Here is a 72,089-nt window from a genome sequence, read left to right on the forward strand (position 1 = left end):
ACTAACTGTTCGAGCAACACAGTACTGTAGATCGTCAGTATTAGAGAATCTGTGTTGTACTTTATGAGAAGGGATCACTGCTACTGTACCATTTGCACATCTATCAAAGCGATTGCAGTTCTCTATCTGATTTTCATATACAGTACAGTATTATGTTGTACATTTATTGTATTTAACACAATATTTGAAGTGCCTGTGTTAGTACAAACCTGTAGTTATAAAATTGATAATGCAAATATAAATATAAATAATGAACCTTATATCTGAATTCCGACATTAGCCTTCTATAAAGGGGCTGTGTTTAGTCCCCTAATAATGGTCAATGCTAAAGTAATAAATATTTACAGTGACGCTTATGGAATCACACATACAGTTTATAAAACAAGTCCTTGGAGCCAATGAGTATAAAACTATATATTTATTTTACACACAACGTTATACACATACAAATTCCTATGCATAGGAAATAGATATATAAAAAAAACTCAGTTCACTATAAGAACAAGTTGGTATCAAGCCGGTAGGTTGTAAGAATCTTTGTAGGTATCGTATTTAACGGCCAATAATTGAAAGTCTGGGTGATTTAAAATCCAATATTACTATTGTGGTACCTATTCGCAAGGCACTGGAATAAAATGACAGTCAAAGGATTACGAAAGTTCATGTAGTATGCACCACCAGAGATTCCATACTAAATACAATGTAGCAAGCAGCTCGGTGTTACAATGAATCAGAGTTTACATTGTAACAAGTGCAGCATGAGCAGGTTTAATTACCCCCGATCCCGAGCATCCTCGGGTTGTGTTACCATCCCCGTGGGTGACCCCAATTAACTTTGTGCTTAGCTGCAGACCTGCAAAATTCCCATCATAGGCTATAATAAAGGTGCGCAAAGTTCCATTCTAGCCGGTGTGCTCCGCCTGATTGACAGGCCAGGAGCGCACAGCCAATCAGAAGAGTGCTACGATGTAGCACTCCCTGATTGGCTGCTGGGATCTCTAGTGACAGCAGTCATGGGAGGTCCCGGCATTCGGGGAAAGGGGTTCCATGTGTAAACATGGAACCCCTTTAGTTCGTTGGTTCGGGCTTTTGATTTATTTTTTTAACCCTGTGGATTACTTCAGGAATAAAGAGGACTGATCATCACTGGATAATAGGTGAGTATTTTTTTTCCACAGGTACCCCTACTGGATTCTACTGGACAAGGGGATGTGATTGGCTGGCGTGGGATGTAGGTAAGTATGTATGAGTGTGTAAGTGTGCATGTATGTCTATTAAAGTTTTAATGACACAGTATGTGTGTATTGTTTTTATTTGGGTATTTATTTTTTTGCAGAACTACAGGTAACAGTGGTACTTGTGGTTCTCCAGGTACCAACAAGCAGGGAGAGGCTTTCTGGGACTTGTAGTTCCACAACAAAGGACAATATTCTTTTTTTACACTTTAAAAGGCTATCAGCCACCCATCCACCGCCCAGGGATGAGGGGGACAGCCTTGGGCTTCACCCCAGGCCATTGGGTGCTTGGGGGGGTGACCCCTTGATTTAAGGGGTCCCCATTCCCCCATGGAACCCCGGCCAGGGGTGACTATTGGAAGGTAATGCCATTTCTGCAGGGACTAGTATAAAATTGTCCCCCGGCTGTGGCATTATCTCTCTGGCTAGTGGAGCCCAGTGCTGGTTTTAAAAATATGGGAGACCCCTACATCTTTTGTCCCCCTATTTTTGGAACCAGGACTGGATGCAGAGCCCGGAGCTGGTTGTCTAAACACGGCAAACCCTATGCATTTTTACCCCTGTATTTTAACAAACAGGACCGGCTCAAAGAGCTCGAGGCTGGTTATGCTTAGGAGGGGGGACCCCACGCAATTTTTTGGGGACTTTTAATTTTAACTATTTCTATACTGTACACAATGAAGCCCTGCATGGTTCACTCTGATCTGGCCGGTCTTCATTGTGTTAAGTCCGGCAGTGTTTTACTGTTCTCTCCCGTAAAACACTGCAGGCAATATGAATTACTTTGACATCAGTGAACTCGAATTTACAAAACAAGGTAGTTTAGTAAATCACCGTGTTTTGTTTAAAAAAGTTGCATTTGTACACTGCCGATGTCAGACGAAATTGATCTCAGCTGAAATCGGCAAAAATATGAATCTTAGTAAATATACCCCTTAGGGAGAATCACAGTGATATGGCATCCAGGAACTTAGGGAGGAGCTTTTATCTCTCCCCATTATAACTAATACTACGGGATTTGGATGCTCACATATCTCTAACATCAATAGACCATACTATACCTGTAACATGTTCGTTTGCATCTGTATATGCTGTACTATTTGCATTTGTACTGTATATACTGTTATACAGGTATACTGTATGACATACTGTAGAATATTGCAGCGTAATGAGATGCACCAGTAAAGTAGTTCTTACACTGTAGTTCAGTATTGTATTTTAATAAGGGCCGGAGCTTCCACTAGGCAGCTTTAGGCAGCTGCCTAGGGGCGCCGGGACCTGAGGGGGCGGCCTGCTACAGCTGCCTAAAAAGGTAGCATAGTCCTACCTTTCACAGCCACTGCAATCCCCCAGAATGCGTATCTTACAGTAGCCGTGGCTGCTAAGCTCCCATATTGCAGCCTCCAGCTCCACCTCCACCCGGCACAGGTAGTAACTTTGACAGCTCCTGGAGTCCTGGCTGGGGGAGACATGCAGCACTGCTCTTCATTCCAGGCTCTTTCACAGACTACTCAGTTCCAACTCTGCACTGCAGCCTGCAGGTAAGGTGGCTGCACAGTGCATTCTCTGCATTGATAAGGAAAGAGGGTGAGAGCAGCGGTGTGGTGAGGGGGTGGGGGGGGGAGATAAGGAGCAGGCATGCACACAGTCTGGGGGGATGAGCAGCAGCATGAGCACAGATTTTGGGGGGATAGAACAGCAGACATTTAACAGAGTAGGGGGGAGGGGGTGAGAGCAGCATGCCTTTCATCTGAAGGGTGGGTAGGGGGAAGGGGCAGAAGGCAGAAGTTTTGCCTAGGGTGCCGAGAAACCTTGCACCGGCCCTGATTTTAATGGAGACCACACGCATGCACATTAGTGATTTTAAAAAGCGACATCTGGTGGATTATCGCAGGTATTACACTCAAAGGTAATGCTAAATGCTCTGTGTGCCTCCCTATGACTAGGCACGCCTTCTTCCGCCCAGGAATGCTGCATATGCCTGATTGTGACTAACGCCTCAGCCAGCCAAGATAACGGAGGCTCCAGGTGTATATCATCCAGGATACTTAGTACAGTCATGAAGCAGTATTTCTGATTATTAGTATTTGAAAGTCCCTCAGCAATAATTACCATAATATACAAATGACAAAGAGGTTTATCTTGTCACATGGAAGGAGGCTAAGGTGATCAGAAATACAAAGGTAGAAACTGAGGAGAAAATGTCCCAGCAAGTAGTTAAAAGGGGCAAAACTTTTTTAAAGTATATAAATAAAAGGAGTAAAGCAAATGGATTAAAAATAAGACTTAAGATAAACAGTACGAATTTGGTGGAGGGAGACAAGCAATAGCAGATTATCTAAATAATTATTTTTGTTCAGAATTCACTACAGAAGGGGAGAGGATGGGGCCACTGTTAAATTGCAAGGACATTCATAAAAATAAGGTAAATGAAAGTACCTTTAAAGAGGAAAATGTCTTAACAGAACTCTCAAAACTGGAAGTAAATAAACCAATGGGACCAGTTGGGATATATCCAAGAATACTAAAAGAGCTTACATATGTGCTGGGAGCACCATTAACATAATTATTTATCCAGTTACTAGCTGCAGGTGCAATTCCAGAAGGCTGGGAAAGAGTGAATGTAGTACCACTAAAGTGGAAGTGAGGAAGAAGCAAGTAACTATAGACCAGTAAGGCTTACATCAGTAGTAGACAAATAAATGGAAACACTATTAAAAGAAAGAGTTGAGGAATTTCTTAAATTAATTAATTTACAGCATCCCAAAGAGCATGGATTTATTAGTGGGGAATAATACCAAATAAAACCTATTAACGTCTTTAACTACATGACTAAAATAATATATCAAGGATGGGCAAAGATGTAGCATACCTAGACTTTACTAAGGCATTTGACACTGTTGCACATCACAGACTGCTAAATTAACTAGAAAGTGTGCGATTGGATTATAAAACAGTTAAACAGATAAGAACCTGGTTGCAGGGTAGGAAACAAACAGTTGTAGTAAGTAGAGTGCATGCTATGGAGGGAAATGTTACCAGTGGAGTACCCCAGGAATAACTTGGACTAGTGCTTGTTGATATCATTTTGGAGACATTGTACATGGCATTGAAGGCAAAGTATACCTTTTGCAGATAAAACATAGATATGCAACAGGGTAGACACACCGGGAGGAATAAAAATAAAAATATTGCTTTTTATTTATTATCAGTTATTTATATAGCGCACACATATTCCTCAGTGCTGTACAGAGATTATTTTGCCCATTCACATCAGTTCCTGCCCCAGTGGAGCTTACAATCTATATTCCCTATCACATGTACACACAGACACATTCATGCTAGGGTTAATTTTGTTGGGAGTATATTTTTGGATTGTGGGAGGAAACCAGAGTACCTGGAGTAAACCCACGCAAGTACGGGGAGAATATAAAAACTCTGCACAGTTAGGGCCATGGTGGGAATCAAACCCATGACCTCAGTGTTGGGAGGCAGTAATGCTAACCATTACACCATCCATACTGCCCCTAGATTGATGATCTAGGTAGGCTAGAGGAATGGTCAAGAATGTGGCAACTACAGTTTTTATGATGAAAAATGCAAAATCATACACTTGGGTCTCAAAACCCAAAGACTAACTATAGCATCAATGGTACTATAATGGAAACAAATAACAAAACAATAGGAATGGCAATTCAGATGCTTGGTTGCATAGTGAGAGGCTTCAGTAGCAGGAAAAAATAAGTAATAATACCACTATATTGGTCATTTGAACTGCCTCATCTGGAATATTGTGTCCAGTTTTGGAGACCATGGGCCGGATGTAATGATGCGCAAGATTGCCGGAGGTAAAAAGGGTTGAAATGACCTAAAGGATATAAAAAAGGGGCAGGCTAGATGGCCAAGTTGTTCTTATATCTACAGATGGGATAAAAGAAAGAGAGGTACCTAGTCAGATTGTGGTGGTAAGGGATTCTATTATCGGGAAGACAGACAGGGCAATCTGCTACTTGGACCATGATTGCCATACAGTCTGTTGTCTCCCAGGTGCTCGGGTATGACACATTGCGGACCGGGTAGATAAATTGTTGGGAGGGTCTGGGAACGACCCAGAAGTCTTGGTGCATGTTGGCACCAATGACAAAGTTAGTGGTAGGTGGGATGTCCTTAAGAAAGATTATAGGGACTTAGGCCAGAAATTTAAGGCAAGGATATCTAGGGTAATATTCTCCAAAATATTAACTGTGCCAAGTGCTAGCCCTGGGAGACAGAGGGACTTTAGGGTGGTAAATGTGTGGCTTAGAGACTGGTGTAAGAAAGAAGGGTTTGTGATCCTGGAACACTGGGCGGACTTCTCAGTCAGGCACCATCTTTTTTGTCGTGATGGATTGCAACTGAATGAGGAGGGGGCAGCAGTACTAGGGGGAAGGATGGTTAGAAGGCCGGGGGAGATTTTAAAGTGGGTTCCTAGGAGGAGGGTTTAGCTAGAAACTACAGGTAAAGCAGTGAGCATAGTAAGGATGGAGGTAGTGAGCTGAATGTGGGTGGAGAAGGGGGAGGGAAAGAGCAGCCAGCAAGGGTATTACCAAGCGTATTACCAAAACACTAATTAATGATGAATATGGATCACCAATGATGCATATAGAAAATGATGTTCCTAGCATAAGAGGGAACACCTATCTTAATTGTATGTATGTAAATGCGAGAAGCCTTATTGGAAAAAAGGGGAAACTAGATGTCCTTGCAGCAAATAAACAGTATAGTATAGGTTTTACTGAAACTTGATGGGACGAATCTCATGATTGGACAGTTAATATGGAGTGTTATATGCTGTTCAGGAGAGACTGATTAAATAAACAGGGTGGAGGGGTTTGTCTTTACATAAAGCTGTTTTAAAACCTGATATACGGGAAGACATTCGTGAGGGGACTGTAAATACTGTGGAGACTTTATGGGTATAAATTGCATGCGGGGAAAGGGAACTAAAAAGCTACTAATAGGGATATGCTACAAGCTGCATGATATTAATGTGTCTGATGAGGAATTGTTACTGAAGCAAATTGAAAAAGCGTAAGGATTAGGAGAAGTAACAGTGATGGGAGATTTTAACTATCCGGAGACTAATTGGACAAATGTTTCATGTGATACTGCTTGGGGTAATAGATTTTTAAACACACTAAATGATCACTACTTACAGTACTTCAACTAATCGAGGAACCAACTAGGTACAATGCAATTTTAGACCTGGTATTAACAAAGGGGATATGATATCAAATATTATAGTAGGGGAGCCCATGGGAAACAGTGATCACAATATGGTCACTTTCAAGATCAGTATTCACAAGCAGCCCTATATAGGCTCAACTATGACTTTAGACTTTAGCAAAGCCAACTTTGCCATGATAAGGAAAGCTTTAAGGTACATTGACTGGGAAATTTTGTTTCTAGGCAAGAATACTATAGAGAAATGGGAGGTATCAAAAGCATTGCTCACTAGGAGATTAAGAGGGGACATGATTACCATTTACAAATATATAAGGGGACAATACACAGAGCTAGCGATGGATTTGTTTTTGGTAAAATCAACATAAAGGACATTTGTATACCTGATTAGGTTAGAGGAGAGGAGAATTCGCACACAGAGATGGAAAGGATTCTTTACAGTAAGGACAATATATATTTGGAATTCACTGCCTGAGAGAGTAGTAATGGCGGATTTGGTCATTGCTTTTAAGAATGGACTAGATAAAGGATATACAAGGTTATGGTCTGTAAATCATGCACAATAGTGAAAAAAAAGGAATAGACATAATGGATAAACATTCACCACAGTTAAAATTTAGTCTTAAAAATATTACAGTGTAGGAGATCACTAACAGGTTTAACTTGATGGACAAATTGTCTTTTCTCAACCTCAGAAACTATGTTACTATGTTACTATCTGCTGTCAAATTGTATGTTTCTATGTTTCTATTGAATCCATTCTAAACACACTGAAAATGTATTGTTTGCAAAGATCTGTCAAAAAATCCGATCCCCAGTTTGTAGCCGATAACTGTTCTATTCCTCCAAATCTTTAGGATTTCAGGTCCCCCCTTGTTGTACTCACTGAAAGTGATTGAAAACACTATGGGTTTGTATTTTCTTCCTTTGTTGTTCTAAAAAAATGCTTTTTTAATGCTCTTGTCGTTCTACCTATATATTTTACATTGCAAACACTTGTTAACAGATATATTACAAACTTAGAATTAAGGTTAGTAAAATGTTTCTACTCATATACTGTACAGTATTTGGTCATCTGTGCTGAACAATATTGTATTGTAAATGAGGCTAGAAAGACTGTAGCCAATTCAAGCATTGTAGTTTATCCACATGTGCAAATATGAGGGGTGGTTACGTCATCATGTTGCTATTCTGCTCAGTTAAACTTTTTCAGCAACCCAATCATGATCCTTTATCCATCCTAGGATACCATGATATGACACCCTACCCAAGATGGTTGCATTAACTGAGATCTGATCTGGATTACCGTTGCATTAGCCAAAATTTACCATCCAATTTTTTCGATACACACAAACATGGGACAGCACCAGTTTGGCTATAGACCGTTTCACATTTGTCCCAAAGCATTTTTCTTCTGTACCTTCTCCTGTACCATTCACTGCATATCCTGGATAGATTTCAGATTATGCAGAGTCACAATACTACCTTAGACATTGGCAACCTGAAATCCTACTGATGATCCCTTGTACAAAAAGGGTGCAACTCCCATTTAGGATAGCATGCCAACCACTTTGCCACAGCATCAAATTATACCACAGAAAATGCTTTGTTTAGCAACAGCAACTTTTGCAAAGCTTTCCAGATGCCGGGGCAACCAAAAACTTTAATGCAATGGCTGTGGTAAACTTTGTTAACGCAAACTACTTTTTATGGTACAGATATATCCATGCTCATTTTTGCTGCAATGCAGCAAGCTACAACATGGCTTGCTGCATGGCGTGCCAGGCTGTGACTATTCGCATCCAGCAAATGCTTCGTCATCATGCCGTGATGCAACATTCTGCATTGCAGTAAGATAAGCATAGCTATATCTGTATAACAAAGACCCAGGCAAAGTTAAATGGTTAGCATGGTGAAGTCCTGCATATTTAGTAAAACATATACCCCTGTTAGACTGGCAGCTAAAACCCGGGCCTGAAAATGGCCAGTTGAAATAACTTGGGTCGAACGACCCAGTAATTTAACTTGGGTAGTGAGCTGGATTGAACATTGGTTCAATCCAGCTCACGGTGCAGTGTGAATGGGTAAGCCAGGTCGATGCGATCCGGCACCTGTTCACTGCATACGAAAAGCAGGCACTTGGAGATCAGCTCATCCCCAAGTGCCACCTTGGCATGTATCGGCAGTGATGTCACGAAGCCAGCAATAAGCCGGGTCAGGCCACCACTCTGAAAGGTGTCTCTGCCGGGTCACACCCAGGAAGGATTTGTATACAAAATCCAGGTGCAAGGGGTATTATTTTGCTAAATTCAATGCTGCTTGGTACACAGAACCCTGCTGTGACATAATTCTCCTAACAAGTCCACTAAAATTAATTTTGTTTTAAATCAACTTCTACAAAGTACCACAAAATGTTCTTATACTGGCTCTATAGGTTGCAGAGTATCTATATGGTTGACACATTGGGGGTCATTCCGAGTTGATCATAGCTGTGCTAAATTTAGCACAGCTACAGTCAGGCACTCAGACATGCGGGGGGATGCCCAGCACAGGGCTAGTCCGCCCTGCATGTCAGTGCCGCCCCCCCTCGCAGAAATGCAAAAGCATCGCATAGCGGCGATGCTTTTGCATTTAAGGAGTAACTCCCGGCCAGCGCAGCTCCTGCGGCTGGCCGGGAGTACCTCTTCGCTGCCCGGGTCGCAGCGGCTGCGTGTGACGTCACGCAGCGCCCATGGCCCGCACTCCCAACTATCCGGCCATGCCTGCCGTCCTTCCCCCTCCCACCCAGCGACCGCCTCTGCCTGTCAATCAGGCAGAGGCGATCGCTAAGGAGCAAAGGCCTTCGGCCATCCAGCATTTGCCGGCGCACTGTGGCGCCGACGCATGCGCAGATCCAGCCCAATCGCTGTGCTGCGCTGCCAAAAACTGCAGCGAGCGATCAGGTCGGAATGACCCCCATTGTTACCTACAAAATCTCTGCCTTGCAGTAACCAAATCATCAAGTTAAATGTCAGTTTTAACATTTTGGTCAACACAAGCAAAACTTGATTGATTTTTTTCTTTCCATTTGTAGAATGCAATTTGACCAGAAAACTGTTTTTTATTATCATTTTAGGGATGACTTGGCATAACTCACTCATACTTCATCCCACTGATGTATAATGCACTCATGCGTACTGCATAATAATGAAGTCTCAATTCTGCCTGAGTTGTACTGTCTGTGGAAGTCGCTGTTCCTGAAGATTCACATACATATTGATAAATGTTTTCAATCCATGGAATCTCAACAATTTATCTAATCAACACTGTATGCACAACTTTTATTTCTTGAAAAGCAGTAAGATAAAGCAGCTATGATCAATCTGTTGCAAAGCTGATTTAAAATGTTACTTGTTCAACCCCATCTCTGAAAATGGATTATATTTTAAAAGTTCTTCTTTTAATATTAATAAACAGCAGTGTAATGGGTCCAACTCTCCTTGACCAGCTTTAATTTGTACTCATGTGGTTTATTGATTGATTCCTGTCCCCAATCCATAACAAGTGAAGGAGAAGGAATGTACTTTCCATCTCATATATGAGTTTCAAGTTTTGTATGCAGTCTCTTGCATTGCTCTGACACTAACTTAAAAATCTCCAGTATAATGAAATGAAATATTCCTGTCATGGTCAGTGTTGTAATGACATGGCCAGTGAGAAACCTGCTGTCTGCAAATTGACACTAATCAAGTCAATTCTTTCACATATACAGTTTAAAACACAAATGCATTTACTGTAACCCCTGCTTAGTGGTTAAATCCATTTTCTTGATACAATCGATACTAAGATGAGAATATAGAGCCATGTTTGTTATCATTTCATTAATACTCATTGACTTAGTGCCAATAGTGCATGGTTAGGTTGACATAGATATATGAAAATGGGTTATAACGAGTTGGTACTATGAACACTACAAGACAAAACCCATCTGGAGAATTTCACTCTAGATAAAAAATCTTCTAGATGCCCCCACGCCGTTTGGAACATACAGAAATATAGTGTGTGATTAGGGTGGGCAACCCAGAGGAAAGTATGAAAATGGAGCCAGTGAGGGAACAGCTGTAGTGTACCCCCCATACCAAGTCCAGGCTTCAAGACACACTGTGCCTTTTTTATCACTGTCAGTAGGGCCAATGATACAACAGACAGGCCGTGGCACTGGAGGGCACATTACCAGTTGACAGGTCATGGCTAAACCCCATCTTGGCATCATTTCCTATTGCCGTCACAGCATCATGTGGGGAATAGTTGCAACTCTTCTGTGCTCCTGGGGTCCCAGACAGTCCTGACCCTGGGTAATTTGTATCTACCCCCTCTCTTGACTTCTCTGGTTGTGAGTGAGAATGTGCAGGGTGCAGAGTCTCACTCACCTACTGGCTACCTTTTCAGGTTTTCTAACAACTATGAATAACCCACAAAATGTAATAACCTGCGAGAAGCTGGAGGTGCAGGACTTTGTTTGAGAATGCCAGTATTTTAAAGCCCACAACCATGCACGTACTTAAGGCAGATCAGTGACATCAAAGACCAGCGCCGCTGCTGAGAGGAACACTCGGCGAAGAACTGCCCGTTTAACATCGAGGGAACCAGCCGTCTAGCAAGGAGAAAACCATCCGGTAAAGGTTAGTAAGAGCTAGGGACAGTTAGTAAGCACTGGTCTCAGCAATAACCTTTGCGGCTCCAGCCGCCGGCAATTAACGGAACCCACCGCTGTCATACATGCACGGACTGCTGCTCATCATAAAGTACTCTAAAAAGAGCTTTAAACATTATATTAATTTTTATTTTACAGGTATTGCAATGAATTTATTTTTATTTTCTTTTTTCTTTATTTTACACAAGCCCTCCCCATAAGCACTTTACAAATATTTCTTTTAAATAGGAGCTGCTATTTACATTTATTAACAGTGCAGTACTGTTTCCTTATTTATTAGTATTTTAAAGCGGCAATCATTATAAGGCAAAACCAACCTAGTTTTGCTATGTAAATTGTAAATGATTGCCAATTTAAAAATAGGGGCATTCTCGCACAAAGGCCCTGATTCAGCATCACATGCTATTGTGCTGAAATCGCTATTTGGTGATTTCAGCACATGTGTGCATGTGCGTACACCAGTGCGGGAATGCTCAAGGTCTTAAACTGTGTTCTCCTCAGAGCACAGTCTAAGTCCTGGCAGGGGGCGGTGACAGGGCATCGACGCCCTGTCTGGGGGGCGCGTCCAGACAGTGCTGGTGTGTCTGGACTATGTGACGTCACGCAGGCAATACGACCTTAAACTTGGTGGCCCGCTGTCTGCCTATGCGGGCTACCCTTATTATATAACTTGCTTGCATGTTAGCGGTGGTGGGGGGGCGGCGGCATGCAGGGTGGCCTTGCCCTGTGCTGGACTGCCCCCCATATGCTAGTGTAATGAGTTGTAGTTTTGTGGATAGTCGCACAGCGACAACTCATGCTGAATCAGGGCCAAAGTCCTGCACCTCTGGCTTTTCGCAGGCTATTACATTTAATTCTAAGTTTGGTACTTGCATCAATATTTTTAGAATTAGTGGTATGAGTGGAAGCTTCTGTGAAATTGAGTTAAAGGCAAGGATATAAGGACATTGCTTTAGGTGACTTTTAATTGACTTCTTATTTTAATTCATTAAAAAACAACAAGGCTGGTGTCTGTGCTCTCTGTAGGCATGACATGTATTGTTAAAATCATTGTATATTTTATTTTACTTAACTATATGTACAACATATGGATCATATAGATCTTTCCTTTGTCATCGTTTTCCTCATTTTCAGTCTCCATTACCATAAAGAGAAAAAGACAGGGATATTTTGAGGCCAACAATGGTCTCTTCAGTAGATCATATAGTGTAAGTTTAAAGTAATTTATTCCAGTAATTTTCTATTGTGTGCAAGAAATATATATAAAAAAAATATTAATGAGGTAAAAAAAATCCTTGTCTGTCCTTTCTGAAATAAGAAAGAAAACAAACATTACAAAAAATGCTTGAAATGTCCCAACCTCTTTCCATTACCGACATTTCATTTGTCACAGATTATTAAACAACACAAAGAATGCATTACTACCAAGCAGAAATAAATGACACCATGCCTCAATCTTACTGCTGGAACATGCAATTTGGTTCAGAAAATGTTTGCCTGCATTTCTAAAATGAAAACATGTTCAGACTGCTTAAGATTAAAATGTAATTATAAACACTTTGTCAGTGCTAATATTTGCAGTTAATTTGATTTTCAGAACATTAAATATTAAATCTGAGCACAATTATAGCAAGTTATGAGAGTGGCTGTGAATGTGTCTGTTTTATTCTATCTTTTCTCTCTTTTAAAGCATATGAAATGAGTTTTAATGTTTTGTAAAGCAGATGAAAAGCATGTACAGCCAAGATAAAGAACCTTGAATATGATTATTTAGCATTAATACAGATTGCGTTTATGGCTGTACTGAGCGTTCCATTGTGGTATTATATGTTTGTAAGGATGAAAAGATGTCTCACTTCAATTAATTAGTGCAATTTGAAAGCATCAATTAGAAAATTACTAGTCCCTGTTATTGTGTAAAAGTGATATGAAAGCAGAGCTGAAAATGCTTCAATTTATTTTTGGTGAAATATATACCTCATGATTAAAACATGTTGAATAGTGCTGAGCAGTAGAGTATAGACTTGCATTTTAAACATATTTTCAAGTTGTATTGTTCCCTATGTAATTTTGATATACAATAAAATGAGTATGCCATTTTATACAAAGTCAATATCTAGCATTGTGATCTTCAACAATAAAGCAATTATTTTTTAAAACATTCATATATGCTGCTACATTGTGGTACCCCCTCTCCTCTGACCTCTTTGATTCACTTGGATGAACAGGTGAAATTCAGAATTTTTTATATTTATAATGATCTTTTACCCTCAGATAGAGACAAACTGTGAGACAAGGCATGGTCTGTGTGGACGACTGCACGGATTTCCCTTCTCCCGCGGTGGTTTTCAAACAATTCCCTTATGTACTGATGTGGGTGAAATCAGGCAAATTACAAGATATTCATATTGCATTTCTCAATAGGGATTATGTCACCCAAGCCCAAAGGGGACATTTTACTTACACAAAATGTTCTATTTCCATTTGGCAATGCTCTAAAATAAAACAATTTTGGTGCAAGGTTCATAACCTAATTCAGGCGATTCTGAACCGCATTCTTCTCTTTTCTTTTAAACCTCTGTTGTTGGCTGATTTCACACCAAGGACTACAGACAAGGTGCAGAATAACATGTTACCACTGCTGACTACACTTACTACTTTAGCCAGATTGTTAATATTAAGACAATGGTTGGAGAAATTAGCTCCTTCTATTGAGATGCTGAAGGCAGTATTGTTGATAAATTTGCATCATGACAGATGTTGTGCCTGTTATGATATTGAGAAGGGGGTGGTGAAATTACATGCTAAATGGGAATTATAACTAGCGTATTTACCATCGGTTACTTCTATGTCTGTTATGAAGATATTCGAAAATACTACGTGGTCACTTCTGAGAAACATATCTTAGTAATTATCATTGTTTTATTAACATATGCATGATGTGTTTTTGTATCCAGTTCTGGATCTTCTCCCATATCCCCTCTCCCCCTTTCTTTCCCCTAAAATTTTAAAAAATGATACACGTTTCTTTGTGACTTGACAATGATGTACTTTAATATTATTTGTTGTATTATCTACATGTCTATTACATAACTCTTGTTTTTAATTACTCTCAATAAAATTGTTATGAAAAAAAAAATCATATAAATATATTAATTTAGGGCTGATACTAGCTAGCATCCTTCACCTGTCACCAGTTTGGGCCCCATAGCAGCCGCATCCCTTGCACCCACAGTAGTTCCGACACTTCCTGTGACAACCTGTGCAGTTCCTCTTTCCTGACTGGGGATTTGCTCTCTGCTGTGGTGCTTCTTGCACACTTTGGTTTGCATCCCAGCACAGATATACAAACCAGAGTGTGCTAGAGGTGCCAGAGTAGAAAGTGACACCCCAGGCAGGAAAGAAGAACTGCACAGGTTGTGATAGAAACAGGATGCTAAAATTAACACTATTCGCTATCTTATTAGCAGGTAGAAAACCACCACAAGTGTGTTCCTTGTGGTAAATAATGTACCCCCTGGTTTCTCACCCACACATGATGGGTGGTGGATATAACATTAAGGTGTTGCTGTATCAAACAATGGAAAGAGTGGAGTTGAACAGTGCAGAAGTTACCTATAACAACCGATCAGCTTCTACCTGTCATTTTATAGACTGCAAACTGCGTTTGATAAATGCTACCTTGATGCTAATTGGTTGCTATGGGCTACCTCTCCACTGGTCCACTTCGCCACTCTTTTTACTGCTTAATATGTCAACCCCTTAATAGGAAAATGCTTGTTCATTTTAAACCTTGAATCTAGAATTTATGTGATGGAATTGATACAAATCTTCATTTATGATCTCCGTCTTGCACTGGTTGACTTGCCATAAGTCTATATACCATCCCAGGTGTAAACCAGAATTCTATGTATTCTGAAAGAATTCTCTATATTTTGAAATCTAGAATCCTCTCTGCACAGAAAGACATCAGGGGTCAGCTAGTCTGCTCTACCTCAGACCTTCAAATATTGTCATTATGAACAGCATTTTAAGTAATACCTCAATGCTCATAACTCTAATAATATGCAACATTTATATGAAACTTTGTCAGTTTGAATTTTAATATGTCTGCTAGCTATATATTTATTTTTGTTTGGGTAGTCCAAGAAATACCATAGATTTCAAGATGAAACAAAGTGCAGTTATTGAATTTCTGGAAGAAGAAGACTTCAGTGCTACAGAAATCCAAAGAAGACTGAAAAACGTGTATAGTGAGTGTACAATTGACTATAGTAATGTCAGAAGGTGGATGAAGTGTTTTCAATTGGGAGAATTGTCCGTGTGTGACAAACCTTGTGTTGGCAGACCATCAACTGCAGTGACAGCAGAGAACCTACGCAAAGTCGATGCCATGATTCAGAAAGACCATCATGTGTCCATCAGAGATATCAGTGATGAACTTGAGTGTAGCCATGGCACTGTAACATTAATCAATGATTTGGGATATCGTAAAGTGTATGCTAAATGGGTTCCAAGGCAATTGTGAGATGTTTTTGGAAAATTTCATTACAGGAGATGAGACCTGGATATTTCTTTATGACCCAGAAACAAAGGCCCAATTAAAGCAATGGAAACACAAAAGTTCACCTAGGCCAAAAACGTTTAAATCACAGCGATCCATAAACAAAGTCATGGCCACATTCTTCTGGGATTGCCGAGGTGTTATTCTCATTGATTACTTGGTACCAAACAAATCAATCATCAGTGATCAATACATTATTACACTTAAGAAGCTTAAAGAAGCCAAAAAAAAGTAAACAACTCCACTGTCAAATGTTATCTTACACCACAACAACGCCAAACCTCAAACTTCGATTGCAACATCTGCGGCCACTGGCAAAACGGGGTAGGCAGTAGTGCCACATCCACAAAACAGTCCTGATTTGGCCCCTTCTGATTTTCATCTGTTTGGCCATCTCAAAAACTGTCACAGGGTTTAACATTTTAATGACATAGAGGTTGTTAAAAACTCCATACTTTCCTGGGTCAAACACGAACCCCTGGAATATTTCTAAAGAGGCTCCACAGCTTGGGTTGAGAGGTGGACAAAATGTTTGAGGGCAGATGGTGATTTATGAGTTATGAGCATTTAGTCATTACTTTTACTTTTAGGACAACCCTTATACACACACATATATATATATATATATATATATTAGAGATGAGCGGGTTAGGTTCCCTGAGAACCGAACACCCCCCTCCCCGAACTTCACGCTCTGAGCCCAGATCCGAGTTCGGCTCGGGACCTCTCACCAGACTCGAAAACCAGAATGAGGCTAAACGTCATCATCCCACTGTCTGAATCTAGCGGGCTTTGGATTCCATATAAACAGCCACACATCGCTGCCATTTTCACTCTGGAATTGGAGAGCGAGGAAGACAGACCTCTGTCTCCCTCTGGGTGGTGGCGTTGGGTGGGGTTAGTGTGTGCTCTGTAGGGGTGCTGCTGCAGTCACTGTGGTGGGTATACCTGTGCTGTGTTAGGCATGCAAATGGTGGTCGGAGCCTCCTCTTTCTGTACAGTCTTGGGAAGATTGGGCCTAGACATCGCAACCGCAGACACACTTGGACTCTTCTTGGGGGTTTTTGATATCTCTGAATGCAACGTTGTTTTTTTCCTGTGCTTTAACAAGCTTAATTTTTTTATTTTTGTGAGATGGAGAAGGGCTTCCATCCTCATGAGAAGCTGAGCCACGAGCCATGAAAATAGGCCAAGGACTTAGTCTTTCCTTGACACTTATTATTATTTCAGACAAATATTTCAGATTCGGGTATTTAACCATAAAAATATAATTCAAAAAGTAAAAAGCTGATTTGACAATCACAATGCAATGCAACTTCCTCAGTAAAGCTCACAGAACGGAGTTTTGGCTGTGCATGGAAGTGGCAGAATGAGACATTCTAACCGAATCTGAAATAATTCTGATTATAAGATCTGGATATTCTTCATAGTTCACCAAAATATGGATGTATAACTGCCAGTACCTCTAAAAAGAGCTTCAATCAATAGTTTTTATAAGGAATTCCTTAAATAGAGTTCTTTTAATTATTTTTAAGGCAGCCTGTAGAAATCTTCATCTCTAACAAGCCCCTATTAGGAGCCAATATAGGAGATTTACTACCCTTATATTGAAGGTTGTGATTTTCCACATTTAAACTCATTCATGACAAGTAAACCTGTCATCTATATTTGTTACCCCTGATGAAGTCGATAAGATGAAACGTGTTGGGTTGGTCAGTCAGAAGTTTCCAACTTAGTTTGTGAAGATACTCCCTTTTGAGCTCACACCTTAAAAAGGTGAGTGAGTATCTAGAATTTAAATTATTCAACAAATGAAGTGGTTGTCTTTTTTACTGACATTTATTTTTACTATCTGTATACTCATTACATGATGAACTATGTAAAAAATTGCATTTGTTCAAATGAATGATATTAAAATATTTTTTTATTAATTGGCCTTGGGCCTCTTGTTTGGGTGACTATCTGGTGAGGGGTGTCCATTACAGGTTCCCGGTCACAAACTTTCTCCAATATCCAACTATCACCTACGGAAACAACATTGGAAGAATTATCGTAAAGACGTTCCTATATAGCGCACTTGGGAATTTTACTTGTATCTTATATATATATATATATATATATATATATGTATATATATATATATATATATATACATTTCCTAGGGAATCAGCAAGTTACTAATAATTACTATCATATATATATATAAATTCATTGCATTGTATGTGCAGTGATGTTGTTTATGTACAAGTTTTACATCCCTCTGTTCATTTACTTGAATAAACTTTTTTAAAGAATTTTAATATCGACATTTTAAATACGAAAGGATACTTAAGAAAAACATCTTATTACTATTCATATTGGCACACCTAAGGTATTCTATTCGTTATATTTACTATTTGATCCCTACTAGGGGATAACCATTGGGTTGCAGCCTAATTATTCCCAGCACAGAAAATAGAATATTGTTATAAATATTGTATTTGTTGCTAGATCCCTATTAACGCAGCATAGGAATCATGTGTACCTTTAGAGATAGAGCTAAAAGATCTCAAAAATATAAATCCATCTTTATAGAGGAAGATATACCTATTACAATAGATCAGGAGGATGATGAATATTATGGTTACCTTCATTCTGTTGAAAAATTAGATACTAAAGAGATTAGAGGTTGGTATGACATAATCACACTAGAAAAATATTTAGAAGTAGGAAAAATACAGTACCTAGGGGCATAAGAATCCTAATAACACTTACATATGGGTTCCAAAATGAAGCATTTTTTTCAATTGGAACAAAATATTAGATGAATGCTCAGCCAAACTATTAGAACTATTAATATCAGAAAGAAAAAAAGACTTAAAAATAGTTGAAGAACTCTCTAAATTTGAGCCTATATTGGCCAAATTTGAGAAAAGTGAGGAGTTCAAAAGAAACTTCAATGATATGAATTTTAAACTTGATAATTTGGAGAATGATATTATCACCTGTAAACTAAAAAGTTTACTCAAGATAAGAAAGAATATACAGATGGGAAAGTCCATAAATGGACTACTTACAGTAATGAAAATAGGACTATGGACTATACCCATCAAAACAGAGATAAAAAAGCACATCACGAAGAAAAAGGTCCATATAAGTATTACCCCAAATATAAGTATGATACAGAATAGCAAAAGGTCCCATATAAGAATAGAAATAGAAAAGGATCATTTAAGTATTCACCACAATATATTCAACAAAGAGGTAGGATTCCTTCATACCAAAAATACCCTTGAGCTAGATACCCATTTACTAGGAACAGATATGAGACTTTGAGGTCACTTACACCCAAGAGGTCCCGTTTTTTAGAAGTGAAGAATACCACCCTCCCGGACTCCCAAAAGAGAGAGGAGATATTTGCCAGGATAGATTCACCCCAAGGGACAAAATGAATCCTTCAGACATGGAGAAGAGGCAAAAGAGGAGTGTAAAATCCCCCAAGAAAAGATGAGCGCTTTTTCACCCACAAAAAAAAACCCAACTTGGAATCATCAATCTTTCAAAAAAGACCTTATCTTACCACAGACCACAGTATTAGACAAAGGACTCAAATTCGCTCCTGACAATCTTGTGGATACATTTAATTTATTTATAGACCTAAAATTATATACATGAGAACAATAACCATAGAGAGAATTTTTTTGAAAGACCCTATACCCAAAATGGCTTATACACCCAAAGATTAGACCCATTGTAGCATTGCCTTCTAAATTCTATCTGGTGGAGTCACAAGGCAGCCATTTAGATATCTTTTATGAGTCAGTAAAAAGCGATTTCAGTAAAATGAAAGTTAAATCTGACAAATTTAAGAGTAATTTAAATCCCACAGAAAGGAAAGCAATAAAATCCCTCAAAGATTACGATAATCTAGTAATAAAAAGTGCAGATAAAGGAGGATCTGTTGTATTGCAAGATCGAATGACCTATATACAGGGGGCATATAAAATAATAGAGGACACATCTACATATAAAAAATTATCCTCTAACCCTACCACAGTATTCAAAGAAGAACTGTTTCAACTACTGGATGATGCAAAAATAGCTAATTTAATATGTAATGAAGAATTTGAATACTTATATGTTAAACATCCCATTATACCATTGTTTTATCATACTCAAAATAAAGAGCATCCTTCCAGGAGACCTATTATTGCTGGAGATGATTCCTTTATGGCAAACTTGTCTCACTATATAGACCTCAAATTACAACCTTATATAAAATATTTGAAGTCATAGTTGAAAGATTCATCCAGCTTACTTAGGATACTAAATTATATCAATTGGTACCCGGAAAACAATGGTTGACCATAGATGTAGAAGCCCTATATTCCTCTATTCCTCATGAAAAAGGCCTAGAAGCCGTATGCAAAACATTAAGGAAAGATCCCGCTAAATCAGAAATTGAGATCAAATTTATTATTGATAACATCAGGTTTATTTTACAACATAATTATTTTGAATTCAATGACTTCTATTTCTTCCAGCAGCAGGGAACAGCAACAGGGATGAAATTTACCCCATCATATGCTAACCTGCTGATGGGGGAATGGAAAGAGAAATATATCTATGGTTCTACTTTCGAAATTAAACATATTGATCTCTACTATAGATATATAGATTACCTTATATTAATTTGGAAAGGTGATCAACAAAATATGAATTAATTCATTATATATATATATATATATATATATATATATATATACATGATAATGATTTTAACCTAAAGTTCACTTACAAATTCCGTATAAATAAAATAGATTACCTTGACTTGATTATAGAAAGCAACCAAGAAATGCAGATAACTACACGCACTTATTTCAAGGCTACAGATGTGAATAGCTACATTCCATCTAATAGCTGTCATCACCCATCGTGTATCAATAATGTTCTTTTTGCCCAATTCTTAAGGTTGAGAAAAAACTGTAGTTCCTCTAATGACTATATGGACCAATCACTAAGAATTAAAGAACAGTTTTTAGAAAAAGGTTACAACCCAGACAAAATTGAAAGTGACAGAATAAGAGCTTTATAAAAAGACAGAAAATAATTACTAAGGGAAAATACTTATACGCCTAAACAATGGAATAAAAAGCCATTCATTACCCAATTTAATAAAGAAAATGTTGATATTAAAAAAATTCTCGAGAAACATTGGAACCTTCTCCAGAAGTATCCAATCTTGGGGCCACATAACCCTGACAAACCTAGTATGGTATATAGGCGGGCTAAAAATATTAAATCGATTATAGCCCCCAGTACATTGAAGTCTACTGAGCAACCTATTAGTAATCAAGGTACCTTGTTAACTAAAAAAGAGGGGTGCTACCCATGTAACCTTTGTAATTGCTGTAAATTTATGAAAAAAAGATCCTTCAGCCATAAACTGGATAATTGGTTTACTTTTACTACTAAAAATGTAGTTACGTGTAATACAACGTTTGTGGTTTATAAGATAACCTGTACTTATAACTTCATGTACTGTATATAAGAAAAAACCACCAGATGCACAAAAACACACATCCAGGAGCACCTTAGAAATGTCAAAAATAAGGTTAAAACATATAGCTTGCACAGACATTTAGAAGAAAAACACAATTATAATACCAATGATTTTAAATTTACTATTATAGAACACATCAACTTAAACCCTAGAGGAGGTAATATGGAATTACACCTCTCTAGGAGAGAGACATATTGAATCTATATGCTCAATACTCTCTCCCCACACGGACTGGATGAGGGGATAGATGTGGTATCATTCCTATAGATATGATACTAATTTCTATAAACATTATAGTTGTATGCATTCTATGTATTTAAGTAATTATATTGATGTGTCTTATTTATACTATATTTCTGTGGCCTGTCTATATTGAGGTTGTCTTCATCTGTTGTTAATTAAAAGCTCTATTGTGATATCTATATTCATGAAAGTTGGTATAGTGTTTGTCCAACAATGTATATACTGTATTCCTATTTTTGGTACATCTGGTTTTGTAAAGCAAAAAGTACTGTATTCACAAAAACAGTAGTCAATATTCACATTAGACACTTTATAATAGAGTTCAATTATCTTACACAAGATAATATTAAATAAACACTATTTGATTTATTACATAAGGCTCATGTGTCAGTGAACCTTATTCACATATTAGTTCACTCAGGTAGAAAAATAAACACTTGATATAAGGGAGAAACCATCACACTAATATAATATATATCTTTAATAATATATACTCATTATTACATATATATTTATATACACATTATTATATATATTAATTCATTTATATACATTGGTAGTTCACTCAGGTAGTTAAATAAATCACCATATCAATATATATCCTAATAAATAGTAAAGCTTAACGTATCTATATACGCACTATTACATTTATATATATTAACTCATCTATATGCACATTATTATATACATCTACAGACATACATATTTGTCAGGATAGTTATATATTATAATAATGGAAGCGAGTCACTTTAATATATTATTTAATAAATAATTATCATGATGCCTAATAGAGAGCAGGGTGGAAGCAAACACATAGAGTCATGCGTTCCACATACCGGATTACCAATTCATAGCGAATCCGGAAGCGCACAATACCGGAAGTAAAGGGGATGGAGCGCAAGCTAGAGACGCTGTGCGCTCCATACAGCAGAATTCAGTCAATACTGTAGCGCAAGTAAATGATGCTGTGCGCTACAAACAGCGGAAATTAGGTGGTTGAATAAGCTCCTAACACCCTGCACTAAGGGGAATTTAACTACAATGACACACATGGCGTGCATTCCACCAGTGAAAGGGATGATGGGAATTATTACTATTGAGATATTATAAAGCCATGATTATTTAAAAATATTTATTGCTATCACATAATGACTATACCAGAGGAAATAGGCTATACAAGCTACAAATTAATAGAATATCCTCTGATTTATTAACTACTTAAAGAGGAAGTGATGTAACATTGTGTCAGTATAAATTGCGAGCTAGTGGCCACTCCCTACATGCAGCTTTTTCACAGAGGGAGAGACACAGATACTGTTACTACAAGTAAGTAGACTGACTTATTGTGAACACTATTTATTATCTATATTATTATGGGGGGGATGAGCTAAAGCAAAAATGCGGTAAAACCCCCGAAAACGGGGGTTTTACCGCATTTTCACATTTACTAACACCCTACTGCTGCGTTTTTGGCATCCAGGGCATCGCCATCTCTGGATGGCGATACCCTATAGAAGCCTATGGGCTTCTTTTTGCCGACCGCTGCAACCCGCAGAGACCGTCGACACAGCCGCAGACGCCTCTCCCCCTTCCCCCCCAGCTTACCGTCCTCCAGGCTGCCCTGGACCCGGAAGGTATTCTTCTCCTCCCCCTAGCAATGCAGCCGGACGTCCTTCCGGCTGCAGGGGGAGGAGGAGGCGCCAGGGGCAGCTTTCTGCTGCTTCCCGGGATCTAGCCTGTGTGGGGACCCCTGGGAGGTGATGGAGACCCCTGCAGACCACCTAACAGGTATCGCGGGGGGCCTCCGTCACCGCATCACGATGTTGATCGCATATGTTAGTACATATGCGATCAACATCACTGCGGTTATCGGCGAGGGGCGGCGATGTATGTTAATACATCCCGCCCTATGTCCTCTATACTATTGTAAAAGAGATGTATACCATGCAGTGATTCTATGTGATTCAGCCATAAATGCTATATAAATGAAGGTGATGTCACATATGTATAAACATTGGACTATATTGTACGATATCTTACTATGCACTGTGATATATACATACCAATAGAAACAATCTGAATAGAAGCTACTATACTTTCCTCTTCACTTCCAGCTATTTGTCTTAGTATCTGAAGTTTAATATATACTACCACCTCATATATATAAAGATTATTGATCTCATTGAGAGACTACTCGAACCCTATATTCATAATTGAATCTCATGAATAAGTCATTCAATATGTCTAATATATATTTATATATATGCCACTTATTACTCCATAATCTAAAAATATTAATGTTATCTAAATTAGGTTACGATTTGTTGAGACCTGTGGATGCAAAGCATTTGATATTCTAATAATACGCCTGGCCTGGTATGTATGATCCCAATAATTCTTTATGTTTGAAGATAGTAATCATTCAGGAATGTGTACTGATGATACCATTCTAAAATTAGGTACCATTAAGTTACTCTAGAAAGCTGACCTGTTGATTCTTTATCTATGGAGAAAAATCACAAGATATTCTTCTAGCAATATATACTTTCTAGAAAAATCTGTTTGGTATGTACTGTATGGACTCAAATACTCCATACTTTACATATAATGATTAAATTGATTGATAATCACTCATTGCTAACATTATTTCTATATTAGGTACTATAAGGCTACCCTAGGATACTTATGCTACATATCTAAGTAACTATTTTCTACCCATGTTGAATTTGTCCTATATCTAGGATATCTAAACTATTGGTATGTATAACTAAAGGTGATCGTATTATGACTAATGTTATTTTATTATCTATATGAATTATCATACCTTCTAAATATCATGGCTAAATTAATTATTACAGTTATTCTAAAAACATAAAGAGTTTAATGAATACATCCTCTTATGTAATTTGTACACCGTGTAACATGAATTGTATATCATATGTACCCTGTAGTATGTATTTGATTATCATTTGTAACTGTTATATGTATATATTCATGTGTATATTTTATTGTCTAAGACATGTTTTATTTCCTAAGATCTATACTCCTGAAGAAGTCCATAAAGCGGACAAAACGTGTTCAGTTTTTGGTACAACAACCTGCAAATCCTGAGGGGAGCACACCTATGAGCTCACACCCAAGAGGGTGAGGTGTACAACAGCCTACCCCTAGGGAATCAGCAGGTTACTAATAGTTACTATCATATATATAAATACATTGCATTGTATGTACAGTGTTATTGTTTATGAAAAAGTTTTACATCCCTCTGTTCATTTATATCAGGGGTGGGGAACCTCCGGCCCGCGGGCCATATAAGGCCCGCAAAGTCATTTGCTCTGGCCCACCCACTTGTGTCAGTGCAGCGGCAGCGTGTCTCAGCTGTCAGGGCAGGGAGGAGAGTGCAGCTATGTCGGGCGGCGGCGGCGTGTAGGACTTCAAAGCAGCCACCAGTTCGTGAACCAATCAGAGCTCGCAGAACAGCAGGCAATCAGGAGCCGCCACTGCCGGTCCACGAGCTTTGATTGGCTCAGGAACCGGTGGTTGGTTTGAAGTCCTACACGACGCTCGACATAGCCGTGCTCTCCTCCCTGTCCTGAACCCCTGCCAGCTGAGACACACCGCCGGATGGGGCAGCAGCAGCAGCGGTAAGCAGCACAGTGGGGTAGGGGGGCACTGTGGGGGCATTTGTATACCTAGCACTGTGGGGGTATTTGTGGATTTGGCACTGTGGGGGCATTTGTGGATTTGGCACTGTGGGGGCATTTGTATACCTGACACTGTGGGGGCATTTGTATACCTGGCACTGTAGGGGTATTTGTGGATTTGGCACTGTGGGGGCATTTGTGGATTTGGCACTGTGGGGGCATTTGTATACCTGATACTGTGGGGGCATTTGTATACCTGGCACTGTGGGGGCATTTGTGGATTTGGCACTGTGTGGGCATTTGTAAACCTGACACTGTAAGGGCATTTGTATACCTGGCACTGTGGGGGCATTTGTATACCCGGCACTGTGGGGGCATTTGTATACCTGACACTGTAAGGGCATTTGTATACCTGGCACTGTGGGGGCAATTGTGGAACTGGCACTGTGGGGGCAATTGTGGATCTGGCACTGCACTATTGGGGGCAAATGTGAATCACGTCCCATTTTAATTGGCCACACCCATTTTTTGGGTGGGGTGCATGTAGCCCATGACCACATCTCTCAAATACATACAAACAACAAAACCCAGCACTCACCATAGCAATCTCACTTATCCTCAACACATCAACACATCAATAAGTAAATGATGGTGGTTTAGTTAGTGAATTGGCCAATGCACAGAAGCCTGCAAACCGATCGCCAAGGTACCGCACTTTCTAGCAGGTCCTACACTATTACAGAGTCTTGAAACCTGGCAATTGATGTGCACCTGCCACACACCTTATAGCTTTTAAAGGTACACTAGTCACCTGACACTGACTAATAAGTTACTAAGAAACAGCTGAGACAGGTTCAAGATAATTGAGTCTACATAAGGGTGCATGGGAAAGCTAGTGGTCATAGTTAATAAGAATTAACCATAGATTAACCCCACAATATACACACAAATATAAAACCACAGCACTCGCCACCCCAGAAGCAAGGCACAAAAGTGCACTCACCACTCATAGGGTGGGGTGCACATAACATCGGCACTCGCCACCCCAGAAGCTGGATACACAAATGTACGTACCACTCATAGGGTGTGGTGCATGTAGCCCATGACCACATCACTCAAATACATACAAACAGAAAACCTAGCACTCACCATTACAAGCTCACTTATCCTCAACACATCAATAAATATATGATGGGGGTTTAGTTAGTGAATTGGCCAATGCACAGAAGTCTGCAAACTGATCGCCAAAGTACCCCACTTTCATGCAGGTCTTACACTATTACAGAGTCTTAAAACCTGGCAACTGTCTCACACATCATATGCCTGCTAAGTTTAATGTGCACCTGCCACACACCTTATGGCTTTTAAAGGTACACTAGTCACCTAACACTGGCTAATAGATAACTAAGAAACAGCTGAGACAGGTTCAAGATAATTGAGTCTACATAGGGGTGCATGAGAAAGCTAGTGGTCACAGTTAATAAGAGTTAACCATAGATTAACTCTTCAATATACACACAAATATAAAATCACAGCACTTGCCACCCCAGAAGCGGGGCACACAAGTGCACTCACCACTCATTGGGTGGGGTGCACGTAACCTCGGCACTCGCCACCCCAGAAGCGGAGTGCACAAATGCACTTACCACTTGTAGGGTGGGCTGCATGTAGCCCATGACCACATCACTCAAATACATACAAACAGAAAACCCAGCACTCACCATAGCAAGCTCACTTATCCTCAACACATCAATAAATAAATGATGGAGGTTTAGTTAGTGAATTGGCCAATGCACAGAAGCCTGCAAACTGATCGCCAAGGTACCCCACCTTCATGCAGGTCCTGCACAATTACAGAGTCTTAAAAGCTGGCAACTGTCTCACACATCATATGTCTGCTAGATGTAATGTGCACCTGCCACACACCTTATGGCTTTCACAGGTACACTAGTCACCAGACACTGGCTAATAGATGTATATATATATATATATATATGGAACGTGCTCCCCCATTCAATTAGACCCCCCCCCCCCCCCCGACTTTGCAAAGCTTCAAACGAGCACAAAAAACCCACCTATTCATCAAAGCATACCCTTCCGATGCATAACCTAGTCCTGAGGCTGCTCCTCCATCCCCCTGCCTCATGCCTTGAACATCTCTGCTTTGCTTACATACTGCCATCAGGCTACCTCCCGCTTGCTTGCACCTCATATCATCTGTCTGTCGCCCCTTCCCACTATATTGTTAGCTCTTTAGAGCAGGGCCCTCTTTCCTCTTGTTGTCAAATCCCTCTTCTTGACACATTTTACTCGCAGCTCTCTCCTACTCAACGATCATCTTTACCTGCTTTTTCTCCTGCTGGTAGAGGCTCATCTCTATCTGTGGCCGCCAGCCCCAAGTAGTACGATGATTACTCCCTCGCTACTTACATCTTAGCTGTATTGTGTTTTGAGAATTGTGGTGCTCTTTGTTACCTGTACTCTAGATTTGTTATTTATTAACTATAATGCTAGGTTTTGTATCCCTGTACTGTCCTTTGCATGACGCTGTGAAACACTTGTGGTGCTTTATAAATAAAATGTAATAATAATAATAATAATAATAATAATACATTTTATATATATATATATATATATATATATACCCACACCAAACGCCGGCACTCGGTCCGCCCCACAGGGCTATCTTGCTCTGGTGCCCTCCACTAGGGTAAGCACCCCATACATGTGCAGCAGAAAAATGAGGCGGCACTCAGAGACTGAAATAGCAAAATGACTTTAGTGCAAAAGCTGCATCAGCAAATCAAATTGATTTGCTGATGCAGCTTTTGCACTAAAGTCATTTTGCTATTTCAGTCTCTGAGTGCCGCCTCATTTTTCTGCTGCATATATATATATATATATATATATATATATATGCAGGGAAGCCAGCAGGACGGCACTCACAGAGACTTGTAACTTTAAAGAAACTGACAGCTGAAGCTGGTGACTACACACCAGCTTCAGCTGTCAGTTTCTTTAAAGTTACAAGTCTCCGTGAGTGCCGTCCTGCTGGCTTCCCTGCATATTCAGTGTGTCTAGGTCGGGCACCGGAGCATGCTGTTATTTACAGTCTTGTGGAGTGCCGAACATGTCTTTTCTCTCTCTCTCTCTCTCTCTCTCTCTCTCTCTCTCTCTCTCTATATATATATATATATATAGAAAAAAGACAGGGAGACTGCGGCACTCCAAATGCAAAGAGTTTGTATTAAATTACAGGGTTGTGACTAGAGATGAGCGGGTTCGGTTTCTCTGAATCCGAACCCGCACGAACTTCATGTTTTTTTTCACGGGTCCGAGCGACTCGGATCTTCCCGCCTTGCTCGGTTAACCCGAGCGCGCCCGAACGTCATCATGACGCTGTCGGATTCTCGCGAGACTCGGATTCTATATAAGGAGCCGCGCGTCGCCGCCATTTTCACACGTGCATTGAGATTGATAGGGAGAGGACGTGGCTGGCGTCCTCTCCATTTAGATTAGGAGAGAGAGAGAGAGATTGACCTGAGGCTGATACTGTAGAAGAGAGTGCAGAGTTTAGTGACTGACCACAGTGACCACCAGCAGTGCAGTTGTTTTATTTAATATATCCGTTCTCTGCCTGAAAAAAACGGTACACACAGTGACTCAGTCACATACCATATCTGTGTGCACTGCTCAGCCCAGTGTGCTGCATGCCTGCATCATCTATGTATATATTATATATCTGACTGTGCTCAGCTCACACAGCTTATAATTGTGGGGGAGACTGGGGAGCACTGCAGTGCCAGTTATAGGTTATAGCAGGAGCCAGGAGTACAAGACAGTCACATACCATATCTGTGTGCACTGCTCAGCCCAGTGTGCTGCATCATCTATGTATATATTATATATCTGACTGTGCTCAGCTCACACAGCTTATAATTGTGGGGGAGACTGGGGAGCACTGCAGTGCCAGTTATAGGTTATAGCAGGAGCCAGGAGTACATATTATATTAAAATTAAACAGTGCACACTTTTGCTGCAGGAGTGCCACTGCCAGTGTGACTGACCAGTGACCTGACCACACTGACCACCAGTATAGTTAGTAGTATACTATATTGTGATTGCCTGAAAAAGTTAAACACTCGTCGTGTGACTTTACTTGTGTGGTGTTTTTTTTTTTATTCTATAAAAAACTCATTCTGCTGACAGACAGTGTCCAGCAGGTCCGTCATTATATAATATATATACCTGTCCGGCTGCAGTAGTGATATATATATATTTTTTTATATCATTATTTATCATCCAGTCGCAGCAGACACAGTACGGTAGTTCACGGCTGTAGCTACCTCTGTGTCGGCACTCGGCAGTCCATCCATAATTGTATACCACCTACCCGTGGTTTTTTTTTCTTTCTTCTTTATACATACATACTACTACATCTCTTTATCAACCAGTCTATATTAGCAGCAGACACAGTACAGTACGGTAGTTCACGGCTGTGGCTACCTCTGTGTCGGCACTCGGCAGTCCGTCCATAATTGTATACCACCTAACCGTGGTTTTTTTTTCTTTCTTCTTTATACATACATACTACGACATCTCTTTATCAACCAGTCTATATTAGCAGCAGACACAGTACAGTACGGTAGTTCACGGCTGTGGCTACCTCTGTGTCGGCACTCGGCAGTCCGTCCATAATTGTATACCACCTAACCGTGGTTTTTTTTTCTTTCTTCTTCATACATACATACTACGACATCTCTTTATCAACCAGTCTATATTAGCAGCAGACACAGTACAGTACGGTAGCTCACGGCTGTGGCTACCTCTGTGTCGGCACTCGGCAGTCCGTCCATAATTGTATACCACCTACCCGTGGTTTTTTTTTCTTTCTTCTTTATACATACATACTACTACATCTCTTTATCAACCAGTCTATATTAGCAGCAGACACAGTACAGTACGGTAGTTCACGGCTGTGGCTACCTCTGTGTCGGCACTCGGCAGTCCGTCCATATTTGTATACCACCTACCCGTGGTTTTTTTTTCTTTCTTCTTCATACATACATACTACAACATCTCTTTATCAACCAGTCTATATTAGCAGCAGACACAGTACAGTACGGTAGTTCACGGCTGTGGCTACCTCTGTGTCGGCACTCGGCAGTCCGTCCATAATTGTATACCACCTAACCGTGGTTTTTTTTTTCTTTCTTCTTCATACATACATACTACGACATCTCTTTATCAACCAGTCTATATTAGCAGCAGACACAGTACGGTAGTTCACGGCTGTAGCTACCTCTGTGTCGGCACTCGGCAGTCCGTCCATAATTGTATACCACCTACCCGTGGTTTTTTTTTCTTTCTTCTTTATACATACATACTACTACATCTCTTTATCAACCAGTCTATATTAGCAGCAGACACAGTACAGTACGGTAGTTCACGGCTGTGGCTTCCTCTGTGTCGGCACTCGGCAGTCCGTCCATATTTGTATACCACCTACCCGTGGTTTTTTTTTCTTTCTTCTTCATACATACATACTACAACATCTCTTTATCAACCAGTCTATATTAGCAGCAGACACAGTACAGTACGGTAGTTCACGGCTGTGGCTACCTCTGTGTCGGCACTCGGCAGTCCGTCCATAATTGTATACCACCTAACCGTGTTTTTTTTTTCTTTCTTCTTCATACATACATACTACGACATCTCTTTATCAACCAGTCTATATTAGCAGCAGACACAGTACGGTAGTTCACGGCTGTAGCTACCTCTGTGTCGGCACTCGGCAGTCCGTCCATAATTGTATACTAGTATCCATCCATCTCCATTGTTTACCTGAGGTGCCTTTTAGTTGTGCCTATTAAAATATGGAGAACAAAAATGTTGAGGTTCCAAAATTAGGGAAAGATCAAGATCCACTTCCACCTCGTGCTGAAGCTGCTGCCACTAGTCATGGCCGAGACGATGAAATGCCAGCAACGTCGTCTGCCAAGGCCGATGCCCAATGTCATAGTACAGAGCATGTCAAATCCAAAACACCAAATATCAGTAAAAAAAGGACTCCAAAACCTAAAATAAAATTGTCGGAGGAGAAGCGTAAACTTGCCAATATGCCATTTACCACACGGAGTGGCAAGGAACGGCTGAGGCCCTGGCCTATGTTCATGGCTAGTGGTTCAGCTTCACATGAGGATGGAGGCACTCAGCCTCTCGCTAGAAAAATGAAAAGACTCAAGCTGGCAAAAGCAGTAGCACCGCAAAGAACTGTGCGTTCTTCGAAATCCCAAATCCACAAGGAGAGTCCAATTGTGTCGGTTGCGATGCCTGACCTTCCCAACACTGGACGTGAAGAGCATGCGCCTTCCACCATTTGCACGCCCCCTGCAAGTGCTGGAAGGAGCACCCGCAGTCCAGTTCCTGATAGTCAGATTGAAGATGTCAGTGTTGAAGTACACCAGGATGAGGAGGATATGGGTGTTGCTGGCGCTGGGGAGGAAATTGACCAGGAGGATTCTGATGGTGAGGTGGTTTGTTTAAGTCAGGCACCCAGGGAGACACCTGTTGTCCGTGGGAGGAATATGGCCGTTGACATGCCTGGTGAAAATACCAAAAAAATCAGCTCTTCGGTGTGGAACTATTTCAACAGAAATGCGGACAACAGGTGTCAAGCCGTGTGTTCCCTTTGTCAAGCTGTAATAAGTAGGGGTAAGGACGTTAACCACCTCGGAACATCCTCCCTTATACGTCACCTGCAGCGCATTCATAATAAGTCAGTGACAAGTTCAAAAACTTTGGGTGACAGCGGAAGCAGTCCACTGACCAGTAAATCCCTTCCTCTTGTAACCAAGCTCACGCAAACCACCCCACCAACTCCCTCAGTGTCAATTTCCTCCTTCCCCAGGAATGCCAATAGTCTTGCAGGCAATGTCACTGGCAATTCTGACGAGTCCTCTCCTGCCTGGGATTCCTCCGATGCATCCTTGCGTGTAACGCCTACTGCTGCTGGCGCTGCTGTTGTTGCTGCTGGGAGTCGATGGTCATCCCAGAGGGGAAGTCGTAAGCCCACTTGTACTACTTCCAGTAAGCAATTGACTGTTCAACAGTCCTTTGCGAGGAAGATGAAATATCACAGCAGTCATCCTGCTGCAAAGCGGATAACTGAGGCCTTGACAACTATGTTGGTGTTAGACGTGCGTCCGGTATCCGCCGTTAGTTCACAGGGAACTAGACAATTTATTGAGGCAGTGTGCCCCTGTTACCAAATACCATCTAGGTTCCACTTCTCTAGGCAGGCGATACCGAGAATGTACACGGACGTCAGAAAAAGACTCACCAGTGTCCTAAAAAATGCAGTTGTACCCAATGTCCACTTAACCACGGACATGTGGACAAGTGGAGCAGGGCAGGGTCAGGACTATATGACTGTGACAGCCCACTGGGTAGATGTATGGACTCCCGCCGCAAGAACAGCAGCGGCGGCACCAGTAGCAGCATCTCGCAAACGCCAACTCTTTCCTAGGCAGGCTACGCTTTGTATCACCGGTTTCCAGAATACGCACACAGCTGAAAACCTCTTACGGCAACTGAGGAAGATCATCGCGGAATGGCTTACCCCAATTGGACTCTCCTGTGGATTTGTGGCATCGGACAACGCCAGCAATATTGTGTGTGCATTAAATATGGGCAAATTCCAGCACGTCCCATGTTTTGCACATACCTTGAATTTGGTGGTGCAGAATTATTTAAAAAACGACAGGGGCGTGCAAGAGATGCTGTCGGTGGCCAGAAAAATTGCGGGACACTTTCGGCGTACAGGCACCACGTACAGAAGACTGGAGCACCACCAAAAACTACTGAACCTGCCCTGCCATCATCTGAAGCAAGAAGTGGTAACGAGGTGGAATTCAACCCTCTATATGCTTCAGAGGTTGGAGGAGCAGCAAAAGGCCATTCAAGCCTATACAATTGAGCACGATATAGGAGGTGGAATGCACCTGTCTCAAGCGCAGTGGAGAATGATTTCAACGTTGTGCAAGGTTCTGATGCCCTTTGAACTTGCCACACGTGAAGTCAGTTCAGACACTGCCAGCCTGAGTCAGGTCATTCCCCTCATCAGGCTTTTGCAGAAGAAGCTGGAGACATTGAAGGAGGAGCTAACACGGAGCGATTCCGCTAGGCATGTGGGACTTGTGGATGGAGCCCTTAATTCGCTTAACAAGGATTCACGGGTGGTCAATCTGTTGAAATCAGAGCACTACATTTTGGCCACCGTGCTCGATCCTAGATTTAAAGCCTACCTTGGATCTCTCTTTCCGGCAGACACAAGTCTGCTGGGGTTGAAAGACCTGCTGGTGAGAAAATTGTCAAGTCAAGCGGAACGCGACCTGTCAACATCTCCTCCTTCACATTCTCCCGCAACTGGGGGTGCGAGGAAAAGGCTCAGAATTCCGAGCCCACCCGCTGGCGGTGATGCAGGGCAGTCTGGAGCGACTGCTGATGCTGACATCTGGTCCGGACTGAAGGACCTGACAACGATTACGGACATGTCGTCTACTGTCACTGCATATGATTCTCTCACCATTGAAAGAATGGTGGAGGATTATATGAGTGACCGCATCCAAGTAGGCACGTCACACAGTCCATACTTATACTGGCAGGAAAAAGAGGCAATTTGGAGGCCATTGCACAAACTGGCTTTATTCTACCTAAGTTGCCCTCCCACAAGTGTGTACTCCGAAAGAGTGTTTAGTGCCGCCGCTCACCTTGTCAGCAATCGGCGTACGAGGTTACATCCAGAAAATGTGGAGAAGATGATGTTCATTAAAATGAATTATAATCAATTCCTCCGCGGAGACATTGACCAGCAGCAATTGCCTCCACAAAGTACACAGGGAGCTGAGATGGTGGATTCCAGTGGGGACGAATTGATAATCTGTGAGGAGGGGGATGTACACGGTGATATATCGGAGGGTGATGATGAGGTGGACATCTTGCCTCTGTAGAGCCAGTTTGTGCAAGGAGAGATTAATTGCTTCTTTTTTGGGGGGGGTCCAAACCAACCCGTCATATCAGTCACAGTCGTGTGGCAGACCCTGTCACTGAAATGATGGGTTGGTTAAAGTGTGCATGTCCTGTTTTGTTTATACAACATAAGGGTGGGTGGGAGGGCCCAAGGACAATTCCATCTTGCACCTCTTTTTTCTTTTATTTTTCTTTGCGTCATGTGCTGTTTGGGGAGGGTTTTTTGGAAGGGACATCCTGCGTGACACTGCAGTGCCACTCCTAAATGGGCCCGGTGTTTGTGTTGGCCACTAGGGTCGCTAATCTTACTCACACAGTCAGCTACCTCATTGCGCCTCTTTTTTTCTTTGCGTCATGTGCTGATTGGGGAGGGTTTTTTGGAAGGGACATCCTGCGTGACACTGCAGTGCCACTCCTAAATGGGCCCGGTGTTTGTGTCGGCCACTAGGGTCGCTAATCTTACTCACACAGTCAGCTACCTCATTGCGCCTCTTTTTTTCTTTGCGTCATGTGCTGATTGGGGAGGGTTTTTTGGAAGGGACATCCTGCGTGACACTGCAGTGCCACTCCTAAATGGGCCCGGTGTTTGTGTCGGCCACTAGGGTCGCTAATCTTACTCACACAGTCAGCTACCTCATTGCGCCTCTTTTTTTCTTTGCGTCATGTGCTGATTGGGGAGGGTTTTTTGGAAGGGACATCCTGCGTGACACTGCAGTGCCACTCCTAAATGGGCCCGGTGTTTGTGTCGGCCACTAGGGTCGCTTATCTTACTCACACAGTCAGCTACCTCATTGCGCCTCTTTTTTTCTTTGCGTCATGTGCTGATTGGGGAGAGTTTTTTGGAAGGGACATCCTGCGTGACACTGCAGTGCCACTCCTAGATGGGCCAGGTGTTTGTGTCGGCCACTAGTGTCGCTTAGCTTAGTCATCCAGCGACCTTGGTGCAAATTTTAGGACTAAAAATAATATTGTGAGGTGTGAGGTATTCAGAATAGACTGAAAATGAGTGGAAATTATGGTTTTTGAGGTTAATAATAATATGGGATCAAAATGACCCCCAAATTCTATGATTTAAGCTGTTTTTTAGTGTTTTTTTAAAAAAACACCCGAATCCAAAACACACCCGAATCCGACAAAAAAAATTCGGTGAGGTTTTGCCAAAACGCGGTCGAACCCAAAACACGGCCGCGGAACCGAACCCAAAACCAAAACACAAAACCCGAAAAATTTCAGGCGCTCATCTCTAGTTGTGACAGCACTGCATTTAGGCAACGTTTCGGTACTCACAGGTACCGTTGTCAAGCCTCATGCTGACTACCTACAAAGCAACAAATGATGCAAACAGAAGTGACAGTTAGCACTTACCTAAATACCCCCCGCCGCTGAAGGAGGCCGGGGAACGGCGGCGTCCCGCGTGGTGTCCGTCCTGTGCGGGCGCCGGCCAATGACGTCATGCCGCTGGGCGCCGGCAGTGATCCAGGCAGGCGTCTTGCGTTGCCTGGTAACCGGACGTTGAGTGCAGCGTCGTCTCCCCGGCCTCCCACAGCGGCTGAAGGAGACAGACACATAGTCAATCAATACTACCATGGAACGAATAGGAAAAAAAGACAAATATGCGCATTCTAATACTACTATGCACAGAGTATAAGCACACAGGGGTTCAAAAGTTGGAAACGGCATACATCAAATGGCCCACATGCTAAGATGTAATTAAAGTTTAAACAGGTTGGATACCTGTCGTGTCTTTCCACCCATGTAATTTACATCATTATTTGCCCATGCAACTTGTACTACGTGGGCAAAACAATTCAAACAGCTCGAGAGCGTATGGCGTTGCATCGGTCCTCGATCAGCAAAGCAATTGCCAGTGGGAGTTCAGACCAACCTGTGGCCCGACACTTTCAACAGATGGGCCACCCCCTGTCCTCCCTCAAACATATGCTCATTGATCATATTCCGTTTTCTTTGCGAGGTGGTGACCGCAGTGGCAAGTTGTTAAAGTGCGAAATGAAGTGGATCCGCAGCCTCAACACAGTATCGCCAGCTGGTTTGAACGAGCGTCATAACTGGAACATTTTCCTCTAAGTGGTGGCTTTATATCCACCACAACTGTGTATCTGTTGTTTTAGTAATCATCAGCAGCAATATTAACATGTTTTTATTGTTAGGTAGTGACCAATGATTTCCACTATTCTGATAAGGGTCTGTAGGCTTTTTGTCATCATTTTTGTACTCAGTGGTATCCAACCTGTTTAAACTTTAATTACATCTTAGCATGTGGGCCATTTGATGTATGCCGTTTCCAACTTTTGAACCCCTGTGTGCTTATACTCTGTGCATAGTAGTATTAGAATGCGCATATTTGTCTTTTTTTCCTATTCGTTCCATGGTAGTATTGATTGACTATGTGTCTGTCTCCTTCAGCCGCTGTGGGAGGCCGGGGAGACGACGCTGCACTGAACGTCCAGTTACCAGGCAACGCAAGACGCCTGCCTGGATCACTGCCGGCGCCCAGCGGCATGACGTCATTGGCCGGCGCCCGCACTGGACGGACACCACACGGGACGCCGCCGTTCCCCGGCCTCCTTCAGCGGCGGGGGGTATTTAGGTAAGTGCTAACTGTCACTTCTGTTTGCATCATTTGTTGCTTTGTAGGTAGTCAGCATGAGGTTTGACAACGGTACCTGTGAGTACCGAAACGTTGCCTAAATGCAGTGCTGTCACAACCCTGTAATTTAATACAAACTCTTTGCATTTGGAGTGCCGCAGTCTCCCTGTCTTTTTTCTGCATTATCTTCCTGATGGCACCCACCAATTAAGCATTGTTGCCAGCATCTGAGTGCGGGTTCACATTTTGGACTATATATATATATATATATATATATATATAAGGGCCCTAGACTTCACACCCTTTTTATAAGTAATGAGAGTTGCTACTTTGCTAAGACCACACACAAAGAAAAAAGATGCAGTTGCACTGTTCAGACATTACTAATTAGAATTGTAGTACATTTTGCATTTAATTTTGCAATAAATTACGGTTGTTTGCATAATTTTGGCCATTATTATGTACTTAGCCACCAGTGTCCAGGTAACCTCATTGGGTAGGACCCTAACTTTCTAAAAGCTCAAGTCTAGGGCGTGAGACACCACCAAAGCCAGCCCGGCCAAACAATACCAAAGCATCACGCTAGTGACACAAGTGAACAGTACAAGAGTGCTAGATATATAAGAGCAGCTACTGCATGTATTAGAAGAGTTGTTAGAAGTGTTACAGGGATGAAATATAAATGTATGAAAAATGTTACACAATGTTTATAAAAACAAACAATAGACATGCCATAGAGTGCTATAATAAGTATTATATTGTGATGCCCTGAAGAAGCCTCACCTCAAAACTCACCCCACAACTGATATACCACTGTATATAAATGTATAGGTCTTACATTAATTGTGCCTTGCTCAAATGTGCAGTCAGAAAATGCTAGGTTCCCTACTTAAAAACAATCAGAGACAGGTGGGAAGGGGTGCTACTCTAGGCTGAAAGGGTCTCCTGCATTCAAGTGTATATATAAATGCACAATATAGGATATACAGTATAGGTTCATAACATTCTAAAGCTTCAAGTCTAGGGCATGGGGCACCCCCAAAGCCAATTCAGCCAAACCACCCCTCAGCATCACACTAGTGAGGCGAGTGAAGTGTTACATAAATAAGACCTATAAATTGATATAGTATGTCAGTTGTGGGGTGAGTTATGAGGCAAGCTCTCCAACAGCATTCATTGTTAGGAAGATGGGGCAGACCCTAGGAGAATATTTTAATTGAAGACCTAAAGGTGAGGTAACCCATTATGTAACACTAAAAACAACCAACCTAGCCCTGTGCCTTTTTATTAGGCAGAACTTTATTGTAGACTTTTGTAAAGATTTCATATTAGAATATACAGTAAACATTAAGAAAATTCAATTTATGGGGGTCACCATACAGCACTCTATGTTTTGATGGAAATGTGTTACATTACTGGCAGAATGTATTCATTGGATTGATAGAATAGCATCCCTAAACATTAATTGTAAGCTATAAATCCTTAATGCCAGGGATAAACATAGGATGTGGATGCTTGATTTCAGAACAAAGAAGTGATGGTCGATACCAAGAATCCTCTGAAGTGTACTGTACACTTCATAAGCAGTCCAAGAAAAGATACCCAAGTGCTTAAATAATCCACAACATACACAAATAAGCCTCATAAAGCTCCAGCAACCGTCAAAAGTTATCCATTCCACTTACTTATCTCCCTGTACAGTATATGACTATTATTCAAAATTAATTCAACTATAAAATTAAACACCACTTACTATTATTATCATTATTATTATTATTATTATTAGTAGTAGTAGTAGTAGTAGTAGAAATACTACTAGCAGTAGTAGCAGTAGTAGTAGTATCCTTTATTTAGAAAGTTCTGAGATATTATGCAGTGGTATACAAAGATGGGATCATGATTCATCAAAATTACACATAATAACACAAATCAGAAGTAACAGTAAGATTTATTTTTATTTATTTATTACAAGTTTCTTATAAGTTTCTTGTAAAATGGTTTTGCCTAAATGAGTTTACAATCTAAGAGGTTTTGAGAATATGTTACAAATACAGTAAGGTTGTGGAATAACAAGAGTAGCCATTGGTGGGAAACTGTGTGTCATACTGATTATTAACATTTTTATGCAGCTTTCCACAGATAACTATGGTATAATATGATTGCAATTAGGAGGGGCAGTAAAAGGAGGAAAAATGACTGACTAGTCTTTGTAGACATCATAAATTACTCACTTCCTGAAAATCATAACTGTTGTTCACAAACCTTCTTAACTTAAAATGCTTCCTTTTTCTTACAACATTGAAAACTACTTAAAAATCATCTTGATCCATAATATGGTATCTTTAAAAGTCATCATGGGGCATATGTAGTAGGGTACAAGTTTGCCAGAGGTGCGGGATGCAGACCATTTTCAGATGTTTTTTTAAAGCGGCAATCATTTACAAGGCATGGGTTTGCCTTGTAAATGATTACTACTTTGCAAAAAAAAAGTCTGAGATCGGCTGGCATCCCACACCTCCGACAAACTCTGTTACATATGCCCCTATAGCTTAACTGCCCAAATATAAACTGGAATATGGATTGGGATGGAAAAATATGAATTATGATGAGTTATATCTCATTTAGTTCCAAAATTATATAGACTGCATGTGATCTTAGTTGAAAGGTAATTTATTGTAGTTTCCTAACGGGAATACTTTTTCCTCAAATAATAATTTAATTTATGTTATAAGCATTTTAATAATGTCATGTGCTTGGACTGTTTCAATGTAATAAACATCAGGTATATTCAAACATTCATATATCCGTGATGCTTTGCAATTTCAAAGATGGCTACCAACGTAAAGAAAGCTAGGATGTTGTTTTAGGACTTTTGCATTTAAAAAAGGTATGTATACTTTACTTTATAACTACTCTTGGGGCCAACTGTTAGTCTGCGACCAGGTTTATATATTTTTTTATTGTTATAAAAGTTATTATTATTAGGAACTTAGAAATTAGAACTTTTTTACTACTTAGATGGGCCAATAAACAGGTATATTTGAAACAGCTCAAAAGTTAGCACATTCAGTAAAATTGATAGTTTTGGACTAACACAGGGTCGCAGACTAACACATGGTTATGAACTAACATAAGTATTATTACACAACTTTATTAATTTTATGGCAGGTTTTATGAATTCAACATGACTTATAATATGATTGTATATATTTATAAAGATTTAAGGATTGTAATGTTTAACAATTGCAAAATAAAGGCATTCATTTTAGAATATTTTACAATGTGGGAAAACCTTCGGCTGAAAAGAGTCATGCCTAAAACAGATGACAAAATGGCTTATATATATGTTTTGATATCTAATACTAAGAGTTTAATAGATCCATAACTCTATTATTTAAACTAGAATTTTTTAAAGCATGAAAACATTATTTTACAGTGATACTATTGAGCTGCAAATAATGTGAGACTTAATGCTAAAGATTAATAAACCTAATAGCTTACCAATAACCAACTAGAAATTAAATCCCCAGCTATATTGCTAGCAATGTTTAGAATGTAAGGTCTATTTTAGCAAAGTTGTATTTTGTAAAACCACAACAGCAAATCTCATCCATCTACATTGAAGTTTTTCCTTGCACCCCATAGAAGTGCGAAGGAAAATTTGCAATGCCAGCATTACAGTAACTGCCTTATATTGAGCAGATGGACATCATAGACAGGAATTCACCCACAAGATGCATGTAACTGAATTGTACTAATTTGGAAACTTTTGCTGTTATTTTGTTTTTGCTGAACATGGACAATGAAACTATGGAGGGATATTTTAACTATTTATAAAAATGCTGAGTGTTTTCATTAATGCCGTAAAAGTATAATGCTGGATACTTTTGTATGATAACATATCAAGCATTTTCCATTACTGTCTATGTGGCATCTGTGAATTAAATGTTATTATAATTGATTTTAAGACAATGGAGCAGTTATCAAGTGAATAAGGAAAAATATTTCCATTCACAGGATTTTTTTTAAATAATTTGTTTATTGTTTTCATTACTTAGAGTCAATATAATTGTTTTGACACCTGTATTTTTTGTTTAATAATTTGTTTAGTATCTTGTCGTTTTTAGAAAAATTGCAGATAAAAGAGCATTATTTATTTCTGTTATTTTTCAGTAATTGTAAGAATATACAGTGTAAGATTAAAAAGACAAGAACATGAGTCATACTGACCTCCATGAAATTAATCAGACTGGCTTCTCTTTACTCACTAAATATTATTACGCTTGTCAATCAATTCTCTAGAATAGCTAATTTCAATTGAAAATCAAACATCAGAATCTGTAGGATAATAAGCTAAAACAACTTTTTCTTTCTCTACAAAGTTATTCCATTTGCAAAACTTGAATATAAAACTAGTATTGTTTATTCTATTTTTAAAATGCTGAACTGATATATTTTTTGTTGTATATGTTCACCGGTTTGAAGATGATTAATATAAAAAATTGTTGAGTTTATGTTCTCTTTCTAGTATTTCAGCCAGTAATAATAAAAAAGAAAGATCATTGGGTGCTCCTACATTTCTCTCCAGTCCTGGATAAAATGGGTGCATGTGCTGTAGTTCATAAAAGTTGTTACCATAACAAAAAAAATTTCCTAGGGGTCATAGTTATTTTTATTACTATCCTTAAATGGTGCTACACAGGATTCACAGCATCCAATTACAGAGTACATAAACAAGTGAGCAAAACAAGAAAACAGTGACTTACAGTTCAAAACAATATAGGAGAAGTACAGGATATATAAACATTTCTGCATCAGAAGATGACACTGACATAATTAGCAGGGTGGCAGAAAACTGAGGGATTTGGTGCTGATGGAATAGAAGATAGTTTAAGAAAGAGAATAAAAAAAACATAATGGAAGAGGGCCCTGCTTGTGAGAGCTTGCATTCATAAGGGGAGGGGCAGAGTTGTGACACAGATGGGGTAGACAGTGAGCATGGGCTAGAGTGCTTTAGATGATAGTTTGCTTGGTTTGATGAAGAAGTGGGTCTTGAGAGTCTGTTTGAAATTTTGTAGAGTGCTGGAGCGTCTGATAGGGAGAGGTAGAGAATTCCATAGAAAAGGAGCAGCATGTGCAAATTCTTGAAGGTAGAAGTGGGAGGAGGCAATTAGTAGGCAGGAGAGGTGGCGTGCATTAGCGAGGTGAAGAGGATGGTCAGGAGTGTAAAGGGGAGCTACTGAAGGGCCAGGGCCGGTTCCGGGGCTTCTTGCGCCCCGGGCGGCATTAGGGGGCGTGGCTTTATACAGGGGGCGTGGTCAGTTACGCCCCCTGTACTGTAGTAGGATGTGCGGTGCGCGATGACGTCATCACGCACCGCACAGCAAAGGTCCTCTCCGCGAAGGAAAACTAGACGCTAAGCGTCTAGTTCCCTTCGTGGAGAGGACCTTTGCTGTGCGGTGCGCGAAGACGTCAACGCGCACCGCACATCATTACAGTTAAGGTCCTCTCCAGGAAGGGAAACTAGACACGTAGCGTCTAGTTTTCCTTCACAGCGGGCAGCCCATGAAGGGAAACTAGACGCGTAGCGTCTAGTTTCCCTTCACAGGACAGCGGGACAGCGGGCAGCGGGGGGCACCACAGCAGCAGCGGATCTTGCCATGGTGCGGCGCCCTCCGGATGGCGCCAGCGCCCTCCGGATGGCGCCGGCGCCCTCCGGAAGGCGACGCCCCGGGCAAAAGTCCTGCTTGCCCGTGGCAAGATCCGCTACTGTGAAGGGCTTTCTAAAAGAGGGGTGGTGGATGTAGTACATTTGGTGAGGAAGATGAGCCAGGCAGCAGCATTGAGGATAGATTGGAATGAAGAAAGGTTTTTGTCAAGGATGCCAGATAGGAGAAGATTACAGTAGTCCAGTCTGGAGATGATCAGTGAATGGATAAGAGTCTTAGTGGTATCCTGGGTGAGAAAGTGTCTGATCCCAGAAATATTTTTGAGATGTAAATGATAGGTTTGTGAGAGGTACTGAATGTGTGGTGTGAAGGAGAGGGAGGAGCCAAGGATTACACCACACTTGGGGGCTAGAGGAGATAGTAGTGACATCAATAGATATTGAAAATGTGGTAGGTGAGGTTATGTGGGAGGGTGGGAAGATGATCAGTTCAGTCTTAGACATGGTAAGTTTAAGAAAGCACTGAGACATCCAAGAAGAGATAGCATAGAGACAGTCAGATACACAAGTGAGGAGAGTGGGGGAAAGGTTAGGGGAGGAAAGGTATAGAGATGATATTGTAAGTCAAAAGAGTGAATGAGCTCACCTAAAGAGGATGTATAGAAAGAGAAGCAGTGGTCTAAGAACAGAACCTTGGGGGACACCTACCATTAGTGAAAGTTGTTATTTTATTTAATATACATTTTAAGCCAACAAATTAGTAAATATGCCTTGATATTAAACCATGGCTTATTCTATAAAAGGAATCCGTTATAGCTGAGATGTTAAAATATATACAGTATGGATGACTTCACAATTTTTCTTGGCTATTGAAAGTAATAGCAAAACTGTTAAATGATATCTTAGATAGTATCTCATAAAAAGTATGGCTAAGCTTTAGTTCCTGAGGGTGAATTGTTTCAAGATAATGCAAGATAACTGAACTTCAAGTTATCATTACCAATACAGCATAGAATTCTGTAACACAGTGCAGGATAACTGTGATTTTTTTTTATAGCATGTCATTAATTTACATGCTAAATAAACACATAATGCAATACAGATGTATATACAACAAACAATAGTTTGTATTGAAGCAGTTAGTTAATCAGAGTCTCATTGAGCACAAGCTAAAGAGAATGATAACACATATTTTCTGTTAAATGAAGACATACTGTAGCTGTGTCATTTAGTGGCAACTTCACTATCGTAGTACATACAGTAACATCAAATAGAGAATGTTACATGAAATGAACTAATAACGACTCCAGCCTATTAGACTAAAGTCTTCTAAACTGAAAGCTATTTGAATTGAAAGGTGAAATGCAGTAACTGAAAAAATATAAAAATACACAAATCAATTGCGATAAACTGTTTAGGTCTATGTCAAATGAAAATCAAAAATTGGAAGCAATATGACAATAAAAGAAAATAAATGCAGATATAATGTGTGTGTGCAAAATAATTTGCTTTTACAGAAATCTAAGGCATTGACTGTGCGATGAGCGAGTATTGGTAGACCAGGCAAATGTACACTGCATTTGCTATTTATCCTATTTAGCTGTGGAACATTGCCTGCCTTTTTTTTAATTATATATTTTGTATTCTTACTACAATATACTGAAAACAACAAAAAATATATTTTATGTGTTGGTTCTATACCCCATTACTATCTATGTGTAGAAATACACAAGCAATTCAATGTGTGTTTGCAGACAGCATATTTTCCAAAACATACTGTTTGCAGTAAAACACAAAATTATTTTCTATACTTGTTATTGCGACCATCACTTATCGTATTTGTTGAAATACAACAACTGGCACAAAACTATTTTTTCTGCACTAGAGCCTTTATCTCTACAGCTGTAGAAACACACAGGTAATTGTGATAAATATAAAAAAACATGTAATATTAATAATGTGGTAGATAAGACTTTTGATTGTCTGAAGTCTTTTTTTATACATTTTATTTACAAATTGTGCCTTGTTTGTGTTTTTTTTCCCTTTTCCTTTTATGGTACCATGGACAGGGATCTTATGGACCCTTATCTATTTTAATTGGACCACTGCAGTGGTATATTTGCAATACCATGGGTCCTAATCACGTACAGTACACAAAACAGGTATATTGAAGCGCTATGAAATGTAAAATTAATTAATACCAGTAATGTTTACAGCTCTTTTAGGATAAGTTAAAGAGCGTATCCGGAATTTCCTAGTGAAGCAATATATTTCTGGATTTTATTGATGTGCCTCCTGGGGGTGTTTACAGCAGGTAATCGCTAACTAGCTGTCCCTAATATACCTTAAAATGCTGTTAGTTCCACCACAGGCGGCTGGTCTCTGTATTCTTGCTTCCATGCGAGCACTTCCGGTTGTCGTATCCCGTGGTCCTCCATCCATGATAACGCAGCAGGGTCATGGAAAGCTCAGTAACTAATGGAAGTATCTGTCAAGATATTTTTGTGTCCCTTCATTGCTCAATCACTGCACTGACTAACTTTTAAATTATTTTGATTATGGAAGGGGAACCGCATACTTCCTTTCATAGTAAAAAACATTTTGTGCTATTATCAGGGGAGGGGGCATACAGACTGCATTTTTTTTCTTCTTCTCATTTTAATGGGACAGCATGGAGTCAATGTGACTTTTTAACATGTGGTAATTTTGTGTACTGTACAGTATATGAAACATTTCACTTCTTGTATAGTACCTTGGGCTCTATTCATTAAGCATTGCCAAGCACTGCTCGGAAGTTCTACTTTAGTATCCAACTTGCTACAAGTAGCAGTGGTGGATACTAAAACACTGGAGCATTTAAACATTTCTCCATTTCTGAGAGAACTGATCCGAAGCTCAGCTCTCCCTGTGAACCCTATCACCGCTACTTTTGTAGCAGTGAAACTTTGCACTGCTGAGCCTAAATCGGGTTCACGCATTACATGAAGAGTCTGATATCAGACAGAAGGAGCCTAACAGGAGCTTGGGGGATCTATAAGGATTCACAATACAGACCTCCTTCCCACAGGAAGGATCAAGTTTTCCATCAAGCTCCAAAAATGTTGTATTTTTGGAATTCAATTAATTTAGGTCTCTATACTGATGTATGGGGACACTAGGCCAGATCTGACTCAAACATATTACCTTTATAATGAATGGTCCTGATACTTAAATTCTACAAAGGTAGGTGAAATTTAAATTTTCACATACTTTTGTAAAAATTAAGGGATAATTAATAGACCCAGTTGCGTAGAGTTATAGTAACACTGAAAATATAGAGTGAGATCCAAAGTAGTTTTATATAGTATAAATATTTGAGAGGTCATCCACATGGCAAGGAACATATATGAAAAGCCACCACTCTCCTTTATATAGGCCCTCATTCCGAGTTGTTCGCTCGCAAGGCGATTATAGCAGAGTTACACACGCTAAGCCGCCGCCTACTGGGAGTGAATCTAAACATCTTAAATGTGCGACCGATGTATTCGCAATATTGCGTTCAAAACCGAGTTAGCAGTTTCTGAGTAACTCCAGACTTACTCTGCCTGTGCGATCAATTCAGTGCTTTTCGGTCCCGGCTGACGTCATAAACACACCCAGCGTTCGCCCAAGCACTCCCACCGTTTCTCCAGACACGCCTGCGTTTTTTCCGGAAACGGTAGCGTTTCCAGCCACACGCCCCTAAAACGCCGTACATCCGCCCAGTAACACCCATTTCCTGTCAATCACAATGCGTTCTCCGGAGCGACTAAAAAGCCGTGAGTAAAATTACTTTCTTCTTAGTAAAGTTACTTGACGCATGCGCAGTGCGAACATTACGCATGCGCACTAAGAGAATTCTCACTGCGATGCGATGAAAAATACCGAGCGAACAACTCGGAATGAGGGCCATAATTTTAGTAATCTCACTCAATAAATTGACACCACATTTCAGCATTGCTCCATAAAACAAGGTGCACTGGTGAATCCACTCCATTTGCTAGAGTACATTTACACCAACCAAATCTTCCCATCTTGCTCTAAAAACTTTTATGCTTCATTAAAAAGCAGGACTTCTTATACCAAGTTAATCATCCAAAGTGGAGGAAAAATCAATAAACAATCGCAAAACAAAAACTAATGGAATTGGTTCTCAAACTTATAGAAAATTTTGGAAACATACTTGTCTAATTTTTTGCCTTGCTTATTGTTCACTGAAAATTTGTAGAAGAGACTTGACCACGATAAAAATGATTCAATTATTACATTAAAATACTTCCTCGACAATATCCTAGTGTTTTATCAGAATGTGTGTTCAGTACCACTGGTGAAACTGCAACCAAAAAGCAGTCAGTTAATACTAAAAAATGTGTAAATAAACAATTGATAATCTTTAAATGTCCTCATTTTAATGCAAAATTAGCGTGCTATGGATCAGAGGGTCTGGGTTAGGGATGAGACATATCCCTGGAGTCATGGCAGTGAATATTAGCAGGGAAAAGAGATTTGCCTGTTTACACAGTTAATAGGTTAATGCCTTTTAGTAATAAATACCATTAACACATGGTAACATATTAAAAGTAGTTTCAAAAAGTGCTAAAGCATGGGTCAATAGAGCAGAAACCATGTTTTTGCATTAAATCTATTTTTACAAAAAAAGCATTTACAAAAAAGCTAATTCTTTTAATAACATTTTGGGGGGTATCCTATTGCCAATGGTGATTTACCGCACAGCAAAAATGGACCAATATCGACATTTTATCCTGATGGTATTATCGGGCTATCCTATTGTTGTCCATTTTAACTGTGTAGTAAACTACCCCCTATCTGCCGATATCACATGGGATCCAGGATACGTTCCCGGACCCATGTGTTATCAACGCAAACACAGGTCTCCTGGGGCTGCTTATCAACGATTATACTTTGCGTGCCTTAGGCACTTGCAGCATAATCCCTGATAAGTGCCAGGCTATGGAGCTAATTGCTTGCAGCTAATTGTATATTTCTTTATTGGATAAATGTATTACCCGTCATTATTGGGGAGAAGCAGTATCAGTGCACGTTATGTGCACTATACTGCTTCTCCTCCATGTATGATGGTAGCAGTGCTGGATCAGTGACAGGGGTGCTATGCACACTCTGTTCATATCGGCGCTGATATCTAAAAGCATTGCTGACCGTTCTGGCACCTGCAGCTGGAGATATCTAAAGCTGCATGGTGGCGATGCCCATACACCACAGCAGGGACAGAGTTGTCCTTGGCTGTGGCGGGTGCAGGCTCCACACTGGGGATCTTGCGTGAGTAGCAAGATTCCGCGCATGCACACAGTAGCTGACCAGGAAGGCAACACAGTGCATCAGCACTGAGCTGATGCACTGTGTGCTCAGAGGAACATCGCCGGAGGTGGAAACTTTTGCTCCCCCACTTCAGCAGACTAGATGTTCTTACATCTTGCTGATGTCCCTTCCTGCTTTGCCCTGGTAGCGAGGCGAAGCAGGAAGTGTTATAGCAGCACAATGCATGCTGCTATAATATTTTTACTCATATGTGTGTTGATTTAAACATTTCTTACTATTTATAGGCCAGGCATGACATTGCCAATCCGATACCCCAATCAGCAAACAAAAATGGCAAGCAGTGACATCGATTATTGGTGATCCACTGAGGAATTGGCAAAAAGCTGCATGTTAAGAATTCAAGATCCTGATCATACTTCTATTTGCCGATTCTCCGTTTTGACATTGCCAATCCAATCCACCAATCAGCAAACAAAAATGCCAAGTAGTGACATTGATGATTGGTGATCCATCGGGGAATTGGCAAAAAGCTGCAGGTTAACAATTCAAGATCCTGATAATTTTTAGGTCAGAATATGGTAATCAAGGATTTCCAACATAATGGATTTCACTGATGCCCTGACCCAGACATCGGCAGAACAGGAAATTAACCCAATACCTTCACATTGTATAGTCCCCATTAGTTTTTCGAATGAATGTCTTTTGTTTCTTCAAGGAGAACTTCAGATATAATTGTATATTTCAACAAATATAAAGAAAACATACAAAAACAACAGGAACACGTAATAAATACAGTTTTAAAATTCACCTATGTTGAACCCAGTCCTTTTACACAGTGTCATAATCTTATATAAAAGGCTAACGTTGCTCCTCACCTCTATGGGGGGAATGCAAGTGTTTTTTGTGCGCCAGCAGGCACTAGATGGAGCAATTCAAGTGTTCCTTTGTTCCGGCGTGCACCACTGCCAGTGCTGTCACTGTTACATTGTTCTGTCATTTTGATGGTCTGGTAAATTATCTGGATAGAAAGTTGTAAGTACTGTATATTGCTTGATATGCACAATGACAAATTAAAAAGATACGTTTGCACAAACACAAAGGTACTGCACATACACAACCAATGTGGCAGTAAAATATTTTTCTAATGTAATTTACATTAGACAGAGACATATTTGTTATCTCAACCTTAGAAACGGTTTTCATCTTATGAACAACAAAAAAAAGGTTTTACTCTTCATTTACACTGACAGTTGCGACTGAAATTTGTCTGCTTACCAAGTGTCATACACAACTTTTTTTTCTTACTTTTATTAGGCAGTAGGTAGTTAATCATTGTAACTACATTCTAAAAATTGCCACTCAAATTTGCCTGCTGACCAGCGTTGCAAGTATGGCGGTACGGGGGCGGTACGGTGTACCGGTAAGGAATTCCCAACCGGGATGCTGTACCACCAGGCCGCCACCTTGCAAACACTGGGTGTTGGAGAGAGGAGAGCGCAAATTTACATTTTCATACAAAAGGAATAATTGCATAATGGAGAAATTAAGCCACATATAGCCTGGTCTTATAATAACTAATGCAGTCTCACACCCAAAGGCCGTAACCATTACCAGGCTATTCTAGGCTGGTTTGCTTTTATTTTGACATGGAAGCGCACAGTGTTTGTTCCCCCATCATAGTGTATCTCAGCCCCATCCTGAGAGACACATGTCTGAATTTCATAAGGATAGTCATGCTGGCATGCCTAAGGAAATAGAGCCCAGTGATGATAGCACAGTGGTTTTTATCAATCTACATGGGCAGAGCGGTGGTGTTAAAGTTCAAGATCTTGCACAGTTCTAATTCTCTGAAGCCTTCTGATAATAGGGTTTCCACCCTATACTTACTTGGTATAGCGGTATGGTGTAAGAAGATGTAGGTGCTAAGGAGTTGTATTGTAATGTTTAAAGTAGAAAAATAATATTCTTTACTGTAGTGCAGTTGTACCATACTAACCTAATCTTCTGATACATCTAATGGGCCCTACACACTCGGAGATCCGCCGCCGAGCTGCCCGATGGGGGATATGGCTGACGGGCGACCCAGCAGCGGTGGTGAGGTGATGGGGGAGTTTCTTCACTTCCCCCCATCACCCAGCTCCATAGCAGTGCATGCTAATATGGACGAGATTGTCCATATTGGCATGCATGCATAAGCGAACCGGCACCAACGATTAATGAGCGCGGGGCCACGCATCATTAATCGTTGGTGCCTACACATTGCATGATATGAACGAGTTCTCGTTCATTAATGAACGAGAACGTTCATATCATGCAGTGAGATCTGTAAGTGTGAGGCATGTGAAAATTGAGGAATACACTACCAGTGACTGCAGCCTAAAATGGTGAGATATCCCGGGTTTCCATCTTCTTCTCATGTTGGTCAGCTGTATCACTGGGTCATGAGTTTTTTTTGCAACATGTGGAATAAGTTGTTTTGAATTTTAAATCAATTCATATTTTAGAAATTTAGGTTTTATTAAAAGTTATATGCACCCTCATATATTCCCTCGTTTTCTGTACTTTACTGCTGAGCATAAAACGATCTGAAGGAATAGATGAGGATGACACTTGGGGATATTGAAAGAAACCTTTATATGAAAGTACCTCCCCTGTTGAAGTAAGCGCTCATGTGAGCATCCCATGTCATGGAATTTGGAGTATGAGTGACTGCATGCACACGATTCAGAATTTGGCCACATCACTTGTAGAAGGCTAAAGATACCTTTAAATGTATTGTTCCATCATTTCTATGTAAGCACACATGTAAGCGGCACTCCATATGAACCACTGAGGTGAACCTTACGGATAAAATCGCACACCCTGAATATTGCATAGCCGAAGGAGTCTGGGGTGATACCTACCTCTTTTGAGTTTTCATAAGGAGTATTCTGAACACCTGTATCTGATTTGTGTTTTTTTGCATAATACCTCCCTGGAAGTGGACTTACAAAAGGACTTTCCTGTATGAAGATTTATGGACTCTGACCCACACAGGTGATACATTCACACACCATTCATCTTCTGCGCCATCTAAGGTTCTGTCCAAATTCCTTTTTGTATACATATCCATACAGTGTGTTAGGTGACACACTTGGAGAGTACCTGGGTTTGCTGCAGTGAGAGTGCGCAGGAACATATCTTAACTATCCATTTTTTCAGATCTGTAAGTGTGTAGGGCCCATAAGAGACATCCAAATTTTCATGGAGTCCCCTGTATTCCTGGAAAAGTAGGTACTTCTCCCACACCTCTCCTGCTTCCTAATATAATGGGATAGACAGGGAGCATAATCCCAGAAATCTTGGTTTATGAGGAAGGGGGCAGTTTCTATCGCATTCAGTTAATTTTGACCCCACCTCCTATTCATACACCAGAGATCTGTGTCATAATTTAGTGAGTGGCCATGGCCTAGTTACAAAAAATGTCCAACCCTCACCCCATCTCCCCTTTAGGGATTTCCTCAGAGAGAGGAGAACATTAATGTCATCAATATGAGTTGCACTTTCACCTCTCCAGTAAATCCTGGGACACTTATTCATAATGTGTAAAAAAATATATGAAGTCAGTAGTCATTAGTAAATTAGTTTTAATCAGCACCCAAAGCCCCAATGGTTGAAGGCAGACTAAATGGTCTTTTATGTAAGACCCAACAAAAAGCTGATTTTCTATTGTTGCTTGTTGCAGTAATAGAAAATCTAATTATCAGCAGTTTAACAAGAAAAAGTCACTGGAGCAGCTGAGCTATGATCAGTTCACCATGGGCACTTACCAACAAAGAAAGGAGTAGTCTTCCTTCTTGCCAGGCCAGTTAGGTTTCAAGGAATGCATATTGTACATGCGCCAGCCTTTGGCATGCAGGGTCGGATTAAGGTTTGTGTGTGTCCCTGGGCAACCAACTTGTGAGGTACCTTACTAATAAAATTGTTATTTTGATATAATGGCAATGTTATTAATAAGTATAATGTGTAAATACTCCCTGCACCACAAATGTGTTAAACACACTGTACAGCTTCTAGTTCACAATTAGAGATGAGCGGGTTCGGTTCTCAGAGAACCGAACCCCCCCGAACTTTGCCTTCTGAGTCCGGATCCGAGCCAGGCTCGGATTTTCCCTCTTGACTCGGAAACCCGAACACGGCAAAACGTCATCATCCCGCTGTCGGATTCTCAAAGGATTTTGATTCCATATAAGGATCCGCGCATCCCCACCATTTTCACTACAGTCTTGGAGAGTGTATAGAGAGGACGTGTCCTCAGTGTTCAGTGTCTGTGTGTTGGGGCGGGAAAGTGGGGTGGCAAGTGTTGTGCTGCTCAGTCCAGTGTAGTCACTCAGTGTATTGTGCTGCATCAGTCCAGGCAGATATCCAGTGTAGCTGTAAAGTGGTGCTGTGTTGTGCAAACCAGTCCAGGTTAGTCAGTGTATTGTGCTGTATCAGTCCAGCCATTCACAGTGTTGGTATTCTCTACTGCCATATATCCAGTGTAGCTGTATAAAGTGGTGCGGTGTTGTGCAGACCAGTGGTAGTGTCCTGTGTCATCAGTAATTCCAGTGACGATATACGCTGCTGCTATATATCCACTGCTGCAGTATAACAATTATAACAAACTGTTGGGCTGCATCAGACCAGTGGTAGTGTCCTGTGTCATCAGTAATTCCAGTGATGATATACGCTGCTGCTATATATCCACTGCTGCAGTATAACAATTATAAAAACCTGTTGGGCTGCATCAGACCAGTGGTAGTGTCCTGTGTCATCAGTAATCCAGTCATTCCTGTGACGCATATTGTCTCGTATAACTCCCAAAAAATAATGGAGAACAAATATTTTGAGTAGACAATAGGGAAAGAGCAAAAAGAACCACTTCCTCCTAGTGCTGAAGCTGCTGCCACTAGCTATGACATAGACGATGAAATGCCATCAACGCCATCTGCCAAGGCCGATGCCCAATGTGATAGTAGAGGGCGTGTAAAATCCGAAAAGCCAAAGTTCAGTAAAAAGAACACAAAAAAGAAATTTAAATCGTCTTAGGAGAAACGTAAACTTGCCAATATGCCACTTACGACACGGAGCGGCAAGAAACGGCTGAGGCCGTGGCCTATGTTCATGGCTAGTGGTTCAGCTTCACATGATGATGAAAGCCCTCATCCTCCCGCCATAAAAATTAAAAGAGTTAAGCTGGAAAGAGCACAGAAAAGAACTGTGTGCTTTGAGATGGTATCATAAATCCCCAAGGAGAGTCCAAGTGTGTTGACGGTTGCGATGCCTGACCTTCCCAACACTGGATGGGAAGAGGTGGCTCCTTCCACCATTTGCATGCCCCCTGCAAGTGCTGGAAGGAGCACCCACAAGTCCAGTTCCTGATATTCAAATTGAAGATGTCACTGTTGAAGTATACCAGGATGAAGATATGGGTGTTGCTGGCGCTGAGGAGGAAGTTGACAATGAGGATTCTGATGGTGATGTGGTTTGTTTAAGTCAGGCACCGGGGGAGACACCTGTTGTCCTTGGGACGAAGCCCATTGTGATGCCTGGGCAAACTACCAAAAAATCCACCTCTTCGGTGTGGAATTATTTATCCTCAAATCCGGACAACAGGTGTCAAGCCATCTGTTGCCTCTGTCAATCTGTAATAAGTAGGGGTAAGGATGTCAACCACCTAGGAACATCCTCCCTTATACGTCACCTTCTGTGCATTCATCAGAAGTCAAAATCTTTGGGTAAGAGCGTAAGCAGTCCACTGACACCTAAATCCCTTCTTCCTCCTGTACCCAAGCTCCTGCAAGCCACACCACCAACTCTCTCAACGTCAACTTCCTCCTCAGTCAGGAACATCCGTAGTCCTACAGGCCATGTCACTGTCAAGACTGAGAAGTCCTCTCCTAACCGGGATTCCTCCGTAGGATCCTTGAGTGGTACACCTGCTGTTGCTGCCGCTGCTGTTGTTGCTGCTGGGAGTCAATCGTCATCCCAGAGGGGAAGTCGGAAGACCACTTGTACTACTTCCAGTAAGCAATTGACTGTCCAACAGTCCTTTGTGAGGAAAATGAAATATGACAGTAGTCATCCTTTTGCAAAGCAGATAACTGAGGCCTTGACAGCTATGTTGATGTTAGACGTGCGTCCGGTATCCATCATTAGTTCAGAGTCACTTAAAAATTTGTTTGAAGTACTGTGTCCCCGGTATCAAATCCCATCTAGGTTCCACTTCTCTAGGCAGGCGATACCGAGAATGTACACATACGTCAGAAAAAGAGTCACCAATGTCCTAAAAAATGTGGTTGTATCCAGTGTCCACTTAACCACGGACATGTGGACAAGTGGAACAGGGCAGACTAAGGACTATATGACTGTAACAGCCCACCGGGTAGATGTATGGCCTCCCGCAGCGGCACCAGAAGCAGCATCTTGCAAACGCCAACTCATTCCTAGGTAGGCTACACTATGTTTCACCGCTTTCCATAAGAGGCACACAGCTGACAACCTCTTACGGAAACTGAGGAACATCATCGCAGAATGGCTTACCCCAATTGGACTCTCCTGGGGATTTATGATATCGGACAACGCCACCAATATTGTGCATGCATTACAACTGGGCAAATTTCAGCACGTCCCATGTTTTGCACATACAATTAATTTGGTGGTGCAGAATTCTTTGAAAAATGAGAGGGGTGTGCAGGAGATGCTGTTGGTGGCCCGAAAAATTGCGGGCCTCTTTCAGCATTCTGCCACTGCGTGCCGAAGACTGGAGCGCCAGCAAACACTCCTGAACCTGCCCCGCCATCAACTGAAGCAAGAGGTGGTAAAGAGGTGGAATTCAACAATCTATATGCTTCAGAGGATGGAGGAGCAGCAAAAGGCCATTCAAGCCTATACATCCACCTACGATATCGGCAAAGGAGGGGTAATGCACCTGACTCAAGTGCAGTGGAGAATGATTTCCGTCTTGTGCAAGGTTCTCCAACCCTTCGAACTTGCCACACGTGAAGTCAGTTCAGACAACTGCCTGCTTGAGTCAGGTCATTCCACTCATCAGACTTTTGCAGAAGCAGCTGGATAAATTGAAGGAGGAGCTAAGACGGAGCGATTCCGCAAAGTATGTGGGACTTGTGGATGGAGCCCTTCATTCGCTATGCCAGGATTCAAGGGTGGTCAATCTGAAATCAGAGCACTACATTTTGGCCACCGTGCCCGTCCCTAGGTTTAAAGCCTACGTTGTATTTCCAGGAGACACAAGTGTGCAGAGGTGCAAAGACCTTCTGGTTAGTAAATTGTCAACTCAAGCGGAACGTGACCTGTCAACAGCTCCTCCTTCAATTTCTCCCGCCACTGGAGCTGTAAGGAAAAGGATAACATTTCCTAGCACACCCGCTGGCGGTGATGCAAGGAAATCAGGAGCGAAAGCTGACACCTGGACGGACTGAAGGACCTGCCAATGATTACTGACATATCTACTGTCACTGCATATGATTCTGTCACCATTGAAAGAATGGTGGAGGATTATATGAGTGACAGCATCCAAGTAGGCATGTCAGACAGTCCGTACGTATACTGGCAGAAAAAAGAGGCAATTTGGAGAACCTTGCACAAACTGGCTTTATTTTACCTAAGTCCCCCCCCCTCCAATGTGTACTCCGAAAGAGTGTTTAGTGCAGCCGGTAACCTTGTCAGCGATCGGTGTAGGAGGTTACTTCCACAAAATGTGGAGAAGATGACGTTCATCAAAATGAATTATAAAGTCTTCCGGGAAGACCTTAAGCAGCAATTGCCTCCAGAAAGTACACAGGAACCTGTAATGGTGGATTCCAGTGGGGACGAATTAATACTCAGTGAGGAGGATGTACACGGTGAAAGAGGTGATGAATCGGAGGATGATGATGAGGTGGACATCTTGCCTCTGTAGAGCCAGTTTGTGCAAGGAGAGATTGATTGCTTCTTTTTTGGTGGGGGCCCAAACAAACCAGTCATTTCAGCCACAGTCGTGTGGCAGACCCTGTCGCTGAAATGATTGGTTTGTTAAAGTGTGCATGTCCTGTTTATACAACAATAGGGTGGGTGGGAGGGCCAAAGGACAATTTCATCTTGCACCTCTTTTTCTTCTTTACATCATGTGCTGTTTGGGTACTAGATTTTTTAAGTGCCATCCTGTCTGTAACTGCAGTGCCACTCCCAGATGGGCCAGGTGTTTGTGCCGCACACTCGTGTCACTTAGCTTGGCCATCTAGCTACCTCATTGCACCTCTTTTTTTTCTTTGCATCATGTGCTGTTTGGGGACTAGTTTTTTTTGTGCCATCCTGTCTGCAACTGCAGTGCCACTCCTGGATGGGCCAGGTGTTTGTGCCGCACACTTGTGTCGTTTAGCTTGGCCATCCAGCTACCTAATTGCACCTCTTTTTCTTCTTTGCATCATGTGCTGTTTGGGGACTAGTTTTTTAAGTGCCGTCCTGTCTGTAACTGCAGTGCCACTCCTATATGAGCCAGGTGTTTGTGCCATACACTTGTGTCGCTTAGCTTGGTTACCCAGCTACCTCATTGCACCTCTTTTTCTTCTTTGCATCATGAGCTTTTTGGGGACTAGTTTTTTTTTGTGCCATCCTGTCTGCAACTGCAGTGCCACTCCTAGATGGGCCTGGTGTTTGTGCCGCACACTTGTGTCATTTAGCTTGGCCATCCAGCTACCTAATTGCACCTCTTTTTCTTCTTAGCATCATGTGCTGTTTGGGGACTAGTTTATTTAAGTGCCATCCTGTCTGCAACTGCAGTGCCACTCCTATATGGGCCAGGTGTTTGTGCCACACACTTGTGTCGCTTAGCTTGGCCATCCAGCTACCTCATAGCTCCTCTTTTTCTTCTTAGCATCATGTGCTGTTTGGGGACTAGTTTTTGAATAGTCCCATTTTGTCTGCAACTGCAGTGCCACTCCTAGATGGGCCAAGTGTTTGTGCCACACACTTGTGTCACTTAGCTTAGTCATACAGCCACCCCGGTACAACTTTTAGGGCTAAAAACAATGTTATGAGGTGTGAGGTGTTCAGAATAGACTGGAAATGAGTGGAAGTGATTGTTATTGAGGTTAATAATACTGTAGGAGCAAAATTATTCCCAAATTCTGTGATTTTAGCTGTTTTTATGTTGTTGTTTTTAAAAATCATCCAGATCCAAAACCAAAACCACAACACGAAAGGGTGGTTTTGGCAAAACCAAGCCAAAACCAAAACACAACAATGGAATTAGAACCAAAACCAAAACACAAAACACGAAAAGTGCCAGCCGCATATCTCTATTCACAATATCCCACACAGAAACTCCAGTTCACATATGACATAGTGCCCCACACTGGTGATAGAACAATGTGTAGGGGCCCATGACCACCGCCCCTACTGTTAGTTTCATCATTGTCAGAATGATCACTGTTACTGAAAGTTAGATGATCGGGTCCCATTCTCTGAGAACTGGACCCACCCGAACATAGCAGATCTCTGTGGATCCAAGTCAGGGTTCGGGTTCTCCCACCTGACTCAGATCCTAAAAGGAGGCAAAACATCACCAATCCTGGGGTTGTATTCTCGCAGGTTTTGAATTGCATTGATCAGCACCATTTACTTCACTGCGGTGTCATGCTGCATTGTACTCTGCTGTGTGTTCGTCCAGGGGCTGTGCTGTATCTGTAAGAGGGCTGTGCTGTGTCCATCCAGGAGCTGTGCTGTGACCATCCAAGGGCTGTGCTGACTCCATCCAGGGGATGTGCTTTGTCCATCCAGCTGTGTTGCACTCTGCTGTGTCCATCCAGTGGTTGTACTATGTCCATCCAGTGGTTGTACTGTGTCCATCCAGTGACTGTACTGTTTGTCCATCCAACTGTGCTGTGTCCATCCAGAGGCTGTACTGTGTTCATCTAGTGGCTGTACTGTGTCCATCCAACTGTGCTGTGTCCATCCAGTGGCTGTGCTGTGTTGTCAATCCACTCTATGTCCTATTAGACAGGGTGCTGCACTAACTCCGCAGGACATAACCCACTGCTAACTTTGCAAGCACTGTGACTCTGAAGCAGTGTCAGTTGGGAAAAAAAGTTTAAAAAAGTAAAAGAATATATATTTTTTTGTACTGTTCCATCCAGTGACTGTGCTGTGTTGTCCAGTGGCTGTGTCCACCCACTACATTTTGTCCTATATCACAGTGGTGCTGCAGTCACTCCGCAGGCCATAGCCCACTGTGCTCACTAACTTTGCATAAGCACTGTAACTTCGAACAGTGTTAGTTGTTAAAAAATAAACTATATTATATATATATATATATATATATATATATATATACAGTATATATACAATGAACAGTCCGGCTCTCCCATGAAATATATTTCTGCGCTGGGTGCCTCCACAGAGACTACAGACCACAGGCAGTGCGGCACTCCAAGCAGCGTGGACAAACAATCAGTTACTCCAGGACTGAAGACAACGTTTCAATGCTATTTAATCACGCATTTTTATCAGGTCATCATTATATATATAATAAGGCAAGGGTGCGGCACTCACAAACTCTTGATAAGAAATCAGACACCAGCAGTGTTGGCTTTTCTTTAACGTTTCAATCAGTAAGGAATTTCGTCAGGAACAAACAAAAAACTCAAATACTTCTTACTTTATATCCCCAAACATTCACAAAGAACCACAAGTGGATTGGCCGCGATCTCCGGCATGGGAGTCCATCCCGGAGCATTGGCGTGGCATAGTGACATCATCGCACATCAGCGCAATGCACATCAGCGCAATGCATGTCAGCGGTGCCATAGTAACCCACCGGCTGTAAATAATACATAGAAAAGAAGCATCATTCTTTGTCCACATACTGCAGGATAAACTAGCATAAATAAATGATAATCCAAATAGAAAAAAAAGTGTACTGATGTAACCCTCATTAAATATCAATAATTGTTAAACAGTCATGGTACCATGGCACCTGGCAAATTATAAACATGGACAATAACAGAAGATATCACCACAAATGTTACATGATAGATCCAGCGAATATCAAACATTAGTATGAAATACAGATGATAAGTGCAGCGTAGCAATAATTATTAAGAAATACACGTAATCAGTAAAATGCAACAATACTAGAGATGAGCGCCTGAAATTTTTCGGGTTTTGTGTTTTGGTTTTGGGTTCGGTTCCGCGGCCGTGTTTTGGGTTCGAACGCGTTTTGGCAAAACCTCACCGAATTATTTTTGTCGGATTCGGGTGTGTTTTGGATTCGGGTGTTTTTTTCCAAAAACACTAAAAAACAGCTTAAATCATAGAATTTTGGGGTCATTTTGATCCCAAAGTATTATTAACCTCAAAAACCATAATTTACACTCATTTTCAGTCTATTCTGAATACCTCACACCTCACAATATTATTTTTAGTCCTAAAATTTGCACCGAGGTCGCTGTGTGAGTAAGATAAGCGACCCTAGTGGCCGACACAAACACCGGGCCCATCTAGGAGTGGCACTGCAGTGTCACGCAGGATGTCCCTTCCAAAAAACCCTCCCCAAACAGCACATGACGCAAAGAAAAAAAGAGGCGCAATGAGGTAGCTGTGTGAGTAAGATTAGCGACCCTAGTGGCCGACACAAACACCGGGCCCATCTAGGAGTGGCACTGCAGTGTCACGCAGGATGGCCCTTCCAAAAAACCCTCCCCAAACAGCACATGACGCAAAGAAAAAAAGAGGCGCAATGAGGTAGCTGTGTGAGTAAGATTAGCGACCCTAGTGGCCGACACAAACACCGGGCCCATCTAGGAGTGGCACTGCAGTGTCACGCAGGATGGCCCTTCCAAAAAACCCTCCCCAAACAGCACATGATGCAAAGAAAAAAAGAGGCGCAATGAGGTAGCTGACTGTGTGAGTAAGATTAGCGACCCTAGTGGCCGACACAAACACCGGGCACATCTAGGAGTGGCACTGCAGTGTCACGCAGGATGTCCCTTCCAAAAAACCCTCCCCAAACAGCACATGACGCAAAGAAAAAAAGAGGCGCAATGAGGTAGCTGTGTGAGTAAGATTAGCGACCCTAGTGGCCGACACAAACACCGGGCACATCTAGGAGTGGCACTGCAGAGTCACGCAGGATGTCCCTTCCAAAAAACCCTCCCCAAACAGCACATGACGCAAAGAAAAAAAGAGGCGCAATGAGGTAGCTGTGTGAGTAAGATTAGCGACCCTAGTGGCCGACACAAACACCGGGCCCATCTAGGAGTGGCACTGCAGTGTCACGCAGGATGTCCCTTCCAAAAAACCCTCCCCAATCAGCACATGATGCAAAGAAAAAGAAAAGAAAAAAGAGGTGCAAGATGGAATTATCCTTGGGCCCTCCCACCCACCCTTATGTTGTATAAACAAAACAGGACATGCACACTTTAACCAACCCATCATTTCAGTGACAGGGTCTGCCACACGACTGTGACTGATATGACGGGTTGGCTTGGACCCCCCCCCAAAAAAGAAGCAATTAATCTCTCCTTGCACAAACTGGCTCTACAGAGGCAAGATGTCCACCTCATCTTCACCCTCCGATATATCACCGTGTACATCCCCCTCCTCACAGATTATCAATTCGTCCCCACTGGAATCCACCATCTCAGCTCCCTGTGTACTTTGTGGAGGCAATTGCTGCTGGTCAATGTCTCCGCGGAAGAATTGATTATAATTCATTTTAATGAACATCATCTTCTCCACATTTTCTGGATGTAACCTCGTACGCCGATTGCTGACAAGGTGAGCGGCGGCACTAAACACTCTTTCGGAGTACACACTTGTGGGAGGGCAACTTAGGTAGAATAAAGCCAGTTTGTGCAAGGGCCTCCAAATTGCCTCTTTTTCCTGCCAGTATAAGTACGGACTGTGTGACGTGCCTACTTGGATGCGGTCACTCATATAATCCTCCACCATTCTATCAATGTTGAGAGAATCATATGCAGTGACAGTAGACGACATGTCCGTAATCGTTGTCAGGTCCTTCAGTCCGGACCAGATGTCAGCATCAGCAGTCGCTCCAGACTGCCCTGCATCACCGCCAGCGGGTGGGCTCGGAATTCTGAGCCTTTTCCTCGCACCCCCAGTTGCGGGAGAATGTGAAGGAGGAGATGTTGACAGGTCGCGTTCCGCTTGACTTGACAATTTTGTCACCAGCAGGTCTTTCAACCCCAGCAGACCTGTGTCTGCCGGAAAGAGAGATCTAAGGTAGGCTTTAAATCTAGGATCGAGCACGGTGGCCAAAATGTAGTGCTCTGATTTCAACAGATTGACCACCCGTGAATCCTTGTTAAGCGAATTAAGGGCTGCATCCACAAGTCCCACATGCCTAGCGGAATCGCTCCGTGTTAGCTCCTTCTTCAATGCCTCCAGCTTCTTCTGCAAAAGCCTGATGAGGGGAATGACCTGACTCAGGCTGGCAGTGTCTGAACTGACTTCACGTGTGGCAAGTTCAAAGGGCATCAGAACCTTGCACAACGTTGAAATCATTCTCCACTGCGCTTGAGACAGGTGCATTCCATCTCCTATATCGTGCTCAATTGTATAGGCTTGAATGGCCTTTTGCTGCTCCTCCAACCTCTGAAGCATATAGAGGGTTGAATTCCACCTCGTTACCACTTCTTGCTTCAGATGATGGCAGGGCAGGTTCAGTAGTTTTTGGTGGTGCTCCAGTCTTCTGTACGTGGTGCCTGTACGCCGAAAGTGTCCCGCAATTTTTCTGGCCACCGACAGCATCTCTTGCACGCCCCTGTCATTTTTAAAAAAATTCTGCACCACCAAATTCAAGGTATGTGCAAAACATGGGACGTGCTGGAATTTGCCCATATTTAATGCACACACAATATTGCTGGCATTGTCCGATGCCACAAATCCACAGGAGAGTCCAATTGGGGTAAGCCATTCCGCGATGATCTTCCTCAGTTGCCGTAAGAGGTTTTCAGCTGTGTGCGTATTCTGGAAAGCGGTGATACAAAGCGTAGCCTGCCTAGGAAAGAGTTGGCGTTTGCGAGATGCTGCTACTGGTGCCGCCGCTGCTGTTCTTGCGGCGGGAGTCCATACATCTACCCAGTGGGCTGTCACAGTCATATAGTCCTGACCCTGCCCTGCTCCACTTGTCCACATGTCCGTGGTTAAGTGGACATTGGGTACAACTGCATTTTTTAGGAGACTGGTGAGTCTTTTTCTGACGTCCGTGTACATTCTCGGTATCGCCTGCCTAGAGAAGTGGAACCTAGATGGTATTTGGTAACGGGGGCACACTGCCTCAATAAATTGTCTAGTTCCCTGTGAACTAACGGCGGATACCGGACGCACGTCTAACACCAACATAGTTGTCAAGGACTCAGTTATCCGCTTTGCAGTAGGATGACTGCTGTGATATTTCATCTTCCTCGCAAAGGACTGTTGAACAGTCAATTGCTTACTGGAAGTAGTACAAGTGGGCTTACGACTTCCCCTCTGGGATGACCATCGACTCCCAGCGGCAACAACAGCAGCGCCAGCAGCAGTAGGCGTTACACGCAAGGATGCATCGGAGGAATCCCAGGCAGGAGAGGACTCGTCAGACTTGCCAGTGACATGGCCTGCAGGACTATTGGCATTCCTGGGGAAGGAGGAAATTGACACTGAGGGAGTTGGTGGGGTGGTTTGCGTGAGCTTGGTTACAAGAGGAAGGGATTTACTGGTCAGTGGACTGCTTCCGCTGTCACCCAAAGTTTTTGAACTTGTCACTGACTTATTATGAATGCGCTGCAGGTGACGTATAAGGGAGGATGTTCCGAGGTGGTTAACGTCCTTACCCCTACTTATTACAGCTTGACAAAGGGAACACACGGCTTGACACCTGTTGTCCGCATTTCTGGTGAAATACCTCCACACCGAAGAGCTGATTTTTTTGGTATTTTCACCTGGCATGTCAACGGCCATATTCCTCCCACGGACAACAGGTGTCTCCCCGGGTGCCTAACTTAAACAAACCACCTCACCATCAGAATCCTCCTGGTCAATTTCCTCCCCAGCGCCAGCAACACCCATATCCTCCTCATCCTGGTGTACTTCAACACTGACATCTTCAATCTGACTATCAGGAACTGGACTGCGGGTGCTCCTTCCAGCACTTGCAGGGGGCGTGCAAATGGTGGAAGGCGCATGCTCTTCACGTCCAGTGTTGGGAAGGTCAGGCATCGCAACCGACACAATTGGACTCTCCTTGTGGATTTGGGATTTCAAAGAACGCACAGTTCTTTGCGGTGCTTTTGCCAGCTTGAGTCTTTTCAGTTTTCTAGCGAGAGGCTGAGTGCTTCCATCCTCATGTGAAGCTGAACCACTAGCCATGAACATAGGCCAGGGCCTCAGCCGTTCCTTGCCACTCCGTGTGGTAAATGGCATATTGGCAAGTTTACGCTTCTCCTCCGACAATTTTATTTTAGGTTTTGGAGTCCTTTTTTTTCTGATATTTGGTGTTTTGGATTTGACATGCTCTGTACTATGACATTGGGCATCGGCCTTGGCAGACGACGTTGCTGGCATTTCATCGTCTCGGCCATGACTAGTGGCAGCAGCTTCAGCACGAGGTGGAAGTGGATCTTGATCTTTCCCTAATTTTGGAACCTCAACTTTTTTGTTCTCCATATTTTATAGGCAGAACTAAAAGGCACCTCAGGTAAACAATGGAGATGGATGGATTGGATACTAGTATACAATTATGGACGGACTGCCACGGTTAGGTGGTATAAAAAAACCACGGTTAGGTGGTATATAATACAATTATGGATGGACGGACTGCCTGCCGAGTGCCGACACAGAGGTAGCCACAGCCGTGAACTACCGCACTGTACACTGGTTGATAAAGAGATAGTAGTATACTCGTAACAACTAGTATGACGACGGTATAAAGAATGAAAAAAAAACCACGGTTAGGTGGTATATATTATAATACAATTATGGTTGGACGGACTGCCTGCCGAGTGCCGACACAGAGGTAGCCACAGCCGTGAACTACCGCACTGTACACTGGTTGATAAAGAGATAGTAGTATACTCGTAACAACTAGTATGACGACGGTATAAAGAATGAAAAAAAAACCACGGTTAGGTGGTATATATTATAATACAATTATGGATGGACGGACTGCCTGCCGAGTGCCGACACAGAGGTAGCCACAGCTGTGAACTACCGCACTGTACACTGGTTGATAAAGAGATAGTAGTATACTCGTAACAACTAGTATGACGACGGTATAAAGAATGAAAAAAAAAACACGGTTAGGTGGTATATAATACAATTATGGTTGGACGGACTGCCTGCCGAGTGCCGACACAGAGGTAGCCACAGCCGTGAACTACCGCACTGTACACTGGTTGATAAAGATATAGTAGTATACTCGTAACAACTAGTATGACGACGGTATAAAGAATGAAAAAAAAACCACGGTTAGGTGGTATATAATGCAATTATGGTTGGACGGACTGCCTGCCGAGTGCCGACACAGAGGTAGCCACAGCCGTGAACTACCGCACTGTACACTGGTTGATAAAGAGATAGTAGTATACTCGTAACAACTAGTATGACGACGGTATAAAGAATGAAAAAAAACCCACGGTTAGGTGGTATATATTATAATACAATTATGGTTGGACGGACTGCCTGCCGAGTGCCGACACAGAGGTAGCCACAGCCGTGAACTACCGCACTGTACACTGGTTGATAAAGAGATAGTAGTATACTCGTAACAACTAGTATGACGACGGTATAAAGAATGAAAAAAAAACCACGGTTAGGTGGTATATATTATAATACAATTATGGATGGACGGACTGCCTGCCGAGTGCCGACACAGAGGTAGCCACAGCCGTGAACTACCGCACTGTACACTGGTTGATAAAGAGATAGTAGTATACTCGTAACAACTAGTATGACGACGGTATAAAGAATGAAAAAAAAACCACGGTTAGGTGGTATATAATACAATTATGGTTGGACGGACTGCCTGCCGAGTGCCGACACAGAGGTAGCCACAGCCGTGAACTACCGCACTGTACACTGGTTGATAAAGAGATAGTAGTATACTCGTAACAACTAGTATGACGACGGTATAAAGAATGAAAAAAAAACCACGGTTAGGTGGTATATATTATGATACAATTATGGATGGACGGACTGCCTGCCGAGTGCCGACACAGAGGTAGCCACAGCCGTGAACTACCGCACTGTACTGTGTCTGCTGCTAATATAGACTGGTTGATAAAGAGATAGTATACAATACTACTAATATACTGGTGGTCAGGCACTGGTCACCACTAGTCACACTGGCAGTGGCACTCCTGCAGCAAAAGTGTGCACTGTTTAATTTTAATATAATATTATTTATCATGTACTCCTGGCTCCTGCTATAACAACCTGCAGTGCTCCCCAGTCTCCCCCACAATTATAAGCTTTATATACAATACATTGATGTGCAGCACACTGGGCTGAGCAGTGCACACAGACTGAGTCACTGTGTGACTGTGTATCGTTTTTTTCAGGCAGAGAACGGATATATTAAATAAAACAAACAACTGCACTGTCTCTGGTGGTCACTGGTCACTGTGGTCGTCAGTCACTAAACTCTGTCTGCACTCTCTTCTAATCTACAGTATCACAGCAATCTCTCTCTCTCTCTCTCTTCTAAATCTAATCTAAATGGAGAGGACGCCAGCCACGTCCTCTCCCTATCAATCTCAATGCACGTGTGAAAATGGCGGCGACGCGCGGCTCCTTATATAGAATCCGAGTCTCGCGAGAATCCGACAGCGTCATGATGACGTTCGGGCGCGCTCGGGTTAACCGAGCAAGGCGGGAAGATCCGAGTCGCTCGGACCCGTGAAAAAAAAAGTGAAGTTCGTGCGGGTTCGGATTCAAAGAAACCGAACCCGCTCATCTCTAAACAATACATCAACCAGGCATCACTAGTTCAAATGCCACAAATATAAATACATCAGCAGTATTACCACCCACTTACACAAAGCTAGAGAAGGAGATCACATCATCCAGACCCTTAGGGCTTATTACATTTAATCGATGGACCCATTCTGCCTCCCTTTTTAATAAAATGGCATTGTGATACCCAACCCTCCGTAACAAGGGGATGTGATCAATCATCCTATATCTAAGACTGTTCAAAGGGGTGTTTAGCTGCCACAAAATGCTGCGCCACTGGTTGGTCACTTGTACCACTTGCAATGGCGAGGCGGATGGAGGAGCGATGATCTCCCATCCTTTCTTTTAATTTCCTCTGCGTCTTCCCAATATATGAGAGCCCGCAGAGACAAGTCAGTTGATAAATGACATAAGAACTTTCACAAGTTAGATGGTACCTGATTTTATATTTAAGAGTGCATGGGCATTTAAAACACCCGTTATATTTATTAACCAGAAAGTTTTTACTATTATTAGGCATATCCTCAGACATTACAGAAACAAACCAAAGTGAGACAGCGCTAACTGAGATGGATTGTAAAAATACTGTACTATTTATTAAAATAACAATGATTTACTAAACATTTTTAAAAAATTGTTAAAATCTAATTTCACTGCACTCTTAAGCTCATAGTCACCATACATATGATTATTGATCGTTTGTTGTTTTATCCAATGTCCCCATAAGGTCCGCACATTCAATGTCCCGTATCCTAGGGTTGTGGCACAATCCCTGGGCCGATACCCACGCTGGAGGAATGTCTACCCCGATAGTAAGCAATGCAATGGGAAATGTCCTCACCAGTGTTGCGTGCTGAATTTCTGTTCGGTCCTTATAAATGGATGGGGTGCAAAGTTGCGCTGTTTGGCGGAGTCCTCAGGGGTCCAGGCAGTATTGGATGATCAATGTAGGTGACACAGGTTCACACCTGACGCGTTTCTCAGCTGACTGCTGCTTTCTCAAAGGTGACTGTGGTCCTAGCCGTTCCTCTTGGGCCGTTAGCTAACATGTCTGTTTTAACTAAAATATCTCTGAGATTTTTAGGCTGTGAGTAGCACGACATCAAAGATGTGTGCGTTAACCCTAAATCCTTGTCAGAGGATATAATCGCCTATAGTTTTGTAGAGCACCGATTAATGCTGGGTGAACGGGTATTACATTTATTTACCCAGTGTAATCTTTCAGAACTCTTTGATGTCTGTTTTAATAAGAGATCTTGTCTGTTTAAAGACATGGCTTTATTCCTCACTGCAAGCAAAGAATCTAGGTGGTAACCTCTCTGTATAAATTTATCAATCAACCAGTCAATTTGACTGGATGCTGTTGACATGTCGCTATTAATTCTTCTTATTCTAACCATCCGAGAAAATATCAACCCCATTTTTAAACTCACGGTATGGCAGCTCTGAAAGTGTAACAGTGTATTCCTATCTGTGTCTTTAGAGAACAGTGTCGTAACAATTTTCCCCTTTAATATTAATGATTTTTACATCTCATTTCATTTTAACACATCTCAAAGGTTAATTTTACAGGTGAATTGGATGCATTATGATCAATCAGAAGCAATTTTAATTACATTTTAGAACCTAGCCAGATCATCAGCAGATCATCAATGAATCTTATATAAAATAGAACCCTTTCTGCCACAACAGGATTATCAAAAACGAATGCTTTTTCCACACTAAACATGTATGTAATAGCATAACTGGGGGCCACGGAAGACCCCATGGCACACCCAGTTATTTGAAGATAGATCCTACTGTTAAACATAAAAAAAATATTTTTCAACACCAATTCTAACATTTGGACTAAGCAGTTGATATGAACCTCAGAATACTCATTCTGCTGTAGTAAAAGACGCCTAACAGCAGCAAGTCCCTCTTTATGAGGATTAATAGTATGTACTGTAAACTAGAGACATCGGCTGTCACCAGCCATGCACCTTCAGGAATAGAACCGAGAGAGTTCAATTTATTTAGAAGGGATGTGGTATCCAATAAAAAGTTCAGATGTTGCTGCACAAGGGGTTGAAGAATAGAATCCAGGAAAATTGAGGTTGGATGTAGTAGAGATCCCCATGCCGACACAATCGGTCGACCTAGTGGTGGGGTCAACCCCTTGTGGATCTTCGGGAGCATGTAGAGGAGGGGCATAATTGAAAATTGTCTCTGTAAGCAAAATTTCTCCATTTGCCAGTTGAGGTCATTAAACCCTGTAGACGAAGTAAAAGAAAGTCCTTTTGACAGAAGACTCATTTCACTTGCACTTAAAACAACTGAAGATAGGTTGACGAAACGCGTTGGTTGAAAACATTTTTATTATCATTTTAAAAGCACAAATTGAACAAACAACTGTATTTCCAATGACAAACATTACTTTGTAAAGTAATTTTTTAATACAAATGTGAATTTGAACTTTTTTGTCTTAACAATAAAAAGTTATATGTGTTTTAAAATATGGGTGTCTAAATTTGTAAGGACATCCTCTCTTTATATATATTCAGAAATATAAGTTTCCATTAGACTAATAATTGTTTAATTCATTAAAGTGTGCTCCACATAGATACTTTATGTATCTATCTCTGTATTGATCTCTGTCGACAAGGGATCCTTTCTCTGTGTTGAAGCTTGCCTATCTAAGAAATTGTGTTAAACTAACTGACATAGAACAAACTAACTGACATAGAATAAGCAAAAGAACAGTAGTTTTATATTAAGAGCGCATCAAGGAACTCCATTATCATATATATATATATATATATATATATATATATATTGTTTGAACTATTTGGTGCACTTTACCCATGTGCCCTTTGTTCAAAGCCCTTTTACTCCACACAGTTGGAACTGAGCTGCAAGTTCCAAATAAAAATAATATATAGATCGATTGTTTGTACTGTTCTGTAGACTGTACCCCAGTACGTAGTGGCAATGTTTCATAGATGTGCTATAAACTGCCGTGTGTTTGTGCCACTGCTCTGTCACTTAGTAATCAGCCAGCTCAATGCAGCCTTTGGCCAATATTGGTGTAAACAATATTGTGAGCTGTGAGGTTGTTACAATTGCCTTGAAATGACTGGAAATTAATGTTATTGTCACTGACCTGGATTGGGAGTGTTGTGAACTCGGGGGCTCCTCTGATGGTTGGGAAGAGGAACCACAGCTGGGTCGGAGCAGAGAAGGCCGGATATAGGTTTTCCTCATACAGGACTCTGACAATTATGTTTGATGAAAAAATGCTGAAGAACTTTATTTTGGGAAGGGAGCAATACAGCAACACATGGAAGAAAGAGAATTTGTGGGCAATGTCAAAGGCTACTGAAGAATTTGTGAGCGATGTTTAGAGATACATGAATAAGGAACTTGTGAGCGATGGTGACACTGAAGAATTTGTGAGCGATGTTTTAGAAACACTGATGACTAAAGAACTTGTGAGAGATGTTTAAAGACACTGAAGATTTTGTGAGCGATGTTTAAAGACACTGATGATTGAAGAACTTGTGAGCAATGTTTAAAGACACTGATGATTGAAGAACTTGTGAGCGATGTTTAAAGGACACTGATGATTGAAGAACTTGTGAGCGATGTTTAAAGACAATGAAGATTTTGTTAGCGATGTTTAAAGACACTGGTGATTGAAGAACTTGTGAGCGATGTTTAAAGACACTGATGAATGAAGAACTTGTGAGCGATGATAAAGACACTGATGAATGAAGAACTTGTGAGCGATGATAAAAGGCACTGAAGATTTTGAGCAATGTTCAAAGACGCTGATGATTGAAGAACTTGTGAGCGCTGTTTAAAGACACTGGAGACTAGGTGATCGAGCAGAACGATATGCTGGGAAAGTTGACTGGATGCCGGAAACTCTAGGAGATAGCACAGCGGTCACAGGAGCACTGGAGATCACCTCTGGAAAAGTGACGATACTCAGGCGCCGGGGCTCTGCCCGGCGTCTGGTTTTGAATCTCACGCCCTGACAGGATTGGTGGATCGGTTCTGTGACGCCACCCGCTCCCCGCCCATGTGACGCCGGGTGCAATGGCGGCGCCCACACTCCGGGAAACCGCCGGGAGCAGCGCCAGCCAGACGCCGGGATCCGATGACCGCCGGAGGCGGGGACCATCAGACGGACAAGCAGACATACAGGGGTAAGCACGGCGGTCGCTGCCTCTGGTGTGTGACAGTACCCCCTCCTCCAGGAGTGGCCCCCGGACACTTCCCGGGCTTTGTTGGATGTCTGGAATGGAAGATCCACACTAGTCGGGGAGCCGTGACTTCAGCAGCTTTGACCCAGCTCCTCTCCTCAGGACCATAACCTTTCCATTCTACCAGATACTTTAGATTCTTGTGAAGATAACGAGAGTCAAGAATAGCTTTAATTTAAAATTCCGTTCCAGCTTCAGTCTCTAAAGAGATTTGCCTAGGAGATTCTGAATGGAACCGATTCAAAACAAGAGGACGAAGGAGAGAGACATGGAAAGAATTTGGTACCGGAAAGTGGGAAGGCAATCCCAATTTGCAGACAACCGGGTTCAGGACTTGCAACACGGGGTAAGGGCCAATGAACCTTGGAGCAAACTTCATAGCAGGCACTCTTAAATGGAAGTTGCAGGTAGAGAGCCATACCCTGTCACCCACTTTGTATTGGGGAGCTGCCCATCGCTTCCTATCCACAAAGAATTTGTAGCGGCCGGAGATTTTCTTGAGGTTAGCATGAACCCTACTCAAGATTTGACTGAAGTGCCGGAGAGTAGAGGCTGCAGCAGGGACATCTTCCGTAGGACAGATGGGTAATTCTGGAACTTGAGGATGGAATCCATAATTAATGAAGAATGGAGACTCACCAGTGGAGGAGTGGTACAGATGATTATGGGCAAACTCGGCCCAGGGTAACAGTTCCACCCAATTGTCTTGCGAAGGAGAGAGATAAATGCGGAGAAAAGCCTCTAAATCTTGATTGATGCGTTCAGTTTGCCCATTGGTTTGAGGATGGTAAGTAGATGAGAACTTGAGCTTTATTTGTAAGGCAGAACAGAGGGCCCTCCAGAACCTTGCCATGAACTGCACCCCCCGATCAGAGACTATCTCCTGAGGTAACCCGTGCAGGCGGAAGTGTTCACAAATGAATAATAAAGCCATCTTGGGAGCTAACGGTAACCCGGTCAATTGAATAAAATGTGCCATTTTAGAAAAGCGGTCAATAATCACCCAGATGGTATTATGACCCTTGGAGAAGGGTAATTCGGTAACAAAGTCCATCGAAATATGGGTCCAAGGTCTCTTAGGAATAGACAGTGGATGAAGCAACCCCGCAGGAGGCAGACAAAGAGTTTTTTGCTGAGCACATTGAGGACATGAGTTGACATAATCCTGTATATCCTTCTTCATAGTGTCCCACCAGTATGACCTTCATAGAAATTCCCAAATTTTTTGAACTCCAGGATGACCGGAAAACTTGGAGATATGAGCCCACTGCAGCAACTTCGGTCGAAATTTAGCTGGTACAGACATTCTCCCAGGAGGAGGACCCAGAGCGGTAGGAGCTGCCGAAATAGAGACTAGACTGAGAATCAAAGCCTTTTCAACTGAATTTTCTTAATCCAAGGCCGTTAAGGAACGAGATAGAGCATCAGCCTTAGTGTTAAATGTCCCGGCCCGGTACTTAATGATGAACGAGAAACGAGTGAAGAAGAGCGCCCATCTAGATTGACGGGGATTCAAGCACTGGGCCGTCTTGAGATACAGCAAGTTCTTGTGATCAGTGTAAATCGTAATTAGATGTTTAGCACCTTCCAGTAAGTACCTCCATTCTTCTAGGGCAGCTTTTATCGCCAAAAGTTCCTGCTCTCCAATGGTGTAGTTCCGTTCAGCGGGAGAGAACTTGCGAGAATGGAAACCACATGGATGTAACTTCCCATCAGAGGAGTACTGGGAAAACACGGCACTGATGCCTACCGAGGAAGCATCGACCTCCAAGAAGAATGGTTTTGAAAAATTTGGTTGCTGGAGTACCAGAGCGGACATAAAGGCTGCTTTCAACCGGGCGAACGCTGCTAAAGCTTCAGAAGACCAGTGACTTGGGTCAGACCCCTTTTTGGTTAGGGCAGTAATAGGTGCCACAATGGTAGAGAATCCCTTTATGAATTTCCGGTAATAATTTGCAAAACCCAGAAATCTTTGTACCGCTTTCAAGGAGAGAGGCTGAGTCCAGTCCCGAATGGCAGTGAGTTTTCCGGATCCATGCGGAGCTCCGTACCTGAGATGACATAGCTAAGAAATGGAATTGAAGGGACCTCAAATGTACATTT

Source organism: Pseudophryne corroboree, chromosome 11 (assembly GCF_028390025.1).
Source record: "Pseudophryne corroboree isolate aPseCor3 chromosome 11, aPseCor3.hap2, whole genome shotgun sequence".
In the NCBI taxonomy this organism is placed as follows: domain Eukaryota; kingdom Metazoa; phylum Chordata; class Amphibia; order Anura; family Myobatrachidae; genus Pseudophryne; species Pseudophryne corroboree.